The sequence below is a fragment of the Kogia breviceps genome, chromosome 2 (assembly GCF_026419965.1).
Source record: "Kogia breviceps isolate mKogBre1 chromosome 2, mKogBre1 haplotype 1, whole genome shotgun sequence".
Taxonomy (NCBI): domain Eukaryota; kingdom Metazoa; phylum Chordata; class Mammalia; order Artiodactyla; family Physeteridae; genus Kogia; species Kogia breviceps.
The window spans coordinates 11,584,678-11,645,625 of record NC_081311.1 but is presented as its reverse complement, the minus strand read 5'-3'; the positions used below and the strand labels follow the sequence as shown (position 1 = coordinate 11,645,625).

Below are 60,948 nucleotides of genomic sequence, written 5' to 3'. Positions count from 1 at the left end.
GTGCAATCTTTACTCATAGGTACTACCAAAGATCAGTCTAGAAATGGTAAAATTATGGTTCCCATTATTTGTGGTCTCTAATGAGATTTTACTATATTAATATTCAAGAGCATACATTTTTAAGGATGCAAATTTCTATTCCTTCATACCCAGAAATTAAATTTTAATTCAACAAAAGCAAATGAACTTTTATCACTTATAGAGAACATAGAAATAGGTCCTGAATATATGTATACTCCATATACCTTACTAAGAGCTTAAAAGAAAATGGAATTACTTATTTCACGGCAGCCTGCAAGGAATAATTATGTAATAAACGACAATAAGAAAAAGCCACTTATCATATAGTCTAGTCTTTATTGAAAGACTTACTTCAACTGTTGTTTACAGCTTTGGCTTAAGTTGGCCAGTCATTTTAGCCTCTCACTGCCAGCAGACAGAAAAATCAAGTGGTAATGGCACAGGGGGAAATACTAGTAGAGAGATGAGAGCAAAGAAGATGGTAGTCAGAAACACTTCACCAAAAGAAATCTCAAAGTGATTATGAAATAAACATTTTCTTGCCTGCCGAAGAATCTCTGCTGCTGTTTTTAATGAACATGGAAAATGCAACGATTCTTAGGCTTAAATTGGATCAAGATAGCACTGACTTCACTTTGTGTTATAAAATAGTCTTGAATATGTGTTAGCTTGACAGTTGTATTTTAAAACGGTGCATTTCATCTGGATAAGTAGCTTTATTTTTAAAAAACCATTTAAAATGAAATAACTTCCATTAATTGAACTGAGCATGTAATGTTGTTCTTTCAGATAAGACGAAGGACACTTCAGTCGTATGTTTACTATGCAATATAACTAGTCTGGATCATTTTATTAAATCATAGAATATACAAGCAGCTGTATTTAGCTGGTACTGTATTTAGCTACTTAATCTACTGGCAGACCAAAAAAGGTAAATTGAGAGTTTAATAGGCTTTTCTCAATATATATATATAAAAAATCTTTAGTTCAAGTTTCACATATATTTAAGAAATTTTAACTAGGAGGTATAATTAATTTGAGTGTTCTCCTTATAAAATATAAAGTAACTTTTCCATAACATCCCCCAAAGACACTAACCATGAACAAAAGAAATAAGGGTAAATTTTATAACAGAAAAGTGTAATAGATGAGTACTGTGGTTAAAACTAAAGTGCCATAAAAATTCTGGCCCAAAGATGAACAACTTCAGACCCTGTAAATTTTCATGTTCAACACATTGCTAAACGGGGGAAGAAGGAAAATACCAAAATTATTGTGTAGACCAATTTATAAAACCATCATTATTTTAAAGCTAACTGTAAGACATCAAAAGTTTAAAAAACAGTAATCTGTGGGTGCTAGCTGAATCTTATTACTTAACTGTAAAGAGTTTTCTCATTTTGGTGCCCAGACCTCAGAACATTTCAAATACGCTGCCTAAACATTTGCACCCCCTAGCTGTCAGAACTCAAAAACATAGGATTTTTATCTTTTACATTCCTGCTATGATAGAAATTTGAGGCAGATTTTATGCACATGGCCTGAAAAATACCTCAGAAGCAAATGTCAATCTTACCCAATCAATTCATTTACAAACTCTGCACTCATACAACTCAGCCTCTGTTCAGGTTTGTCTCCCATGCACACTACCCACAAGGAAAAAATTAATTAAAATAAAAGTCACAACTCTGTATACTATTTAAGTTGAATATCCAATTATAAATTGGTACATCAAACTGTCTAAATAAGATGTTTTAGCAATCTTGTTAAAAAAATTCTTGGGCAAAATATATCTAATTTTAAAAAACACCCCAAGATTTTTTAAAAACACTGTACTATACAACTTATAGGAACCTTGAAATAGGTTTACAAGGTTTTAATCAAGGTATTTACATACCAAATGATGTAAAGCAAAAAAAGGAAAAAAAAAAAGAAATCTAATTTCCAATGACATTTTAAAATCTACTAATGCATCAAAGATTTGTATGAAATTAAAATTAAGGCTTTTTCTGTATAGTAATTTGTATAATTTTAATTTTACATAGTAGCCAACCTTGGAAATGTCAGTCTTAAACATTCTTATTCATCCACTGCATTCAATGCAGTGTAGTGTGTTAAGTGTTACTTCAAATAATTACATTGCTGCTACTTCTATGTTGAAGCATGCTTTTTAAACACTGTATTCCATATTTACAATGTATATCATTTAAACTTCATGTAAAAGCATAAGAATGACTGTCTGACTTTAATACAAACACCATACTTGGAATTTTCCCCCCAAAATGAAATGTAATTTACTACAGTTTTAATAATCAACACTTTTTAAAGTTTTAAAAATATGTCTTAATCTGGACCACCAATATTTGCTCAAGTAAGTCAGACAATGCTGTTCCTTATTTAGGTTGCAAGATTTCTTCTATCAGTCTGGCTGCAGTTGCTTTAGGCACAGAGAAAGTATTTCCTCCAAAGCGACTCCAAAATCATGCATTTCTTCTCAATATCACACTTTTTTTCTGCTGACTTCAAATGTGGTCCACCTTGGGGGAGGGGAGGGGAGTATCAAGGTTCAAGATGAACTTATTGTGATTCCCAGTTTTCCATGATCCTCCCTTTTTTGCTCTTTTAAAAACACAGTGAGTTAAAATACTGAACAGCAAGATAAAAATGGAATAGTATCTAAGAATCAAAATGTATTACCCATTTCTCCTATTATATCAAAATTTGTAGTCAGAATTGTCTTAATTGACTTTATTGTAGTTTTTGTACACAAAGAAAAATCATGTTCATATCCATCATGAACAAAAACTTAAAAAGGCAGAACTAGAAGACATGTGTCCTTCACCAAAGCAAAGCTGTGCTAAAGGTTCCAAACATTTCAATTTTTAAAATAAATATTTTCATTTTCCGATGTCTACTTTCATGTCTTCAGAGTGTCACAAGGAAATTGAAGCTATCATGAATTACATTTTGTTTAGAGTCCCAGCTCACTGTGTTTGGTAACTGGCCATGCCATATCCAGCCTGGTTGGGAGGAGGTATTACAGGGGGAGGGGCTTGTCCTTGGGGAGGCTGAGCACCAAATCCACCCATCCAAGCAGCTGAAGGTGATTGACTTGGAAGAAAAAAAAAAAAAATCTTCAGCAAACGCAAAGAAAAAATTATCTATACAGTTATACAAAAGTCAAGCAGAGCCTAATCATAAACAAGAAATCAACATACTTAAAACACAGAGCAAAGAAATAAATGATACATATCCACATATGCAAAATATATATTCTAATATTAGTCTTATATTTTTGCTAAGATAACATATGACTTCTCTGAAAAGTATCTCAAAACTGATTTTTAAAAAAATGACAAATGATTCAACTCATCATCTACCCATCATATATTGCACACATGGTATATCAATTTATAAACAATTTTGAAAACACAAGTTTACTTTGTAAACAGGAGGAAGAACTGGTGAAAATAAAGGTTTGGGCTGGCTAGAAAAAGCACAAGGGACCAACACAATCTATCAATAAAGGAAAAAAAGTGAGCTACTTTATATTAGATAAATTTCGGAGACTTCTCACACAAGCCAACAGGCATAAATCATTAAATTTCTGAACATATCCAGACAAAGATCTTTTCCATGAAAAAAAAAAATAAACAAGTAAATAAAACAGTTATATAAGAAATGTAAATCAAATTCTACCAACTGCTCATAGAGATAGGAGGACACATCAAATGTTACCCCAAACTCCCTTTCCACCTAGATAATAAAAAGCAAATTTTTAGCATTACAAATCATTTTTCATAAGGGTTCTACAATGCTTATAATGTCACACAGTTAATGCCACATAGTTCAATGTATTTAGTTTAAATAGATTCTCCCTAGGAAAACATACTTTTTAATTCCTTTTGTCGGAACTATATGTTTCTATACTGGAAAAACTCAAAACAACTTACTCTACTCCAAATCCTTGTTGATTCCATGGTTGCCCATATACTCCATAAGGTGGTACTTGCCACCCATTTGCCATATACTGTCCATACTGTTGTGGGTTTCCATAAACTTGGCTCCACTGGCCCCACTGACTATAGTCGACCTAGGAAAAAGCAAATTACTGTTTTAGAGAACAAGTAAGAAACACAGTATTTGAAGAAAGTGGGAGACAAGGAAGAGAAAAACTAAGCACCCTTATGTGAATAGGACTCTGTTATTTATCATTGTCTAAGTTTATTGGGGTGGTGACACCTGTGAAAAGAAAGTATTAAGATTCAGTTAATACCACAAAATAATCACTTTTGAAATAGCATTAATAAAATCAACTGAAAGTAGCTATATGCTTTACTTTTTTGTCTGCTTTCTTTTACAGTTCATAAAGCTTTTATGTAGATATGTAAGAAGGAAACCTTAAAAAGTGCTATGAAAAATTGAATTACCTGTTGGAAGTTTTTAGTCATATCAGGAGATTCTTTACCCCAATAGCATTTAACAACATGTCCTTCAATTGTAGTACCATTCACCGAAACAATGGCATGGGCTGCACTTTCATGGGTAGAAAATCTAAGAGAGGATGAGAATGAAGTTTTTTGTTTTTTATTTTTTTAAGTACTTAGTAAGTAATACAGAAACTCCTTAATTTAAAACTATCAACTTGGTATTTTCCTAAAGTACATCATGTAGGAGTTTAAAGTTCTACATTGCAAAGAAGTACTAAAATAACAAACTCTGATACCTGAGGGGATCAAATAATATAACTGAAAGGAATGGATCAAATGTAAGGTAGGATTTTACCTGACAAATGAATAGCCCTTCTCTGGAAAAACTCTGATTTCCATAATCTGCCCAAATGGTGAGAATGTCTGTCTCATAAGCTGATCTGAAAAACAAACATACAAATAAAATATTTAAGGTTCATGTTATCATGAAATTGCTGCTAATAATGATGAAGTTCCAGAGAAGGGGATTAGAAAACCAGACACTATACCTGTTAACCCAGAAGCAATTCCTCCACAGTACACAGTGCAATTTTTTGGACTTGACTGGTTTACTACATCTTCAAATCTCAACTGCTTAGTGTTATCTATATGCAGAAAGAAAACAAAAAAGTTGATGGGGCCTCCCTGGTGGTGCAGTGGTTAAGAATCTGCCTGCCAATGCAGGGGACACGGGTTCGAGCCCTGGTCCGGGGAGATCCCACATTCCACGGAGCAACTAAGCCCAGGAGCCACAACTACTGAGCCTGCGATCTAGAGCCCAGGAGCTACAACTACTGAGCCCGCATGCCGCAACTACTGAAGCCCACACACCTAGAGCCCATGCTCTGCAACAAGAGAAGCTACCACAGTGAGAAGCCCGCGCACCACAACAAAGAGTAGCCCCCGCTCGCCGCAACTAGAGAAAGCCCGTGCGCAGCAACGAAGACCCAACGCAGCCAAAAAAAAAAAAAGTTGATGGTTATACAGCATTATAAAACTGATTACCATATACTGTTAAGATATGCCTCATTGTGGGGAGAAATAGAATTTTTTCTCCTTGACACTATGATTTGACCTATAAAATCAGCTGGTTCACAGCTCCAAATATACTTGCATCAAAGCCCAGTTATTTTCCCACAATTATATTGAAGATAAAATGAGTCTTGAAATGCTAATAAAATATCAATTTTAAGAAATTAATACTAGTTTAGTATTAATTTCTTAAAATTGAAATTTTATTAGTTTAATTAGTTTAATACATGATTTTGTGAAGTATCCATTAAAACATATAAAGGAGACATATCTCACTTTCTTGTGTACTTTTAGGTGCAGGTGGTTTACGTGTGGCCCAATTGGTTCTGATTTGACGACCACCCAACCACTGACCTCCCATATGCACAATTGCATTTTCTGCATCCTATGGAGAAAAAGAAAAAAAACAGCAATTACAAACACAGAAAAGAGTGGTTCATAAGACTCATTAAGATGAAATAAAACGTTGGCACTTCTGGATCCAATAAATCATATCAGTAAGTGACTCATTAAAGCAATATTTATTTATAGATTTTAAAATTCCAGGATAGGGACTTCCCTGGTGGTCCAGTGGCTAAAACTCTGCGCTCCCAATGCAGGGGCCCAGGTTAAATCTCGAGTCAGGGAACTAGGTCCCACATGCCGCAACTAAGAGTTCACATGCTACAACTAAAGATCCTGCAACGAAGATCGAAGATCCCGCATGCAGCAACTAAGACTCAGTGCAGCCAAATAAATAAATTAAAATATTTTTTAAAAAACAAAAAAAAACCCCAGGATAGTATTTAAGCATCAAGGGAAACTATAATTCAAACATAAAAGACGAAAATTACAATCCCACTGACCACCAAAAAAAAGGACAAAGTTGTTTTCAAATATCTTAATTTTATGGTTGATTTGTAATATGACTTTTACTGAAGAATATCTAAAAACTCTTGATACTATGGTCTAAATATCACCTAACCCCCCCAACCTACCTTCTAATAGCAATGGACTATGACACAAGATTTAAAACTTAAGACGGAAGACTTCTGCATTATGATTTAAAATGCTGTAAAATTGAGTTCTACAATAAACTGAGTAAGGTATGGAACTCATGCCCCCTACAGTGGAAGTGAGGAGTTGTAACCACTGGACTCTGCTAGGGAATTCCCAAAAATTGAATTTAGGAAGTAATGTGAATTTGCAATGAATCTAAGCAAAAAAAGGATACAACTCCTGCCCTTCATCTTACTGCTTCAATAAAATGTAAATAATTTAAGTTGTTGAAACTGTTCCAAAACATTAATACCAAAGCCCATTTTATTATCTGATGTTACAATTAATGCAAATGCTTAGATATTTGGTATCTCGTTTTTAAATACATGCAAAAATCAAGATGAATTGCTTAAAATTTCATTTACATAATTTGCTGTAGTCATTAACGTCCCAGCTACAAAACTATGGATAATAATTAAAAAGTTAAGGGACTTCCCTGGTGGTCCAGTGGTTAAGAATCCGCCTTCCAACGCAGGGGATGTGGGTTCGACCCCTGGTCGGGGAACTAAGATCCCACATGCTGCGGGGTAACTAAGCCCACACACCACAACTAGAGAGCCCGCGTGCCCCAGGTTCAGAGCCCACATGGTGCGCTACAACTGGAGAGAAGCCCATGAGCCACAACTAGAGAGAAGCCCACAAGCCACAACTAGAGAAGCCTGCACGCTGCAACAAAAGATCCTGCATGCCACAACTAAAACCCAACACAGCCATAAATAAATAAATAAATAAATAAATGCATTTTAAGAAAGTTAAAATTGAGATTTTCATGGTTAAGACAAATATAATTTTTTAAAACATTTATTTATTTGGTTGTGCTGGGTCTTAGTTGCAGCAGGTGAACTCCTTAGTTACGGCATGCATGTGGGATCTAGTTCCCTAACCAGGGATTGAACCCAGGCCCCCTGCGTTGGGAGTGCAGAGTCTTAACCACTGTGCCACCGGGGAAGAAGTCCCAAGACAAATATAATTTAACTTCCCTTCAAATTCTGAGCTTAGCTCATTTGTCCTAGTTGTGAGTTTTACTTCTAACACATCTTACCCTTACCAAGTCGCAAATGCAAGCTTTAATATACTTCATTATAATCAGCCTATTTTTCCCAGTTATTTCCAAGCTTATGAAAAAAAAAGAACGAACTACACCTTATTATTAAAACAAAATTACACAATAGTTGTTTGTAGTCAACATCCAAAAATATTCATTAATAACTAAATTTTGCATTAAATTCAAATTGAGTTGAAAGAACATACCAGTTTATTATAAAAAGATACAAAGCCATAGCCTTTGGATTTTCCAGTTGCCATGTCTTTGACTACTCGGGCATCCCTGTGAAAAGAAGCACAGCTAAATGAGGGAAGTAAAAGTCATCCGCAAAATAAAAACTAAAAGGAACCACACACACTGTATTGTGAGCATGTTTTTAAATAAAATTCCAGTTAGCCCTAATTAACTACAGCCATTCCTGAACTCTCCCTAACGCTTCTTTACCTGTTAGAAAAAAGCAGTAGGACAAAAACATGTAATAAACATGCAACCTAATCAAATAGCCTGTGCTTTCTAAACTAAATGCTCAAATTTGAAGATTAATAGGAACAATAGTTTCCTTTTCTAATATTCTATTCGCTAGTGTCCGCTAAGGTTTACTGCTTCTATAAATTACTGTAACAATGCTAACTACTTTACCATGCAATCTCTAAATAGTTAAATGTCTTCTGCCTAGTGATACAAAATATATGAAATATTAAAAAATTGAAAAAGAGGAAAAAATAGGAATTAAAAAGGCATACATGGCCTGTTAACAGATTTCTTTATTTTTCTTGGTCAATTCTCTACCATCATTTTGGAGTTTGGGCAGCTGTAAATTTTGAAAAATTGACATTTTCAGAAATTTAAGAAAGGAGAATAAAAAACTAACAACAATGCTAAGCACACCAGTACGAAAACAACAAATTTACACAGAAATTTTAGTGAGTAAGTTAAAATGATTGGAAATATAGAACTCCACTGAATATAGAATGTTAAAATGTAAATACTAAAATATGTATATATAAATAATGTATAATAAGAATAAATAGAAATGAGAAAAAAATCTACAACTGAGTTCCAGTGTGCACAGTTCCTTGCAGTTAGCCTTCAAGATCCTGTCCATTCTTATGAGCAATTCTGCAAAATAACCAGAATGCTATTACTTTTAATTGTGACTTGGACTTTAGAAAAACTGCAGGTCTCAGGTATAAATATAGATTGAAAAACAGCAACCTGTATTATTTTTATACTGATTTTTAAAACAGTACTACTTACCACATCTAGATTAAAAAGCAAAGTAAATATCAAAATAGAAAATTAAGAATTAAATCAAATAAATTAAATCTACAGAACAACAAATTGTAGAGAGAAATACTGTTGTTCTTAGGTGAAACGTATTTTTGTAAAGTAGTACTAAAACATTTAACTTCAATCTATAGGAAATAAATACATAAAATAAAGTGATTTTAAGCAGATAGATAAATTGTGATAAACATTTTATAGAACTTGTAACACTTTAAATTTTCCAATATATTTGATCAAGTAACATACAGCAAAATCTGAGCACCAACTTAGTTAAAAAAAAAAAAAAAAAAAAAAATCAAACCACAATTGGGCCCTACCCTAGCAGAATCAAATACCACTAACAAAAAAAATCTACTAATTAATCCCACATTTATGGCTCAGACATTGAAACATTTTACTACTATAATAATGCTACTTTTCAGCTAAAATAGCAAAACACATTTATCATTATAATTAAACATGTACATTTCTAATTTCACAATATATCCAAGGATTTACCTACTTTCCCCATTTATAAATTCCTCCTATAAAAGTTTAATACACAGTATAAATCATTTATTTTTGGTTAACCCATATCTTTAACAACCAAATTTTGAAAACACTTGACAAAAAGCTGGACTTTATAATAAGTTTTACCACTCAAACATCTGCTTTAAAGATAACAAACAGAATCACTTAATTTTTAACATGTTATACACAGGATTAGATGAAAACAAGACCCCAAAACACTGAAATGACATTAACATTTTCAACATCTACTAATCAAAAAAACAAAACAAACAAAAAAAATCACACTAACTAGGGAAAGAAAATCTTAATTCTGATATAAGTTAATCATGTACAATTTTGCCTATCACTACTGAATACAGTATTGATTATGATACTTACGATATTTTACCAAAGGGGGCAAATGCTGATTTGATATCTTCTGTTGTAATTTCTGGACTCAAATCCCCAACAAACACGTGGAAATGATCTGAAATCAAAGCATTTGGTAATCAAATACTTAAGAAGTCAGGTACTAAACCTTTTTTAGGCAACACTAAAGGAAGAAAAAAACCTATTTGAGCTGGTAATGCTGCCAAGGATAATTTCAGAACTCTTCCACAGTAAAATGCAGCAGGAGTACTTACTGGAAGTATCTTTTTTCTGGCTACTTGGTGTTGTTGCCCAGTTTACTTTGACCTCCTAAAAATAAAGATTATATTTAATAAAATTATTAGGCATGTCATTATGAATCACAACACTTACCACTTATTAAATCACTTTATCAAGCAGGATTATTTTGGTAAAAGCACTAGGCTGAATAAAGCAAAACCATCACTTGGCACAGCTGAATATTTGTTAAAAACTTGCTAAGAAAGAATACAAACTAATATGACATGCAAATATATATACTCATAAGATGCCATCATTTATTATCTTACCTTTCCCAAAATTTTTCTCCCATTCATAGCAGCTAATGCAGCAGCTGCATCTCTGTGTTCATAAAATTCCACAAAGCAATATGGGTCATTGCTTGTATGCTGCAAAACAGAAAATCCAACAGAAGAGTTGACCCTTCTGCTATCGGGTTGCTGAGAAGAAAATCCAGGAAAAAACATTACTGATAGCTAGGCATATATGAGGTGAGATTGCATAAGCTTATGAAAGCCTAACACTTTAAAAATAAGATTTACACCTATACCTGACTTTGCACCTCAGAATACTGTTGTACTCAGAACTACAAAGCAGTACAGAATCATGACTACCAGCATTAAATCAAAATATAGAATTCTGGTGAAGTAAGTTAAATATAAAACAGAAGTTTATATTAGACCAAACAAAACCTCAAGTTCAGATTTGAGAGATAAGGACCACTCCTTACCACTGCTCTTCTCTCCCAACATTATTTTCAAAGGGATGAATTCTATTTATGCATCATAATCCTTCATAAACTGTATCCCATTGACTATAAAAAAAATACAGAAATGAACCAACTTTACAAACTTTACTCCTGATCGAAACTAGGATTAGTACTATTGATACATATAATAAGACGAGATTATGTATTTCTTTTCTGTACAAGGAATAAGAATGAAAAAAGAAAAATTTCAGATTTATAACCAGCTGTTGAAATGAAATCCCTACCTTTCAAAATCTTCTGAAGCTCTGGAGATTCTATACACTTTGAATTTGGTCTTCCAAAGACCAGAAAAATATACTAGTGATTAAGAAAAGATTTTCTGAAAATGTGTCTGAACAAAATATTCCACAACAAAGCTAAAATTTTATATCACAAAACACCAATATAAGAGAGTGAATACCTAAAGAGTGGATATAAGTATATGTATAACTGATTCACTTTCCTGTACACCTGAAACACAACATTGTAAATCAACAATACTCCAATAAAAAATTTTTTTAAGTGAGTACCTAATATGACACCAACAAATATAAAACACCAATATAAGATGAGAAAGTACCTAAGATATAACAACTGTAACACCTATGAACCAAAATGGAAATGAATTTTATAAGACTGCAACCTATATCGAACAGCTATACAGTTGTACAAATATATTTTTTACATAAGGTTAAAAATATCACTATTCAATATAAAATATCTAAAAATAATGTTTAAAATGTGGAATTCCAGTTGCACTTACAAGGGATTAAAAATACCAGATAAAATAAAGCTCTTTTCAACAACCACTGTTTTTCATTCCAGGAAAGTTTTAGAAGAAAAATCCAAAATAAGACGTCTAAAACAATAGTGGTGAAGCAACCAGAAGGCATTTCCTTGAGGGGAAAAAAGTGTAATCATTAATACTGACAAGAAAACTACTACGGGCTCTCATACAAAATCCTATTGTTGTAGCCACGTGAATGCTGTTCTTACGAGGCAGAGAAAGGAAATAGGGAAAAGACTCCAAACAGAAATACGCACTCAAATTCCTTTTGTAGAAGAGTTAACGTTTACCAGTAACACTTGCTGAAGAAAAGATTTAAAAGTAAATAAGAAGCTAAAACTGTGCTAGTCAACTTTTCCTTTTACTCCTACCTCTTCTGCCCTGATAGCCTCTAAGGAAAACACTGTTAACCACAGCAAAACATACAGGAGTCCGATGGTAGAACTATGATAACAACGGGCTTTAGTAAACTAGTCTACTCATGCACACCGACTTCAAATTTATCTAACTAGTAGTAGGTCAGATCCCATTCGATGTATGTACATACATGTACACACACACACACACATAGTCACATCACACTGCACTTCATCTCATTTAAGACACCATTTTTTGTCACCGTCAGAGATGTTAAAATGTTTTAACATTTGCCTTAGAATTGATAATATACATTTATTATAGTATACGGGGAAAGCTAGAATCTACAATAAACAGTATCTAAAGTAAAACACCGTAAAACTAAGGGGAGGAAAGGGATTTCTCATACACTAAAATGAAATTTATGAAAGGAAACTAATAGTCTGTACTAGAGTTCATGAGTTTCATGCCCTTTGAAAGCTTCCCATTTACACCACCACCAAGTGACACTCTGAAATCAACAGTGTCCTTAGCATGGTGTTGTCACCAATTTTTGCTGGATGACATAAATGTCAAGACAAAGAAATATGAAATTTTACAACTATTTACAAGTTCAAATGTAGGAGTTATAGAATACGGATAAATTATGAAAGTTCATTTCAAACTCCTCCACCCCTTCATATGGCTGACTGCGCACATAGGTTTAAAAAAATATATGTATCAAATGTTTCTCAAAAAGTTTCTAGCGACTCTCCACTTTCTCACATTTCATTCTTTTCTAAACCCACTCCAGTCAGTTTCCAACCCAACCATGGCAAGGAAACATCATGTTGAGCTCACCAATGACCTCCCTGCCATCTCTGTGATCCCTTTTCTGTCCTCACCTTGACTTTCAAGCAGAGTTTAAAGCTGTTGACAACTCTCCTCCTCTTCTAAATATTCTCCTGTAGATTCCACCATACTCTCTTGGTTTTCCTGTTTCCTCACTGGAGGATCTTTCAGAAAGTATTTCTTCCTCCTTAACTCAAACTATAAATGTCACTTAAGCGTTGAGATGCTCCAGGGCTCGAACCTAGGCCCCCTCTACTCTCTTCTCTCTCAGCGCTCTCTCTAGATCTAGGAGCTAGATCTTATCCAGTCCCATGGCTTCAAATTATCACTGCAAGCTAGTATTATCAACACTGGTCTCTCCAGAGTTGCAAAACAGTTTATCCAACTGCCTACATATAACGTCCATTTATATGTCCACTGCATATCTTAAAATTAACATTGCCAAAACAGAGCTCGATTCCCACCACTCCCTACCCCCCAATCAATCCTGTGCCTCCCTCAGTCATGCCATGCCCATTTTAGCAAATAGCATCACCATACACACAACTGCAAACAAGAATCTAAGGAGTCTTTCTTGATGTCTTCCTTTATGCCCCACGGCCAATCCAGTCCTGCTGATTCTACCTCCAAAATGTATCCCAAACTTATCTACCTCTATTTCTATGGCTACAACTCTAAAGAACAAGCTCCCCCCACCCCACATCACCTCCTACCTAGGCCAGTGAAATAAACACAGCTGGTTTCCCTCTCCTTCCACTCTTGCCCCCTACAATCCATTCTCCATTCAATAATCATTTTCCAAATAAAGTAACGTTAAAAATGCAAATAAGAATACTTCATCAGGAGGACTTCCCTGGTGGTGTAGTGGTTAAGAATCTGCCTGCCAATGCAGGGGACACGGGTTTGAGCCCTGCTCCGGGAAGACTCCACATGCCACGCGGCAACTAAGCCCATGCACTACAACTACTGATCCTGCGCTCTAGAGCCCGCGAGCCACAACTACTGAAGCCCACGTGCCTAGAGCCTGTGCTCTGCAACAAGAGAAGCCACCTCAATGAGAAGCCCGCGCACCGCAACGAAGAGTAGCCCCCGCTCGCCGCAACTAGAAAAAGCCTGCACACAGCAATGAAGACCCAATGCAGCCAAAAACAAACAAATAAATTAATAAAAAAGAATACTTCATCACCCTACTTAAAACCCCCACTGCAACCAGAGTAAAATCCAAACACTCTGTCATGGCTCATACTGCTCTATGTGATTCCAAACCCTGACTGCCTACTCCATTATACTCATTTCCCACCATTCACCAGGTTCCAGCCACCCTGGTCTTTGGTTCCACGAATGCACCAAGCTCATTACCAACGCAAGGCCTTTGTATGGGCTTGTTCCCTCTGCCTCCAGCTCGTAATGTAGATGGCACCATCTCGTTATTCCTATCTCCGCTCAAAGAGGAGATTTCTGATAGTAGTCATTATCATGTTGGTCCCATATCAAACATCCATAGTCGAAAAAAGACTCATCTGATCTTTTAAAATTTGGTTGAGTCAACTGCCCACTGATTAGAGATTTCTAGATCACAGATCATAACCAAAAAGCCTCAACATTCAATTATGTAACTTCAGTTCCCATCTCCTTAAGAACCTACGTTATTACTTTCACAAAATAGATGCCAACTGCAGCAAGACGTCATCCCTCACCACCTAGCCTATACAGCACCAACACTGCAATCATCATCACAGAACTTATATTCTCTTCAAAGATCTTACTCCTATCCGGAATTATCTTGTTTACTTGTTATTTACAATACTCTTTAACATGTAAACTGTTGTGAACCTCACTGGTCTAGCTCTGCATTATATCCCCAATGCTTTGAACAGTGCCTAGTACAAAGTAAATTTTTGATTAATTAAAGAAAGAATGAATAAATAATCAAAGACAGGAAGGAAAGAAGAGATAATATACCAGAACAGAGTGATAATTATCCTTATTAGTTAAGAATGAAGATCAAAAGGTCACTTTGCTTTACATATTTTTAACAGTTCCCCTCCATCTCAGAATATAACACAAACTCCTTAGCACAGCTCTGGCCCCTGCTGAACACTCCTGCCTCATCTCCTGGCATCTCCTAAGACTAATCCCTTTCGAAACTCCAACCACGTTCTGGTTTCTATCTTTCCCTCTATCTCACAAGCACGCCCGCTCTCTGTCTACCAGGCTTGATCAACATTCTTCTCTCTACCTGGACTCCCTTCTTTCTCAAATTCCTGTCTAGCCAGTTTCCATTACTATCCTTTTCGGTTTCAGCCTAGACACTGAATCCTCCCCTGACTGAAGACTGTATGGACCTATAAGCTCCTATAGCACTTGAAACCGTCAACTTCCACAGTATTTATTATCCTATACCATTAGTGCCTATTATTTCCTCTGTCTCCCTCATAGACTGGAAAATTCCAGCGCGCTAGGAACCGTTTTATTGTATCCCTAGCACTTACCGTGGTATCTGGTACATACTAAATAGTTGAAAAAAAAAAAAAGTGTTAATAAATAAACTGAAACCCGAGTCATTGGGCACTGCTACAGAGTCTTAACCAGGAAAGTATAAAAAGTAAGATTATTTTGAAAAAAAGGAAAACAAATTATCCTAACAATTTAAATTCCTACCTACATAAAGTTGTTCAATCAGCATCTACTACAATTGCTGAAGATGCCTGTGTGGCACTGTGCTCATAAGAACCTAACGTTCTACACGTACCAATTCTTATTGGAAATATATGAAATATAACCTAGTTTTTCAACATTCTGAGATAAGCTCTAACAACTTTTTACAAGCAGAATCACTTGAAGATAACTACATCATGAAGGACCCTTTGAAAATAACAACACAGAAACTTTGTCCTCTCAAATAAAACTCCATTCTAAACCTAGTTTGTCAGTCAAATCAAGTAAGTCAACACAATATCAATCTCTCCATCTAGTAACTTGAAACTTAAAATGATACTAATCAACTCATGTATCTCAAAATGTTAAACATTATGCTAATTGTCAGCACAGGGAACTGGGAAGATCTTACCTCTGTTATCATTTTACAGCTTTTACAGGGTCCAATCTGACTGAATAACTGAAGAATAAGAACTTCTGTCACATCTCTGGAGAGGTTACCTACGTATCTGTACAGAAAGAAAAAAAAAAAATCAGCAATTTCCCTTCAGCTCTGGCTCTAAAGCATTATCATCTACTCATCACCTTTTATTTCATTCTAACTTCCTCTGTCTTCAATAAAATTTTTCCAATTAAGCCTGATCCTTTGAGTGTAAGATTAACTCTCATTTAGGAAAGCAATAATTGTTCTTAGGTCACTAAAATATCACTTCAAAAGACTCTATTAAAAACAAATCAATATGACCTTGCTTACCCCCCCGAAGCATATTATTCTGTACCTATATATCATTTTCTCATCTTATTTGTTAGAATAAAAATAATAAAAATTTAAATCAGTCTCAAGATAACTACAATTTTTAGATATGAAACACAATTCAAAATAATGTATGACACACACACTAATAGCACAAATATTGATTCATTAAAACACCTAATCATAGAAGGATATCAGACACAAGGTGAGTTTATCTTAGACCTCCAACCAAAGCAATTACATGAACAAAGAAAAGAATTAAAGTTATAGCAAAACACAAAGACTGAAGGATTTTGTTCTTTCTGTCTTGCTAATAAGACTGTTATCGATGGTAGGTCTTCATAGTTTTGTTTTAGGAGAACAGGGTAAATTAAATTAATACTCAAAAATGCATCAGAATCAACAAAATACATCTTTATGTAGATAACAAAGCAAATATAAAGATTTCTCTAGAAATTCAGAGAAAATTTAAGACAAATCCAGGTATACTTTTGACTATAACACACCTAAAGATTTGGGATTTTTTTAAAAATTACTAATTGAATGTATATATTTTGTATAAGAAACTTAAAATACACGTAAGTTTAAAAGAAAAGAACACCACCACACGGAGATGACCACCTTGTATCATGGATCTTTTTTTTATTGGAGTAGAGTTGCTTTACAATGTCGTGTTAGTTTCTGCTGTACAGTGAAGTGAATCAGCTCTATGTGTACATATATCCCCTCCCCCTCCCCCATCCCACCCTTCTAGGTCTTCACAGAGCACGGAGCTGAGCTCCCTGTGCTGTACAGCAGGTTCCCACTAGCTATCCGTTTTACACATGGTAGTGTATTTATGTCAAACCTAATCTCCCAATTCCTCCCACCCTCCCCCCCCACCCTGTCCAAACACCCCATTCTCTACGTCTACCTTTCTATTCCTGCCCTGCAAATTGCTTCATCTGTACTGCTTTTCTATATTCCACATATGTGTTAATATACAATATTTGTTTTTCTCTTTCTGACTTTCTTCACTCTGTATGACAGACTCTAGGTCCATCCACATCTCTACAAATGACCCAATTTCATTTCTTTTTATGGCTAATATTCCATTATATATATGTACCACATCTTCTTTACCATGGATCTATCTTAATTTAGCTTAATAAACTTTAAGTCTTTCTCGCACTCAGCATATAGTTCCTAAAACTCACATCAGTTATGATCCTCATAAACCAAACAACATTTATAAAATTTAACATGTTTTCTTCTGGAAAGTAAAAGGACATAAGTTTTATTTTCCTAACTATAATATGTAACATCTGGAAACAATGTACTGAGACCAATATAAGCCTTGTATCTACGGTTGCCATAGTTTAAGATAGGATACTCTGAAAGGGAAATATAAGACTGAGAAAGGTAAGGTTAAGTGTTAAAAAGAAAAAAAAATTTGATTAAGAATGAATAACAATTTTCTTTTCACCTAAGAATTTCACTGCAATGGGTGCTAATAACTAACACGCTCTAAAAATGAAACACAAGTCCAATGTTACTTAAATGGAAGACTAAACCAGTGACAAACTGGTTTAGGTCCACTATGCCACCTTTTTGTTATATTTGAAGTAGAGCAGACCCATCAGTAGGCTGTGCAGTGACATACTTTTCCCAGCAGTAGTGAAACGTTATAGGCTTCTGAGCTAGCCAGACAATTGCCTATTTTTTTTTTAACTCATAGGGGTCTGTGAACCTGTATCCGTGGAATTTCTTTTTGTACAAGGTAGACCTATCTGAAAAGAAAATGAACAGTGACCTTGGTCTCTGAAGTGTTAACACTCAACTAACCTAAAATGCTAATAGTTAGCTCATTTCTTAAGAGAATAGGAGTGGATAAAACTGATTTTCACATATCAAAGCTAACTAGTAACAAAGTTAAAATTATCACTTGAATGTAACAAATTGTAAATGATTTAAATATTACTGTTTAATGATTTTTCCAGGAAAAAACTGCACGGGCATTAATTACCTTACATACCTAACAGTCACAATTAAAGCTGTTAACTGCTTCACAGGACTTTTATTCCAAGTCAACTTATTTCTAATCAGTTACAGATTTTGAAGAATTTCTAGAGGCATATTTAGATATATTAATTTATATTTCAAGCACTGATAACAAAGAGCAAAAGGTTAATGTAAGTTTAGAATGTCATAAAATACTTAGAAAAAAGTTTAATTTTAAGGTTTCCTATTTTTCAAATATCTCCACTAAAAGTTCAGTTGGTAAAGCAGCAAACTCCAAAAACTAATATAAAAATGGCCTTCCAGGGGCTTCCCTGGTGGCGCAGTGGTTGAGAGTCCGCCTGCCAACGCAGGGGACACGGATTCGTGTCCCGGTCCGGGAGGATCCCACGTGCCGCGGAGCGGCTGGGCCCGTGAGCCACGGCCGCTGGGCCTGCGCGTCCGGAGCCTGTGCTCCGCCAACAGCAGAGGCCACAACAGTGAGAGGCCCGCGTACCGCAAAAAAAAAAAAAAAAGAAAAAAAAAGGCCTTCCATAACAACATGTAGAACATCTTAATTTGCCAGGATAAAAAGGATATAATTCACCATATAATTTCACCTAAATTATACCCAAACCTGAGACTGCCTTTTCCTTTACTCAGAGTTCTGTAATTCATTCACCTACATTTGCCTTCATCCATCATAACACTTAATAAACATTTTACAGCTTTTAAAATACTATACCACTTAAGTACCTTTATGTTATCATAAAATTATCTGTCCCAAAATAAATACTAACAAAAATATTCAACTCTTGACCTGGTAAAAACATCATCTCTTGGTAGCATATAGAACTATTTCCTTTTTCTTTCTAAATCATCTACACTTCACTTTCTTTCTGCTTTGGTTATAAAATCGTCAATATATTCTAAAGTTCCAAGGGTTTAAATACAAAATTTCTACTTGAAAAACACATACAAAATAACAGAAAAAGACAAATGGCTCAAATTCTTGTACTGAGATCAATTCAAAGAGTAAACACTTAGGAAATTCCAAAACGATTTTTAACTCAAGGGGGTAAAAAAAAGAGCAAACCTTAGGTCTATTTTGTCTTCTAAGAACAGGAACTGTAGGAACTAACGCCTTAAAAATGGAAAATGATGTCTTTATCCCTAAATTCAGGGTTAAAATCAAATTTGAGGCTAGAACTTGGCAGTTTCACAGTAGGCAAAAGTTCACATTGCCAAACTACCTCCTATGCACAACCAGGCAGAATTTTAAGTTAAGAACACCATGCCTTTCAGAAGACTAATCACACTTTTCAATACTGAATGTGCTCTCACTCCGAAAAGATTAGCCCTCCGAAGGCTGAAATTAGCAGCACTTTTACACAAGACACTATGGCTAAGTAATATTTTTACTTTTGTTCTTGCAAATTCCTATATAAGAGGAAATTGTGCAACAATATCCTTCAACGGGCCTCTAATGTGCTGATCAATTTGTCGATATTTCACTTCAGGAAGGAGGCAGGGTGGAGGAAAGGTGCAGGAGGTACAAGTGAACTAACTGACCAACTATTTAAGGAATATCAACACACACATACATTTTAAAGAAACAGAAAATATGGTTAAATTGAATGAGAGGCTTAATTACAGCCACAATATAACCAAATCTATGGTACAGCTAATCAACTTTATAATGGGATTTAACAGTATTTACTGCTATTGCCCTTAGATGTTCAGATTATACTCTAAATGAATGGTTTATTTCCTCCTTTTGACTGAGTCTCTATCGGGAAGAAAACAGCCTTAAAGATGGCATTGCATTAACATGGTATAATTCCAGATCCAGAATTCCTACTCATTTTGGAGCATCGAGTAGATGAAGAAAATAAAACTACAATAGAACACCATTACAATTTAATGTTGTATAACAGATTCAGATATACCATGGATCAAATCACTGCACTCAAAGCTACACACGACACAAATCTGAAATGTGGGTCCTACAAGGTAGGTGTCAGGTAGTTCATTTCCAACACCAGTGTTATACAGCATGATCTCATTTGTTTTTTTAGATCCCAAGATACCCAATACATTTACCCCCCAATACAAAAAAATGTCAAATGGGAACAAAGAACATCAGAAAACAGACCTTCAAAGAAACTATATGACAAATTTTAGGCTCAACATCAAAGCAATTCTATATCACTTTAAATACCATCAAATAAATTAGTAATACTGTAGGTAATGAATATTTAAGGACCTACCTAGGCTATAAACACCATATTGTTTTCTGATGATAGAACCATATGTCTTAGCTTGTGTGTGTCTGCAGGAAAAAAACCTCACTAGTAACACACAGGCATATTAAGGAAACAGTTTAAGATCAGCTTTGTTAAGAGTACATTCTTTTAAAACATACTAGCCACTTGAAAGCCTAATCCAAAGATCACGATGTAAAATAAAAGGATCTCCATAAATAAACAAAAAACCCTACTAAGTATCAACCTCTAAAGTCACCTTCAAACTTTTTATCATGTTACTTGTATCTAAAAGAACCCTTTGAGAAGAAATATGTAAAATGAACACTTTAAAAAAATATGCATTTTAATTAAAATCTGACAAAAATCCAAGGGTGAAACATTTGCTTTTATCTCAAAATTTTACATTTCAATTTTTTAAAAAATATATAAAAATCAACAGACCGCACCACATATGACCATCATGTCTGCTTATATAATTTTAAATCAATCAGGACTTTTTTAAAAAACGGACTTAATATTAATTTAATGAAAGGAAGTATACAGTAATCATTGTAAAATATTTGAGTACCTCTTACGTTCCAGGCAGTGAACTAAGTGCTGCAGGGGTAAGACCTAGGAAGATGTAGCAGTCCTTGTCTAAAAAAAAAGAAAAAAATCCTTCCCATGGAGAAGAGTGGGAGAAGGAAAAAGGAAGACAGAAGAGTAAACATGTACTGACATACAGGTACAACGAAGCTCAAGATGTTTCTTTACTTATATGTATACATGTCACATTTTCAGATAACTGTAAACATAGACAACTTAATTGTGTTTCTGAGAAAGGACAGGAGACTGGAGAAGGCAGAGGTAAGAAATAAGTGACAAAGAATTTAGCTTATTAGTCTATGGTCTAAGATCTGATGGAGATGAGGAGAAGGCAGATGCAAAGTGCTTATATGAATTAAAGGTACTGCAATAGCATTTTATTTAGCATGACAAAACAGGAATTCTTCATAAGGAACAGATAGATACAGTTAATGAGAAATATGCCTTGAGGATTTACCAATTATTTAGTAGCTATTATGATGCGATGACATTTCAGATTTTTAAATACAATGTAAGTTTTATCGTTGTTAAATACATGCTTGCTAGGCCTAAATCCAGCTTTCCCAGATGCTTCCATCAAAGAACACATTGCTAACTAAATACCAAGTCTTGGCTTCAACAGATGTTAGAGGACAAATTTCAAGTTTGTCCCAATTCTCTTTTCTGGGAAAAGAGAGCAGAAATGGAAGACAGCACAAAACATAAATATTGATACAAAACTTCCTACTAAGCAGACTTCCCATTCAAGCATTTGATGTACTTAAGTTGACCTCAAATTCTCAAAAGGGAGAGCAGATACTTTAGTGAGACATTAGAGAAGTAGGAATAAAAAAGTGTAAGCCCCCCCCCCCGCCAAAAAAACAAACTTGTATTAATATTCAACACAGACATCTACCTTCTTTACTGAGCAAACTTTCTTTGGTAGGACTAGAGATGAGAAACTAGTCAAACTTCCTAAGTACCCATTCACCTTCATCTGTTCCCCAAAAAGTAATTTCCCCATCAGATAGCAGAGCCAAGTGAACTATGATCATATCAATACCAGGCAGAGGCAAGAGAAAACAAAGCAGCGACCTGACTGACTCCTTGCACTCGAGGCAGGTGTGCTGAGCTTCGAGAGGCTAGGAAAACCCAAGGTGCCCAACTTAAACATTTAATTAGAAATTACACTTAAAAAATGCAGGAAAAAAGAAAGGAGGGCCACACTATTTGGAAAGGAATGCAAATGCTGAGTCATCACTCTTCCTTAGGAAGGAAAGGAAACTCGAATAAGCGATTCAAAGACGAAATTCATTCATTACACTGGGCTTCAGAGTAAGGAGCAACAGCAAGATAGAAGAAAAAGCGCTCAAAAGACACATCGAATAGCTGATAAAAACATCATTTTATCTAACTCTGAAGGTCTCGACCCACAGATTAGGAGGTAACACCACTTTAACAACTGGTTGTCAGTTTAGCGCAGGTAGCGCTCAAAGTAAACTTCTTCATCCGGGAAGGGAAAGATGCTCCGGCGGCAAGAGGGATCCCTTTTGCACTTTAAAAGTAGCGGGCGCTGGGCGAAGTGTTTCTGACAGCGTGGGCGGGGGCACGTGGGGCAGAAAGACAGTAGGGGCTTGAGTGGTGTTCTAATGTCCGGCTTCCTCGGAGAGCTCAACTTGGGATAAGAGCCGGGAGCGACTGGGGACTTGGAGGGCGTGAGTGCTAATTCCTCGCGGCCCGCAGGGGATGTGGCTGCGGTCCCACCCCCAGTCCCACCCCCACCAGGCCCAGCCCCCGTGGGGGACCGGCAGCTCCCGGCCCAGCCCAGGGCCCCCAGAGCAGAGGGAGAGCAGGAGCTCTCCCGGGCCTGACAGGTTCTGCCGTGCAGAAACCCGGCTTAGGAGGAGGATGCAAAGAAGGGCGCGAGAGGAAAAGGTCGAAATAAGCCCCGGACCCCAGGAAGTGACTGTTTGGGGGAAGGGAGGGCTTCCTTTCTAAGGAAAAAGGGACAGATGAGGAATGCACTTCGCGTCCGCGAGCGGCCAGGGAGCCGCCGAGAGTCCCGCCTTCGGCCCCGCTCTCCGGCTCCCTCCCACAGCGTCCCGCGGTGCCCGGGCCTCTCGGCGCCTGGCACCCCTCGTCTCGGGTACTCACAGAGTCCGGGGCTGCCCGTCGTCTTCCATCATGGTGGGTGCGACGGAGCGATCCCGGGACAAGGGGGAGGGCAGGGCCGGGGAGGGGAGGGGGTGGGGAGGAAGGGGAGGGGGGCTACGGGCACCGGCTGGGGACAGAGGAAAAGGCACCGAACCCCGCTCTCGGGCTCTCTCCCCCCAGCCCGCTCCGGACACTGCGCTCCAACCAGGAGGAGCAAGAGGAGGAGGAGGATGAACAAAATGGCCGCCGCCACCAGCCAGGCAGGAAACGGGGCAGAGCGCAGGCGCGGCCCGCCAGGTCACCGCTCAGGCCAGCCGCGACAGCCTGCAAAGGGGACAACTGAGTGAGGAGGAAAACGGGCCGCTGAGAAAACCCTTTGCCGGGTCACGACGGGTCACGTCGTGACTGTGCGCCGGCTGCTCGGCGAAGCCCGGCCAGCTCAAGAAGAGATAGAGTAAAAAGAGAACCGCCAGGAAGCTGAAATCTCTGGGAATTGTGGTCCTGGAAATGAGAGAGGGAAGCCCTTCCCCAAAGGGCTTCTGGGAACTGCAGTCCAAAGAAGGCGGCCGGCGCCCGCAGCGCTCTGGGACGCGAAGAGACTTCTGGGGAGTGTAGTCGTACGTGAGACGTGTGGCGACCAGGAAGCCGGCGTGCTGTGAGGGGAGGGGAAGAATAAAAGCGACGTTAAAAGGCGGGGAAACGAGGTGAAAAAACTGCTGTCCGGGAGGTAGACTACAAGTCCCAGACTGCTTCGCGCTGGGGGCTGTCCTAGGGCTGCTCTAGGCATTTTAAGGCTCTTCTGTTGGCTCAGCCCGAGCTGCTGCGCCGCCTCCGTCCAGCCCGAGAGCGGTTTCTTCAACTGCAGCTAAGGTAGTGCCTTGGTTCCGCGTGGTGTCCGAGCCCTCAGGCCCTTGCGGCCCTCCTGTATTAATCAGGACGGCCGGCCCGCGGTCATCAACCGCCGCCCCGCGCGAAGGGCGGAGGGGCTGGGGGGGATCTCAGGCCCGCGCTGAGCTGCAGGCTTCGCTCGCTGGGGCTCCTCCCGCTTTCCCAACGGCCGGCAGCGTCCTGTGGGCACGTTTTCCCGCAAATAGGTATTCTAGCCTGGGTAGACGACTGGTAGATTGCTTTACAAGTTTCGAAGGTTTCCCCATCCGTTAACTCATAGGATAAGGGGGTAAGAAGGGCAGCCCTCAATTCAAATGACTCTTCGAGTCAGTGAACAGGGGGTGTTAATGCCCTCCTACCCCCTTATTTAGTTCTTAGAGAGGAAGTATTTGGGCAGAGACGTGCACAGACTTAAGGTTATGTTTACAGACATCCATCATATGGACGGGGAACGAAATCTTGTTTGAATATGTGGGAAACCATGTTCAAACTGGCTATATAACACTGTAGAATTTGCTTTGTCGCCCGCAACATTTCACGGTATGCTTCCATCCCCACCCCACCTCCCTCTCTAAGCATCTTTAGGAGAACGTGATTGAGTTCGTACCCGCTGTTGTAGCCTAGTGAAGGGTAATGGGGAAGAAGGATTTTTCAATCTGTTGCCGGAGCTTGAGGGTCCCAGTTAAACAGTGCCTTGAGAGTTGGTTTTACAAAGACTACCGGTGGATCCTAATCCTGTAAGGGGAGTGAACCGTGCGACAAAAGCGTTGTAAAGTCAATATGGGGAGGAGGGGGGATTTCGCTCTGGGAGGCTTCATAGAGACCGCGAGGAGAGAGTTGAGCCTCATGAATCAATAGGAACAGCAAAAGGGCACAGAGGCCAGGACCCATGGCTAAAATGTATGGGTTTGGGGGAGGGAGGTGTGGGGGAAGACGTGGAGTAGGGATATTGAGAGCTAAGTTAAAGAAGTGGGCAGGGGCTTTATAGAACCCTGTTGTTATGGATTGATACCAGACTGAGGAGTTTGGGCTTTGTCTTCCAGTCAATGAGGAGCTATTCAAGGGTTTTATTTTTTTAACCGGACCTGGGTATAGAACTGTATTTATCATAATCCAATTCATCATTGATCCATGCCTGGCCCACTATTAATTTCCTATTGTTGCTGTAACAAACTTTGTGGCTTAAAACAACAGGAGTGCATTATCTTAGTGTTCTGGAGGTCAGAAGTCCGAAATCAGTTTCACTGGACTAAAAAAACCAAGGTGTTGGCCGGGCTGGTTTCTTCTGAAGTCTAGGGGTGAATGGTTTTCTTGCCTTTTCCAGCTTCTAGAAGTTGCCTGCATTCCTTTGCTTTTGGACCCTTTATCTTCAAAAACAGCAGCATAGCATCCTCTCTGACCTCTGACTGCCTCTCTCCTCACCTCTCTTTCTGACTGATCATTCTTCCTCCCTCTTTGACTTACAAGGACCCATTGTGATTTCATTGGGCCAGGATAATCTCTCCACTTTAAGACCCTTAAACACATTCGCAAAATCCCTTTTACCATAACATAATAAATTCACTGGTTCTGAGGATTAGGACATAGACATCTGTGGTGGGTCATTATTCAGCCTACTTTTAAAAATGTAGTAATAACTGTGAGCCCTCCACCCTACAAAAAAGTTATTAGGGCAGCAACTTGCATCTAACTCTTCGGTTTGCCTCCCACACACACTGACTCATCCTCCTGCCTCCCCTCACCTGGGTTAACCATCATCCTGAATCCTGAATTTACCATTTCTTGTTTGACTTTTTACAAAATTTTATTATTATATATATATGTATATACTTACATATATATATTTCCAAAAAGTGTGTGTGTATACACATGTACTTTTGAATTGTTTTTAAAGATGTTATAAAAAAAGAATATGCCTATTAGAATGGCTAGAATGCCAAACACTGACACCACCAAATGCTGGTGAGGATGTAGAGCAACAGGTACTCTCATTCAATGCTGGTGGGTGTGCAAAGTGATACAACCACTTTGGAAGACATTTTGGCAATTTCTTACAAAGCTAAACATAGCTCCTAGATACCTCAATGAGTTGAAACCTTATGTCCGCACAAAAACCCGCACGTGAATGTTTACAGCAGGTTTATTTGCAATTGTCAAAACTTGGAAGCAACCAAGATGTCTTTCAATAAGTGAATGGGACAACTGTAGTACATCCAGACAATGGAGTGTTATTCGGTGACAGAAAGAAATGAGCTGTCAAGCCACAGAAAGACATGGAGGAAAAACCAGTCAGAAAAGACTACATACTGTATGATTCCAACTGTGTGACATGCTGGGAAAGGCAAAACATATGCAGATGGTAAAAAGAGGAATGGTTGCGGGAGATGGCGGTGAATAGGTGGAGCCCAGGGCGTTTTTACGGTGGATCCCATAGAATGTACGGCACAAAGAGTGAATCCTAATGTAAACTATGGACTTTGGTTAATAATAATCTGTCAACGTTGGTCCATCATTTGCAACAAACGTACCCATAAATGCAACATAGTAATAATAGGGGAAACTGTTGGCTGGTAGAGAGAGGATGTATTGGAACTTTGTACTTTCTTCACAATTTTTCTGTAAACTTCAAACTGCTCTAAAAATAAACTCCATTACAAAGGGAAAAAAACAATGCCTTTGTATCCTTATGGACTTTTTTCCCCCACTGTAACATGGGAAGAGTCAGCCATATTTCATGTATTTAGTTCATTCATTTTCACTATTGTATGATATTCCAGTGTGTGAATATAGCACATTTTGTCTGATTTTTCGTTAATGGACGTCTTGGTTGCTTCCAGGTCTTTACTGTTGTGCGCAGTGCTGCTATGACTATTCTTGTACTCTCCTGTTATAGATGTACAAGAGCTTTCTTTTGTTTATTCGAGTCTATACCTAAAAGTAGAATTGTTGAGTCACAGGGTATGTGAGTATTCAGTTTTAGAAGATAATGTCAAAAATGTCAAACATTTTTTCCAAAGTGGATACATGGATTTGTACTCCCATTAGCATTATGTAGGAGGGCTTATGAGTGGATCCACAACCTCTTCAGCACTTGTGTTTGTCAGACTTTTTACATTTTTATCTGTCGAAGTGGTAGCTCAGTGTGGTCTTAATTTGCATTTACCTAATCAATAAGATCGAGCGTCTCTTCATATTTAATAGCCATATGTGTTTCCTCTTCTGAAAAATGCCTATTCATATATTTTGCCTATTTTTCTATTGGGTTAAATGTGCTTTTTTTTCACTGATTTTAAGGAATTCTTTTTTAAAAAAATAAATAAATTTGTTTGTTTATTTATTTATTTATTTTTGGCTGTGTTGGGTCTTCGTTGCTGCGCGAGGGCTTTCTCTGGTTGCGGCAAGAGGGAGCTACTCTTCGTCGTGGTGTGTGGGCTTCTCGTTGCGGTGGCTTCTCTTGTTGCGGAGCACGGGGTCTAGGCACGTGGGCTTCAGTGGTTGTGGCTCGTGGGCTCTAGAGCGCAGGCCCAGTAGTTGTGGTGCTCGGGCTTAGTTGCTCCGCAGCATGTGGGATCTTTCCACACCAGGACTCGAACCCGTGTCCCCTGAATTGGCAGGCGGATTCTTTTTTTTTTTTTTTTTTCTGGTATGGGCCTCTCACTGTTGTGGCCTCTCTTGTTGCGGAGCACAGGCTCCGGACGCGCAGGCTCAGCGGCCATGGCTCACGGGCCCAGCTGCTCCGCGGCATGTGGGATCCTTAACCACTGCACCACCAGGGAAGTCGCTTAAGGAATTCTTGATGCTAATCCTTTCGCAGTTATGTATATTGATAGTATCTTCTCCCAGTTTACAACCTCTCTCTCTTTAAATGTCTTTAATGAACAAAAGTGCTTAATTAATTAATTAATTTTTTGGCCACACCGTGTGGCTTGCAGGATCTTAGTTCCCCGACCACGGGTGAACCCGTGCCCTTGGCAGTGAAAGTGCAAAGTCCTAACCACCAGACCATCAGGGAATTCCCAAAGATGCTTAATTTTAAAGTGGTCAGATTTATTTGGGGTGTGTGTGTGTGTGTATGTGTGTGTCTTGTTTAAGAAATATTTCCCTACCTCGAGGTCTAAATTATAGACTCTGAAAGATACTCATCCATAGAATCTACTAAAAGTTTTTAAACTTAGTATTTGAAATTTAAGTCATTAATCTATCTGGAGTTAAGTTTTATACAAATGCAGGGTAGGGATCCAATTTCATATTTTTCCATGTGGATAATCATCATTTTAAAATTCCATTCATTGAACAGCTCCACGCAACCTTTCCCAATGGATCTGACATGCTCCTTATGTCATCCTGTAATTTGGGTCCTCTAAGAAGGTAACAAGATGGAATTAGATGTTCAAGAGATGCATTGAGGGGAAACTTGTGAAGGATGAAAGGAGAGAATGGGAATAGGCAAGAGTCCCACAATACAGGTTGGACACTTAGGAAAAGAGAAGGGAGGAAGGAGGATTGCCTAGGAATTGCCTTCAACTTGTTGCAGCTGTAAGAAAGGCTTGGCTAGGCCATTGGGGACCCTCAGAGAAAAGTTTGCCTCTTAGAGGAGACCCATGTCAGACAGAAATGGCCCATCTCCTGTACCCCCGCTGTCTCAGTCACTGGCTGAAAGCAGCCTTGGGAGAGAGCATGGTCTTTATGTGAATGCTACAGTGGATATAAAGTTGCTGTCTTCTAACCTGGGCAAGCCCTGGAGGCTGTCCACTAACTATGCTCCTTGCCCCAGGTTCTCTTGGAGGGAGGTCTTAGTAGGGTACCTTCACGGTCACCAGAGTCCTATGCCAGAGTTTCAGATATGCAGAGGTTTTTTTCTGGGCTCTCTATTCTATGCCTGTGCCAATACAAAACTATTATCTTCATAATAAGCTCAAATCGTGGTAGGCTTAGTCTCCTCCTTCCTGCTTTTCTCTAGAAGTGTCCTGGCTACTCTTGGTCCTTTACCCTTCCATGTATATTTGGAGATTTTAAGCAGAAGAGTTATATCAGACCTGTACTATAGCAGGATAACTCAAGCAGTTGTGTAGATTATCATACAGATGAAAGATTTCAGGTTGAGAGAGCTTCTGGGACATAATTTCAATAGTCCAGGTAAGAGAACAGGAGTTACAAATTGAGTGGATTTAGGCAGTAGCAATGAAGAAGACAAAGTTATGGATACAAGATAACAGGGAGGCAGTAAGGTGGGAGAAAGGAAGAACCAAGTTAAGTCCCTTGTTAATGGCTTGGCCATCTGCCCAGGTTGTGGGGTCTTTCACTGAGTCAGGAAATACAGGAAGAAGAACAGGTTTTAGGGAAAGTTAGTTTGGTTTTGCACTTGCTGATTGCGTGTGTACTTAAAGCTGCCCAACGTTCAAATGGATATGGTAGTCTGGAGCTCATGTAGGGACCAAGACTGGCTATGGGAGTCATTAATCTGTAGGTATAATTGGAGTCTTAGGTGAGAGAAAGTGTCACCTGGGGAGGGTATGGAAGGGCTGAGAATATGAGAGGACACTAACACATAAGGAGAAATCAGAGGAAGAGGAACTATACCTTAAAAATTGATAAGGAACAATCAAAAGGAAAGGTTACTACCCCAAACCCATTAGGATGGCTACTACAGAAAACTCCAAAAAACAAAACCAAAAAATAACAAGTGTTGGTGAGGATGTGGAGAAATTGGAGCCCTTGAGCACTGTCGATGGGCATGTAAAATGGTGCAGCCACTGTGGAAAACAGTATGGCAGTTCCTCACAGTTAACAATAGAAATGGCCATATGATCCAGCAATTCCACTTTTGAATGTATACCACAAGGAATTGAAAGCAGGATCTCAAAGAGAAACAATACACCCATGTGGATAGCAGCATTATTCACAATAGCAAAAGGTGGAGGCAACCCAAGCGTCCATGGATGGATGGATAAACAAAATGTGGTATATACATGCAGTGGAATATTATTCAGCTTTAAAAAGGAAGGAAATTCTGACACATGCTACAACATGGATGAACCTTGAAGACGTTCTGCTAAGTGGAATAAGCCAGTCACAAAGGACAAATATTGTATGGTTCCACTTATATGAGGTACCTAGCATAGTCAGATTCAGAGAGACAGGAAGTAGAAGGGTGGTAGCTGGGGGCTGGGGGAGGGAGGGATGGGGAGCTAGTATTTGATGGGCAGAGTTTCCGTTTGGGATGATGAAAAAGCTCCGGTGATAGATGGTGCTGATGGTCGCACAATATGAATGCACCTAATGCCACTGAACGGTACACTTAAAAATGGTTCAGATGGTAAGTTTTGTTACGTATATTTTACCACATCTTTTAAAAAGAGGCTGAGAGAGATTTCTTCAAGAAGATAAAATGTAATGAATACCTAATTTGCTTGATCTTATTGAAAGGAGAGCAAACAACTGGGGGAAAATTGGAGGATAAGTTAATAAGTACATGGAAAACCGAGTGAACAGCAAATGAGACATTTACCAACTCCTTAAAAAGAAAAGTATATAGGAAAGGAGAAGTATTGATAATTATATTGTATTATTTGGCTCAGCTGTGCATAGCATTTACATGGTCGTGATAATAAAGACACTGAATATTGATTTAACCAAAATTATGATATGGTACATATTGGAGGATGAGAGGATAGAAAACATGCATTTGTGTGGTAGATGAGGGGAGAAAGAGAGGTAAATCCATACCTTTTGTAGTGGGAAGTCAATAGATAACACCTAAAATTGAGGAACCGGGAAATGGCAATATAGTCAAGCTATTGAAAGATAGGGATGTAAACACTAAAAATGCAGTTGAGTTGAAAATGGATGATTTGGGGAATAGGATATGAGAGAGGTTCCAGGAGAGAATTTCTGGTTTTCCTAACAAGGCTTAGAGATTCTGATTATTTAAACGATGTATATAGATCTGACAAAAATTAGAATTAATCTGAAAAGAAAAGAAAGCATCAATATGGTTGCACCAGTGGAAAAACTAACCCTCCCCTCCCCAGTACTAAGCTTCAGACCTGAGAGAGCCCTGTAGATGATGAAAGGCCCTACTTTTGGTAAAATCAAGCGACTAAAACATATATAGTGATAGTGAAAGGCTGATCTAAATTTGAAATCAGACAAATGAGGAACACAGACACACTAAAAACCTAGCCCGTAGCAATCTCATCCTCTACTGCATGTAAAGTCATTTGGAAACAATTTCAAAAAAATCACAAACTTCTGATCTGATGAAAGGTAAAGGATTCTAAAATCTGTGGTCAGTTACAGTTGGGGACTGGGATCCATTACGTCCTCCAGAGGCCTTAACGTGCTCCTTCCTGAAGTGCTTTAACTCCCTGATCTCAAGTCTGTTCGATCAGGACCCTAATGTGGACACTCATCAGTTGAGAGACTCTACCTTAAGTTCTCACCCCCTTAACCACTTTGAAAAACAGTTTGGCAGTTATCTATAAAATTAAACATAAAAATTACTGTATGATCCAGCTGTCCACTCTAAGTTATTTACTCGAGTGAAATGAAAACTTATACTCACACAAAACCCACACCAGGAATGTTTATAGCAGCTTTATTCGTGTTCACCGAAAACTGGAAGTATCTTGTGATAATTAATTTTACATGCCAACTTGGCTAGACTGTAGTGCCCAGTTGTTAGGTCAGACATTAGTCCAGATGTTGCTGTGGGGGTGTTTTGCAGATGTGAGTAACATTTACAATCAGTTGACTAAGTGCTGGAGATTACCTTCATTAATGTGGGTGGGTCTTGTCAAATCATTTGAGGTCTTAAGAGCAATCACTGAGGTTTCCCGGAGAAGAAGAAATTCTGCCTTGAAAACGTAACATAGAAGTCCTGCCTGAGTGTGCAGCCTGCTGGCCTACCCTTCAGATTTTGGACTTACTAGCCTCACAATCACATGGGCCTCAAAATAAATTTTTTATCTCAGTAGATAGATAGATAGACATAGATACAGATATTGATATGGATGATGTAGATAGGTATAGAGGTAAATATGCATGTGTATATATGTATAGGTATATGTATACATATATGTACATGTATACATATATGTATATCCTACTGGATCTGTTTCTCTGGAGAACCCTGACTGGTACATAGCCTACATGTCCTTAAACTTGTGAATAGATAAACTGGTATACCATTCGTACAGTGGAATCACACTTATCAATGAAAAGGAATGAAACAGCAAGCATGCAACAACAGCAATGAACCTCAAATGCATACTGCTAAATGAAAGAAGTCAGGTTCCAAAGTCTATGTACTATGTGACTCCATTTATATGAAATTCTGAAAAAGGCAAAACTGTAGGGATGGAAAACAGATCAGTGGTTGCCAGAGGTCGAGGGCTGGAAGAGGAGGTGACCAGAAGGGTTTGGGGAGATTTGGGGCTGTGATGGAACTGTTTTATAGCTTGATTTTATGATAGTTACTTGACTGCATATAAATTATACCTTCATAAAAATATTCTAAGAAATGAATAGGAGACAATCATGTAAAGAAAATTATTCTACTGAGAAGAAACTATGGTAACACAAAACTGCCTACTTAAATATATTAATGATACATAGAAATTGAGACTAAATTTGCAGTATAGTAATTATCTTACAAATAATGTCGGGGGGCTTCCCTGGTGGCGCAGTGGTTGAGAGTCCACCTGCTGATGCGGGGGATGCTGGTTCGTGCCCCGGTCCGGGAAGATCCCGCATGCCGCGGAGCGGCTGGGCCCGTGAGCCATGGCCGCTGAGCCTGCGCGTCCGCGACCTGTGCTTCGAGAGGCTCGCGTACCGCAAAAAAAAAATAATAATAATAATAATGTTGGGACTTCCCTGGTGATCCACAGGTTAAGACTCTGGGCTTCCACTGCAGGGGGGCCCAGGTTCAATCCTTGGTCGGGGAGCTAAGATCCTGCATGTGGTGTAGCCAAACAAACAAACAAACAAACAAAAAACTAAAGAGCCACACAAGGCAGTTAATAAAAATATTTTTAAAAATAATATGTCATGTACATTAAATTTAATTGAGATATATACCCTACATAAATTATACTTTTTAAATTAAAATAGTGTTATTTAAGAAATTTATATTAAAAAACCCAAACACCAATAAACTGAGACTGTTAAAAACAAAAAATCCATGTTGTTGCATGTGGCTTTAGTTTATTTTCTCTGCTGTGTTACCTTCCATTGTGTGACCATTGCAGTGTATTCATTCTTTCATTAATGTGCACTTTATGCTATCATGAGTAGTGTTGCTATGAATATTAAATAAAGTATTATTTAGTAATAATAATTACCTTTTCCTGAAATTTTACCATTATCCCTATTGCCTACAAATAAAACCCAAAGGGACTCTTATGGCTGCATCAGTAGCTTGTCCTGGGCTCTGGCTTCTGCCTGGGTTCAGCCAATGGGGAGTACTGGCTAGATTTGCCAGATAAAATACAGGACACCCAGTTAAATTTGAATTTCAGTTAAACAACAATACTTTAGCCTAGGTATTTCCCATGTAATCTGGCAACCCTCATATTAGCACGTAGGAGGAAAGAGGAGACAGTATTTATTCCCTCAACTTCCTGCCCACTGTGTCCCTACGCTACAATGGGCTGGCTGTGACACACCCCTGCCTCGGCCATCGGCCCTCAACATACAGTTCACCAGGTTCTAGTAACTGGTCCTTCTTGCTCTGTTAAGCCTAAAGTGGTAGTTGATAGCTCCCAGCTGTTATTAGTACCAGGGTACTGTACCAACTCCTTGTTACTCTTACTAAACCCTGCCCACACTTTTGAAAATAGATCCCTGATTCATTTCCTTTCAGTTTCCCAGTTTGAGTGTGTTGTCTGTGTCCTGCAGAGATGAGGCTGTTCCCAGCTTTTTGAGACAGAATACGTAAATCTTTCATTTCTTGGCACTCCCACAGCAATTTGTGTATACCCTTCTAACTCCTGGAGAGGCCAGAGTATAGGGCCCCTCCTGCAGGCCCGACGTAACAGATGCAGCTAAGCCCCTCCGATTCTTTCTGTCCTGCTGGTTTGTCACTATCATCTCCTTTAGGGCAGGAAAAGAACCAAAAAACTGTTCCAGGGACCTCACGGCTTCCTTTCCTCTCTGTGCTTTTGGTATGAGCTCTGTATTCTGAACCCTCCAGGCTCTTGGTCTCTGAAACCTTTTCTCTCTCAGTAAGCCTAGCTCTTGCAATTGAAAAGTATAGCTTGCAAGACCATTGTCTTGGTTAAATGTTTGAAAAATCCACTCAGAAGCTCTGTGAACTTCTGTGACAGGCCTAGTACTGACACACTCGCTCCTGAGATGATAAATGTCACTGCCTTTATGGACGAGGGCCAGAGAGCAGTAAGAGATTGGGATAGAATAAAGCCTCAGTTATCGCCAAATTTTATCTCATTGCATGGTACCTAGTATAGTGAGAGTTCAGTGCAATTGTGCTTAAGAAAGATGAAAAAAGTTAATAACATAAAAATAGTTATCCCTTATTGAACATTTCATCTGGGCTGTGCAAACAATACCAGTCTTCACCACGCCTGCAAGGCAAGGGAGATTTCGTTTCAGCTCTCACCCGTCTACCCTGTGCTCTGTGATTCATGCCAGGACTGGGAGTCTGCAAGGTACATTTCTCCTTTGTCAACTGGCCAAAAAAGGGCCACTAGGGGGAGTTTGGAAGGCAGAAGGGACTTGTTCCTTCTTATTTGCTTGCCAGGAACAGCAGATGGTTCCAATTTCCAACTTCTGTCCACATTCCCGGCATTGCTGGGTGGTGCCCACTTTTCAGCTGTCTGTGCCCCGGCTCCGTGAGACCCCTCCTCCAAGGTCCTGAGGTAGCAGCAGTAGCTGGAGCCCCCTCCTCTAAACTTGTAGGTTCTTGTGATCAACTGTTACACCAATGACCCTTGATGGATGATGCCTCTTGAAGTCAGTGCCCTCGTGGAGTCCCCGCCAGCATAACTCGGGCTAGGCCAGGTGATCTGCTGTGGCCAGTGGGATATCAGCTAACATGAAGCAGAGCCTGGATCAGAACTTATGCTTTGGGACTCATTTTCTTGGACTGTTGCTGCCACCATCACATGAGGCAGCCCCGTTTAGTTTCCTTGAGGATGAAAGACAGAGACAGAGAGAGAGGCCAACCACCAGGATGTCCCAACCTACTTTCCAGCAGAAGACTGCAGCATGAATGAGCCCAGGTGAGACCTGCAGGAGAACTGTCCAGCCAACCCAGACAATGTGAAGCCTCTAAGCTTTGGGGTAATTTGTTGAGCAGCAGTAGATGGCTGAAGCAGTTCTAATAACCCCAACCTCTTCTGTCCACCAAAGGAATGGTAGCTGCTGCTTGTGGTTATTATCTGTAGCTTCAAAATACCTGTTTGGTTTTTTCAGTCTTCCAACACATGTTTAACAACTTCCCCATGTTCTCTCTGTTAAATCAACTAGTGTAATTTCTTTTGCTGACTGATACAGTATTATTATACCCATTGTACAGATGAGAAAACTGAGGCTCAGAAATTATTAAATATGCCAAAGGTCACTGCCAATAAGGGCCCCAGGCTGACTCCAGAGCCCTTGCTATACTTCATAGTAACATTATTAATCTATAGCAATAGATAATTGTACTAGATAGTAAGCAAATTGTTATAGATTGTTATGATGACAGTTATTTGAAGTTGCTGTCACATAAGGGTTTTGTTCAACATCCAGAAGTCTCCAGCTTGTGAGCCAGCAGAGGGAGCTCTGTCCCCAAGGACCCAACCAGCCACTGGCTGACCCAATGGGGAGTAAGGGTAACATACCTCTCACTGTCAAAGGTTTGGGCAGAAGAAACTGTGGGCTCCTTGAGGAGAAGGGAAAGGGAGCAATGTAACATTTATTAAGCCTCAAGAACTGTGTCAATTTAAATTTTAAAATATTACAGGGAGATCAGCTAGGTGGTTTGTGACCACCTAGAGGGGTGGGATAGGGAGGGTGGGAGGGAGGGAGATGCAAGAGGGAAGAGATATGGGGACATATGTATATGTATAGCTGATTCACTCTGTTGTAAAGCAGAAACTAACACACCATTGTAAAGCAATTATACTCCAATAAAGATGTTTAAAATATATATATTAAACTAGAGCCACTTGTTTGGAGTAGATTTTCCTCCAGGAGAAGGAATCCAGGGTCCCTTCCTCTCCTCCTCCGGCCTACGCCTGATTCCACCCTGAGGTCAAGAGGAGTTTCTCTGGAACTCAATATGGGCCACACTTGCCAGTGGACAGATTTACTGAGTTAAAGGGACCTCGGGTACAGTGTGGCTCTTTCCTCAGTCTCTTCCAGTAAAATGATAGCAGGAGTAGGAAAGGGCAGGCCTGCTCCCTCCCCAAGAACATGTGACCAAACTGCCTCTTCTCCCCCCCCCCCTCCCCCCGCACCAGCTCTGCACTTGGCTCCTTCTCTCTTGCCCTCTGGCTACATTTCTCCCTGATGATGAAGGGTCTGTTGAAGCCAACTTTTCCTCTCATCATGGTGGCAAAATCTGAGACTCAAGTCTGAGTTCTGGGGTAGGAAGTACTCGACCTCAGAACCTGTAAGCAGGCCTCACAGCCCAACCAGCCCGGGCAAGAGGGGGAATACCGGTCCCGCCCAGCTTACCTCCTCTCCCTGCATTGGGGTTTAGAGCAAACAATCAATGACCCCTTGGCCTCGCAGTTGCCTGCCATTCCCTCCTGTTTTGGAACTAGGTCTAGCTAGAGCTGATAGGCCAAAGGTAGAATTTGGGCATTCCGAACTTCCCCTAGCTAAATGCCATTTTAAAACATGATGTAGTATGTAACACATACTAAAGAATATATATAACATATGACAGTGTCAAGGATAATAAAGTGAATTCTTAGGAACCTACCACCCAACCTAAGAATTAGTACATAAGCCACCCCCAGGTTTCTATCTATATGCTCCCCCTCCTCTCATCTAATCTCTACTCCTTTAAGTTAAGGGTTAACTTAAACTAGGCTGAATGTTTTTCCATTCCCTTCTTCTTTCAAATACTAATTTATCACAGTTGTATTTCTTCTTTAATTACATTGACACTTTTTAAAGGTTCAGGCCCTCGATTTGGATTTGTCTCATTGTTTTCTCATAATTATATTCAGGCTAAATATTTTTGGTAGGAACACCTTATAGGTGATGCTGCGTCCTCAATACATCCCATTAGAAGCTACATGGGGTTGATTTGTCCCATTACTGATCATATTAAAGATGGGAAGAAGATAAGTGGTGAAGATGTCCACCAGATTTTTCCTTTGGAAAGGAAATTACTGTTTGTAATTAATAAGTAATCTGTGAAGTAATCATTTGAGTTGATGTAAATATTCTTTTCCCCAACATTTTTTCAGCAGTGGTTTTAGCACTTATTGATGATTCTTCCCTGAAACAATTAGTACTACAGTGCTTCCAAAATTTTCTAGTAAACTCTTTTTCACCAACACTCGCACTCTCCCAATATTTGATTTGAAGTCACATCCTTTTGTTCCCAGTTAAGAGCCATAAAGTAATCAAAAAGCTTATTCTCTTATTTCACCTTCATTCTTTAGTTTATTTTCTCCCAGTGTTTTGAAGGTGTTGTCTACTCTCTGCTGGCTTCTATTATTGGAAGTAAGAAGTCTCTTGGCACCTAGGGCTGCCCTAACAAAGTACCGCAAACTGGGTGGCTTAAACAACAGAAAATTTTCTTCTCCCAATTCTGGAGGCTAGAAGTCTGAGATCAAGGTATTGGCAGCATTGGTTTCTCCTGAACCTCTCTCTGTGGTTTGCAGGTGGCTGTCTTCTCCCTGTGTTTTCCCGTGGTCTTTCCTCTGTGTGTATCTGCATCCTAATCTCCTCTCTCATAAGGACATCAGTGCCTATGTGCTCAGGGCCCTAATGACCTCATTTAGCTTAATTACTTCTTTAAAGACCCTATCTCCAAACACAGTCACATTCTAAGGTACTGGGACTTAGGGCTTCAACACATGTACTTTGTGGGGGAGGTGGGGTGGGGACATTTCAGTTCATAGCAATAAGAATTACAGAGTATGTCAGGTATAGTGAAAAGAGAAAAAAGAAATCCACATCCAACACAATATAGTGCAATTGCTGAACTCCGAAGACAAAGAGACGATTGTAAAAGCAACCAGAGGAAAAGTCACGCCTCATTTAACAGTAGAATGGCTCCCTGCCAGGCGTCCTCAAATCCAGCTTCTAAAAGCAGTCAAAGCTCAGCTGCGCCCCGCCCCCCGCCGGATGTCTTGTCCTGAGGTTTGCCTTCTCTGAACTTCATCAGCACTAGTTTAGTCCCAAGCCTGTAATGTGGACTTTCTGCTCACCTGCAGCGGAGGGGTTCTGGCAAAAGTCCCCAGGTGGAGCCGGACCTTAAATCTCTCTCCCACCCAGACCAAAAATGAAAAATCCACCTGGGTTACAGCACCGCTTTAAAAAGCAGATGGGGGGCTTCCCTGGTTGCGGTTAAGAATCCGCCTTCCAATGCAGGGGAGGAGGGTTCGAGCCCTGGTCCGGGAAGATCCCGCATGCTGCAGAGCAACCAAGCCTGTGCGGCACCACTACTGAGCCTACTCTCTAGAGCATGCTAGCCACAACTACTGAGCCCACGTGCCACAACTACTGAAGTCTGCGTGCCTAGAGCCCGTGCTCCGCAACAAGAGAAGCCACCGTCGTGAGAAGCCCGCGCACCGCAACCAAGAGTAGCCCCTGCTCACGGCAACTAGAGAAAGCCCGCGTGCAGCAACAGACCCAACGCAGCCAAAAATAAATAAAATAAAATAAATTTTTAAAAAAGCCGACGGGGGACTTCCCTGGCAGTCCAGTGGTTACAGCTCCGTGCTTCCAATGCAGGGGGTGCGGGTTCGATCCCTGGTCGGGGAGATAGGATCTTCCATGCCACGTGGCGCAGCCAAAACAATTTTAAAAATAAAAAGCAGATGCGTGTTGGGGCCGCGAAAGCTGGCAGCTGGGGTCTGAGTAGAGGGTCAGTGTGGGAGATGAGGTGGGTCTGTATTCCTGGCTGGGGAAATGAAGGCAGCAGAGACATTACAGAGTTCACAGTTTTGCCAAGGGTCCCAAAGGCAGATGTCTGTGCAGCTAATGACATTGTCCCTGCTGCCCCTGACTTTCGTGCCCAGTCACCAGTGCCTGAGGCCTGGCATCTTATGATTCAATTCGTCAGGTGGGGGATGTTTGGTCTACCCATGAGACAGGTGTCTGTCTTAGCGTTTCCTATAACCCCTATTGCACCAGACATCTGTGTCTGTGCCAGGCAAGTGCTCAGCAGAGGACTGATGAGTGGATTGATTGGAAACCCTGGAGGATCTTTGTATCCTGGAGCCTGCAGGGGTTCTAACCTGTTGGAGGAATTTATAACTTAGCTGTGCATCTGCTGCTGTAACAGCTGTCTCCACCACTCTTGCCTGGAATATGGGCACACCTTCTCCACGGCGTTCCTTCCCTTTAATGAATTCTCCACATAGCAGTCACGTGGTCTTCGTGAAAAAATAGGAATCAGGCCACATCACTGTTTTGCTTAACGTCTTCTACGGCTTCCCATGGCACTGAGAATAAAATCCAAGCTCCTTGCTATGGTTTATACGACCCTGCAAGATCTAGGCCCCATTGGCAGTTTCTTCTCCTCCTCTTTGTCACTGTGGTGCAGCCACTTGGGCTTTCTCAGTTCACCAAACATACCGAGCCCTTCCCCACCCCCAGGACTTTGGCCCTCTTTCATCCTTTCGCCTAGAATGGTCTCTCTCAGTTCTCCCCAGAGCCAGGCCCTTCTCATCTATCAAGTCTCAGTTCACATGTCCCCTCCCTAACGTCCTATGGAAAGTGGACTCTCCCAGTTACTCTCTATTTCATCACTCTGTTTCCTTCTGGGTGCTAACCGTAAGCCCTATCCATTTTGTTTTCTTGCTTGTTTACGTCTGTCTCCCCAACTAGAACCCTACATTACAGGGACCCTCTCTCATTCTGTTGTCCATTGCATCTCTAGCTCCCAGCACAGTGCCTGGTGCATTCAGTAGGCTTCATGTGCCAGGTGAGGTCTGCCCTGGGTCCTGGACCCTGTAGCAGAACTCTTTTCTTACATTCCAAGGGAACCCAAAGCTCAGCAGAATCACCAGAGCTGCAGCTCTGGCTCAGTCCAGCTCCTGAGCATCCAGTCTACTATCAGAATTTAAATGGACCCCAGGAGCCAAAAAGAGTTGAAATGCAGAGCTAGCAACTGTTTACCTGCATAAATTCGCCTCCCCCTTGCTCACAGTATTAACTCTGGTTTCAGGCACTTCCACTTCAATTAAGACTTGGCACAATTCAAAATACCTCTGAACAGCGGGACACTGATTGAATTCCAGGTGCCAGGAAGCCAAATGGAAAAATAACAGTAAAACCACTGGTCCTTTGACATTATGGTTAAAAGCTTGAACAAACAACTGTTACACTTCCTTTAATGTTGATTCTTTCTGTTCCAGATTAATCTGGAATAAGTGTAGTAACTTACACTGTTTTTAACTGGCCCCATTAGGCATCTCCAGTCCATTCCGCAGTGCTCTTGATCTGAGGTTCCAGTTTGTCTCTCTGCACCACTGTTGGTCCACAGGGGCGGTTAAGCCTATAAGATTTGTAAATGTTGTAAAGGATGTTTGAATTATTCCAATGGTTGTTTGCATGTATGTTCAAATATAGAACCTCTGGACAAGTTTGTAATTATGTATTTTAAGTGCTCTCCTTTCATCATATAAATTATGGTACCTAGTCAGTGAAATACTGCCCAGTTATTTAAAAAGAATGTGGGAAATCAATATGCATCAATATGGAAACATGCCCAAACTATTGTAAAGTGAAAACAGCAAGTTGCAGAGCATTAAGTATAACATCTCTCTGTGAGCATGTGTATGTAGATAAATTTTGTTGTAAGCATGGAGTATTTCTGGAAAGAGACTCGAAGTACAGTGGCTATGATGGCTATCATTAACATATGTGAGGTGCTTGCTCTCCGCCAGGCATTGCACCAAGCATTTTTCAATGCCTTCATTTAATCTCCACAATAATCCTAAAAGGAAGATATTACTATTATCTCTCAATTACAGATTAGGAAACTGAGGCCAGGAGAAGTAACGTAACTCAGTTTCAGTGTCCTAGATTTTTTTTTTTTAACTTTGAATCTACATTACTTCTTTCATAAAATCTTTCCCTCTTGGATTTTGAAACTGAGAGGGGCAGTAGAAATGTTCAGTCCCAACAGGTTCTATTATGACAGTGAATGAAAATCCAGGTTGCATCACTTCTCGCTGGCTGCACTTTCTTCCGGCAGCCTTGCATGGAGAAGGTGATCGGGAGCCCCTGGAGTCATAGCAGAGCTCAGTGGAAGCAGGAAGGAGGAGAGGCCGGTGTGAGGCGCTTCAGGAGCCCCCGACTCTGGTTTCCTAAGCATGTGATTATAGACAAGCTGACCCCACTGCCACTAGGGCGACATTAAGGAGGCCTCAGAACTGAAGAGTAGGGGCTTCCCTGGTGGCACAGTGGTTAAGAATCCGCCTGCCAATGCAGGGGACATGGGTTCGAGTCCTGGTCTGGGAAGATCCCACTTGCCTCGGAGCAACTAGGCCCGTGAGCCACAGCTACTGGGCCTGCACTCTAGAACCCACGAGCCACAACTCCTGAGCCCATGAGCCACAACTACTGAAGCCTGCGTGCCTAGAGCCCGTGCTCTGCAACAAGGGGAGCCACTGCAATGAGAAGCCCTCGCACCACAACAATGAGTAGCCCTGGCTCTCCACAACTAGAGAAAGCCCACGCACAGCAATGAAGACCCAACACAGCCAATAAATAAATAAATAAAATACTTTTTAAAAAAACAACAAAAACTGAAGGGTAGCACTGTCCCCCAGTAGCCTACATAATTTAAGATTACCCACTGACTGCAACCTTTTATCCAGTGGTACCTGGATAAAACCCATTACCATTCAATTACCATTCAACACTCATCGTGATGCCAAGCCTTACATTAACAATTCGTTTGACACCCACAATTACCCATGAGCCTCCTTATCGCCATTTTAACAGCAAGGAATCTGGCACTATGTGCAACTCAATAATTTAAGGCCCACAGCAAACTGCAAGATTCGGACTTGAACTCAGGTCTGTCTGATTCCCTGTGAACATCCGCTGTGGGCTTCCCGTGGATGACCTGATGGTGGACAGGTGTCACAGATTTCATAGGTTCAGCCCCCCCTTACTAAGCATCCTTCAGCCAAATTGTGTAGGATACAGAGAGTGAACAAGTGCAAGGCTCCTGCTTCTTGAGCCAGCCTCTGTCTGCTCTCAAGTCTTCTTCGCTGGAGGAACATGGAGCAAAGCGGCCATCTGCTACCACATTGCCCTATGGCCACCTGCCTAATGACCTCTGAAACTGCCCTGAATCTTGTTCCTGTGGTCTACAGCCGAGATCTTCCTGGGCTGATGGTTGTCTCCTGGAATTTTCACCTGGGCTCTGGTGCCTCAGCCTCCATGGACTGGCCACTGTGCCACCCATGGACCTTCATTTTAATTACTCAGGCCCCATTGCACTCTAGAGATCCAGCTTGGAAATGCAGCTGCTTGGCCTCTACAGAACTTGGGAGGGTTCATCGTGCTCTGAATCTCATGCTCAAGAAATCTGGTGTCTTGGAGATAAGATACTGGGGCAGTTCCTGAAGGATTTTCTGAGGCTAAAAATGATGGTGACGGGCAAAGCTAGTCTCCCAGCGCTCCCACTTGAACACGGGGCTGCCTGGAGGCACAGGCACACACACGTGTGTGCATGCACACACACACAGCCGCGCCCACACACCACGTTTCGTACCTCTGGGTCCTGGCTTGCTCTTCCCTCTGCCTGAAATGCCCTCTCTTCGCGTGGCTGACTGTTACTTAATCTTGGAGATTCAGCTCGGATGTCACACCCTCAACCCCCAAGCTGAGCTAATGCCTTCACAGCACCAGGGTTTACCGCCATGCCAGCCTCCTACAGTGAAACACACCTTCTTCTCTGGACTGCAGGTATTGAAGGATGGAGCCCAGGTTCAGGTCCCCTGCGGTTGCTCAGGGTCTCACCGGATGTCTGGCACGCCCGGGCGCTCAGAGCAGGTAGGGGGCTCAGTCCAGCAGTTGTGTTCCGAGCCTCCAGGTGGCCTCTTCATTGTGCTGCCACAGGTTCCCATTGTGTGGAAACGTCACGTAAGTGCAGGGCTTGTAAGTTTGCGGCTTATCTGAGTTTCCTCTGCAGAAGCCGCAATTGAAACAGCTTCCACGATGGAAAAAAATCACCTCTAGAATTCAATTTCCAAGCTTGTGGCCTGGATCGTTCAAGCTGATTACCGGAAACGGCTGGAGTGCTAATGCTCCCTGTGCTGAATCCAAATGGGTGTGTTTACTAGGCTGAGAAATGTTAATCCTGTCTTTGGCCCCAGAAATGTCTGGCCTTCACTTTGGAGGAAAATAGAAAAATAGAGTAGTATAGCCAGCTAGGCTCAAGTACATTCCTCTTAAGGAATGTTTTTTCAAAGCAAAGCTGGCAGGGGGTGGGAGTGGGGTCCTGCCAGTTCTAACCTGGGGCTGCTGGGGGACCTTTGCTGTTCAGGAGATAGTGTGTTACTGACACCGATTTTAAAAATTCAGAAAAAGACTTGTGAGTAGTCAGTCTTTAGCACCGTCACAAGGCTGGCCAAACATCAAGAGAGTCTGAATGCTGAAGGAGGAGTGCGCCTAGGGGAAGGTGCAGAGGTCTGAATCTGCTCTCCTTATGTAAGTAAGAGGGTGCATGTGATCAAATGACAACAAGAAGAATTGACTGAGCCTTGGCTTCTTGCCAAGCATCATGCGAAAAACTCTACATCCCTTACATCATTTGATCCAATAACTCTAGGAGGTAGATGCTAATACTAACTCCATTACAGCCAGGGAAATCAAGGTCCAAAGAGTGGCCTGTCCGAAGCAGTAGGTGTCCTACATGCTTTGCAAACACTTTTTACAACTTTCAACAATTGTTTCATCCCCCATCGATGGTAGCAACGCAACCGGCCCTGCTTCTGCGTGGCCACCCCTGTGCTGTGTAGTGAGAATTCAAGTTGTTCTGACTGAAAGATTGGCAGGTGCTCCCCAGGTGGTAGGGCAGCAGGTGCCCTTTTCTCCCCGGGATTCTTCCACGTAGAGCTCAAGACAGCAGAGACAACAGATTCATTAACTAAATGAGTGACCCGCCACCTGCTTGCCCCCGTCCAAGCTCTGCGAGGGTCTGTCTTGGGTTACAAGTGCAGGGAGCAGCCATGGAGAGGAGTAGACCTTTTGAAGCCCCATGGCCTGGCATGCAAGTGTTTCTGGGCCTCCCCTACCACCTTGCCAGCAATGCTAGGGAGACAACAAGGAGGGAAGAGTCCCTCTTTGTCAATCAGGAATGCCACCTCCTGGTGCTGGCACCAGGAGAGGGTGCTGAGGCTCCCTCCGGCCCCTGAGCTCAGCCCTTTGACCCAGCCCCAGAGCCCCTGCCTTGCCTACACGGTCTGTGGGGCACGGTAATTAGTTAATGAACCATCTGAATGATATTTCTCTAGTCGTTCAACCAGCCCCTCTCCTCAGGGTGGTAGTTGTATTTGAGGTTATTTTAAAATGTTGCTGTATGCAAGTAGAGTTTACATCAGCAGACAGCGTCATTAGTAATCCTGCTCTCCCTTGGTGTTTCTAAGCTGTGCTATGAAGTGCCTGGTGAGTCGTGCAAAAGTGGCTTCTCCAGCCACGGGACCCCCAGGGGGGCTTCTCTGCCAGAAATAACCAACCGTCTGAGAGGGGAAGTAGTAAAAGTAACTTCTGGCCAGAATCTAGTTGACCTTGGTTTAGATAAGGTGTTTTCAGAAGAGGTGCGCTGCTAATTTGATCATCGTCTTGAGATGTGAACTCACTCTCCTTTATCTTTACAAGAAAATGTTCTGACACTAATCTCAGACAACCTTCCTTTAACACCTTTTATGGAATTATTAGAGTGACACAGTTGAAAGCATGCACCCCTGCTTACTAAACGTCTCCAAGCCTCCATTTCTTTGTCTGTAAAATGGGGATCATGGCAGTGACAGTAACAGGAGTTAACATTTTAGAGCTTATCATGTGTCAGGCACTGTTCCAAGTATTTTACATGAATTGTCTCGCGTGAGCCTCAGGATAACTCCGTGAGATAATATGATTAGGTAATATAACCAGACACCTATGATTATCCTCACTCTTCCTGTCCCTGCCCCCATAGATATCACGTCCAAGTAGGGAAGATTATCCGTTGAAAGCTTTTAGTGTAACACTCAGGAGAAGGCCAGTGCTCAGTTCCAGGTGTTAGGGCTTTAGAAGTTTCTACATGGTATTTTAGTTATTTATATACATGTTTTAATGCTCCTGCTAGACTGTAAATTCCCTGAAGGCAAGATTAAATTCTGATTCCTTTCTATATGTTTTCTAACTCCTTACACATAGTAGGAAGTCAGTAAATATTTGTTGAATTAACAAACCTATAGATCCTGAATGTATGTGAAAGAATTGCAAAAAGTGCTTTATCCATATATTAATGCAAACGTTTTCAAAGTAAAGTTAATCTATTGTGGTAGTTATATCTGAAATGTATTCAATAGAATTACACACCCATGTCAACTGCTAAGAGGATCAGATGAGAGGTATATAAAATGCTCTTTGAAAACTAACACACCAAACCTAAGTAACATGTCATTGGTATAAACAATACAGAGAGATGGATTATATCTCTTCTAGGCTTTCAGTGGAGCAGATGCGAATCCTAGGGCATAAAATGTCCCTAGAATGTGGATGAGAACCTACCAACCACACAAGGTAGCAGTGAGTAAATAGTGAGTATTTACACACAAGCCAATACAAGGGATTTTTTTTTTTTTTTTTTTTTTTTTTGCGGTATGCGGGCCTCTCACTGTTGTGGCCTCTCCCGTTGCGGAGCACAGGCTCCGGACCTCACAGGCTTAGTTGCTCCGCGGCATGTGGGATCTTCCCGGACCAGGGCACGAACCCGTGTCTCCTGCATCAGCAGGCGGATTCTCAACCACTGAGCCACCAGGGAAGCCCAAGGGATTTTTTAAAGTTATTTTTTTGGCTGTGTCGGGTCTTAGTTGCGGCACGCGGGATCTTTTGTTGCAGCACGTGGGCTTCTCTCTAGTTGTGGCACATGGGCTCCAGAACACATGGCCTCGTAGTTGCGGCACTTGGGCTCTCTAGTTGTGGCACACGGGCTTAGTTGCCCCATAGCCTGTGGGATCTTACTTCCCCAACCAGGGATCCAACCTGCATCCCCTTCATTGGAATGCAGATTCTTAACCACTGGACCACCAAGGAAGTCCCTACAAGGAATTTTTATTGTAAGAAACAAAAAGCTGTATTAGTTGTCTATCACTGTATAACGTATTACCACATTTTGTGGCATAAAACAACAGCAAACACTTATTATCTCACACAGTGTCTGTGGGTCAGAAATTTGGGAGCAGCTTAGCTGGAGGTTTCAGCTCAGTGTTTCACGCAGTCAAAATGTCTGCCAAGGGCTTGACTGGGGCAGGAGGATACACTTCCCAGGTGACTCACTCACAGGTTGGTGCTGGTTGCTGGTGGGAGGCCTCAGCTCCTCTCCATTAGGGCCTCTCCACAAAGCTGCTTGAGTGTCTTCTCAACATGGTGACTGGCTTCCCCCAGGGGGAGTGATTCAAGAGACTAGCCAGTATGGCTATTGGTCACCAGGCACTGTGCTGGACAGATGGGCCACAGATGGGGAGAAAGAAGAAAAATAAATACAAATAAGTTGATCCTTGGCCTCTCTTGTTTAACGAGGAAGACGACCATAACCAAATAATTATAATTTGTATATAATAAAGTGTACTAGTAGTACCTGGGTCAGGTGGGGAAAGTTTTCTAAGAAGACCCTTCTGCCGGGGTCTTGAAGGATGAGATGGATAGGATCCAGATGAAGAGAAGGGAGAAGGGCATTTCTGTCAGGAAGGAACCCGTATAGGATATTTTGTGGGGAGGTGAGACTCTGTAGTGGGAATGGCAGGTGGGGTGGATGGGAGGAAAGCTGGCAAGGTCGGCTGGGGTGACACTGCGATGGGTCTGGCGGCTCCGTGAAGAGTTTGGGTTGTTCCCGGAGAGTGGTGGGAAGTTCTTGAAGGCTCTGAAACAGGAATGAGGACTCCTGTGGGTGGCTCCAGGGGCTGAGGCTTCCTTCTAAGGCTTGTTTAAACACACGCGCATCCATCCCCTTCAGGTTCTAGATCACAGGGGGTTGTGTATGATCTGAGGAAAGCTGTAGTCTCCATTATGCAGAGACATCCGTTCTTGTGAGGAACTAATGACTGCCCCTCTGCTGGTTTCCTTTAATAGCAGCCAAATATAATTCCACAGGCATCCAAATTAAGCAAAGCTTTTTCAGCACCAAGAAGGCCACATCTGCATAATGAAAAAATGTCGTCAGAAGTCTGCAAAAATTCTCCCTGTGGACTCCTCATCAAATAACTTGTCATCCTCCTACCAAAAAACCTCCCAACCAATTCAGAAAATAATATTTGGAAAATAACCCTCTTTAGCAGTTCAGGCCCTACCAATAAGCAGCTTACAGCAGACTCACAGTTCCTATGTAAGTGAGCAAAGTCCAGAGATGCTAGTCGCAGGTTTTATTATTTAAATGTCCATGGGCCAATTTTACGTCTGGGCTTCCACTCTGTGGCTGCTTTGGTGAAGTCTGGTCCTGCGTAGGGGAACCATTATGCTGCAGAAGCTCCTGGAAGCTGCACGGCCCATGGTTAAGAGCCTGCCTCGGCAGCCAGCCTGAGTGGGCTGATGTCCTGGCTCTGACACTTTCTACTCTGTGACCTTGGGTAAGTTACTTGAGGTCTCGGCACCTCTGTTTCTCATCTGTGAAATAAGAATGGTCTTAGTCTGTTTGGGCTGCTCTAACAAAATAACAGACTGGGTAGCTTGCATGAACAGAAATTTATTTCTCACAGTTCTGGAGGCTGGAGTCCAACATGAAGGAGACAGTATGATCTGTTCTGGGGGAAGCCCTCTCCATTGTTCACAGCTGGTGCCTTCTCACTTTGTCCTCACGTGGTGGAAGATGGACAGGGATCTCTCTGGAACCTCTTTCATAAGGCCCTGATCCCATTCATGAGGGCTCCATCCTCTTGACTTAATTAAGCACCTCCCAAAGACCCCACCTACTACTACCATCATCTTTGGGGGTTAAGATTTCAACATATGAATTTTTTGCGGGGAGGGGACACAAACATTCAAACAGAATGAATTAATCCTCATGGAAGATTATGAGCATCTGGCATATAGCTCCATATGAGTATATGCTGTCATTATTACCCTAGTATAAATTAATTGATCTGCAACTTTTCTCCCATTAAGCTGTACCTATAAATTTTTTTTTGTTTTGAGTTAGCTGTCCCAATCATAATAAATGGCACCAATCATCTGGTTGGGTTCATGGAAGAAACCAAACAATCACCAAGTTCTGTTATTTCTTACTCCTCGGTATATTTTGAGTCTTATCTATTTCTTTCTAGTACATATGGTACATATGGTAATTAAGCCTACAGGCTTTGGACCCAGAGTGCCCAGGTTCAAATCCTGACTCTCCATTCACCAACTGTGTGACCTTGAGCAAATTTCTTAAACTCTCTGATCCTCGGCATTCTCTACAAAACAACAAAAATAATGATACCTACTTCATAGGTGTTTGTGAGGGTTGAATGAAATCATGCAGGTGCCTGGCACTTAGTTATACATTCAATAAAACCTAATCTTCATTAATATTATCCCCATTCCAGTCCCAGCCATACCGTCTCTCACTTAAATGTTCATGTTGACCTCTTAACTAGTCCCCTGACCTCCAATCTTGCTTTCCTACGAGGCATTCTCCACATGGCAGCTAAACAATTTCCTAGAAACACAAATCTGATAGTGTCGCTCATGGCTTAAAATTCTACAATTGACTCCCATTGCCCTTGGGATAAGATCCCACACCCTAGAGAGGCCTTGCTGGTTAACACAGACCTTCACACATACTGCAGAGCAGCTCCTCTGTCCAGCTAACTCCTATTCATCCAACAAGGGCCAGCTGATGTGTGACTTCCTCAAAGATGCCTTCGCAACTTTCTGGCTAGGATGGCTGTTCCTTCTTGGTGTTAACAATTGTGACTAAATTCTTATCTGTACAATGTTCATGCCCATGGTCTAGAGTTTGTGTTGTTCACGGAAAATTCCCCGAGCTTGGTGTGGTGCCCTGTCCATAGTAACCACTCAATAAATATTTACAGAGTTGTGAATGAATGAACGGACAGACGTGGCATTCCCAGGGAACTAACCCTCTTCTGCAAGTGCCACACTGCAGAGCCTTGACTCGCTTTGCCTTCTTTTGCTCTGTGGGGCATCGGTGGGGAAAAGGAACACACTGTTTAAAACCCAGCAGGCTGAGGACAGGTTGTCCTGTCACAGAACCAGAGCAGGAAGGCCTTTTAGAGGCTGGTCATTCAGTCCCCTTCCTTGTTAACACTGCCAGTGACCAAGAGCTCACTCCTAACTGTTAGCACGTGCTTCCCCATCTCAATCTTAATCCCGTCTCCTTAAAAGTTCCCATCCAGGGCTTCCCTGGTGGCGCAGTGGTTGAGAGTCCGCCTGCCGATGCAGGAGACACGGGTTCGTGCCCTGGTCCGGGAAGATCCCACATGCCGCGGAGCAACTAAGCCCGTGAGCCATGGCCGCTGGGCCTGCGCGTCCGAAGCCTGTGCTCCGCAGCGGGAGGGGCCACAACAGTGAGAGGCCCGCATGCCGCAAAAAAAAAAAAAAAAAAAAAAAAGTTCCCATCCAGGGGCTTCCCTGGTGGTCCAGCGGGCAAGACGCTGCGCTCCCAATGCAGGGGGCCCGGGTTCCATACCTGGTCAGGGAACTAGATCCCGCACGCCGTGGTGAAGATCCTGCGTGCTGCAACTAAGACCCAGTGTGGCCTAAATAAATAAATATTAAGGAAAAAAAACAGTTCCCATCCCTGTGTGAGGCTTTCATTTTCTTCTGCAACTTCTGTATTTTCCAACTTTTATAGAGTGTATATAAATTGCTTGTGTAATTACAGAGAAAACAATAAAAATCTTTAAATTCTAATCACAAAATCTAGTTCTGCTTTTTACACGAACAAGAAAGAAAAAGAGAAAGAAACCTAACTGCTGGCCTCCTCTCCCACGTGAGGTTGGTAACTGAGTCCAGCGTGAGCACAGCTTGGCCTCCCTTGCCTTTGGGACCTGCCTGCTATTGGCACACGGACAGTGAGCTGTTAATAACTAGCATATGCTTTTCCCCCCAACTTTCAAATGCACATTTACCAGCCTAGCGCTGTGGGCAAGAAATGCTGTATGGACTCCTAGGATGCTTCCAGGCCTGTCCAAGAGGGTGCAGGCTGCCTCACCATGTTGTAGATGCCATGAAGGCAAACACTGCCTGCTCCAGTTCCCAAGTAGGTCTTGGAACCTTGTGGCCGATCAACAGTACAGGATAACTGGGTGGGTAAAATGAATCAAATTAATCTGGGAAACAGAGACATTTTAGAAAATCATAACAGATTTTTCCCAGGTACAAGTGGGTTAAGCTCTAGCCTCCACTGTGTAAGAACAGCCCTAAAGAATGCAGAGAAAGAACAGATTAAGACATTGGATGAAATGCTTCATGTATACTTGAGTTTAAAATTTAAAACACATTTTCAAACAATGGTATATCTTGTATATTATTTATGTACTTAAAAAATAACACTAAAAAAATCCAGGGGAGGGGGAAGGGTAAGCTGTGACGAAGTGAGAGAGTGGCATGGACATATATACACTACCAAATGTAAATTAGATAGCTAGTGGGAAGCTGCCGCATAGCACAGGGAGTTCACCTCTGTGCTTTGTGACCACCTAGAGGGGTGGGATAGGGAGGGTGGGAGGGAGGGTGACGCAAGAGGGAGGAGATATGGGAACATATGTGTATGTATAACTGATCCACTTTGTTGTAAAGCAGAAACTAACACACCATTGTAAAACAGTTATACTCCAATAAAGATGTTAAAAAAATAAAAACAAACAAACAAATCCAAACATAAACAATGGAAATGCTGCTAATTATTCCTCTATATTTACTGAGAATAATGTTTCTTTTTGTGAGTGAAGAGTGATAAAAACTAAACCCGTTTGGCCTGTCAGGGTGAAGAATGTGATTTTTTTTTTTTTTAAATAAATTTTATTTATTTATTTATTTATTTATTTATGGCTGTGTTGGGTCTTCGTTTCTGTGCCAGGGCTTTCTCTACTTGTGGCAAGCAGGGGCCGCTCTTCATCGCGGTGCGCGGGCCTCTCACTATCACAGCCTCTCTTGTTGCAGAGCACAGCCTCCAGACGCGCAGGCTCAGTAATTGTGGCTCACGGGCCCAGTTGCTCCGTGGCATGTGGGATCTTCCCAGACCAGGGCTTGAACCCATGTCCCCTGCATTGGCAGGCAGACTCTCAACCACTGCGCCACCAGGGAAGCCCCAAGAATGTGATCTTTAAGCACAAACAATAACCCCAAAAATCATAAAACTAAAGAGGCTGAGTTGCCAGAGGGATCCACAGAAAAAATGAAAAGGGGCCTTCAAATTTAACAACCTATTTTGTATAAAATGGGAATGGCTCCAGAGAAATGTCCTGAGAGATTTGTTCTCCACAGCCTCGGAAGGGGAAAGGAAAATGTGTATTTTCAAGCACAGCAACAACTAAAGACCGTGTGTCCAGCGGCCAAGAGGTGGTACAGAAACACCCAAGTTAGGAAAAGCTTTGATTCTGAGATACTATTTCAAATCTGCTCACCCCTCCCAGAAGGCAGGGAAACCCTGTGTCTCTCTACTTTACCTTTGTATTTCAGTCCCTAAACACACAGCAGTAGGTGCTTAATAAATATGACGGTCCTGGTTCAAGAGCAAGGAGAGATCTGACAATGTGGCAATAATGACGTATCACATTCTACAGTTAACCATGATTTTTATTTATTTATTTTTTTTAACCATGATTTTTTAAAAAAAATTTATTGGTGTATAGTTGATTTACAATGTTGTGTCAGTTTCAGGTGTACAGCAAAGTGAATCAGTTATACATATACATATATCCACTCTTTTTTAGATTCTTTTCCCATATAGGCCATTACAGAGTACTGAGTAGAGTTCCCTGTGCTATAAAGTAGGTCCTTATTAGTTATTTATTTTATATCTAGTAGTGTGTATATGTCAATCCCAATCTCCCAATTTATCCCTCCCCCCCTTTCGCCCCTGGTAACCATAAGTTTGTTTTCTGCATCTGTGATTCTATTTCTCGTTTGTAAATAAGTCCATTTGTACCATTTTTTATATTCCACATATAAGCAATAGCATATGATATTTGTCTTTCTCTGTCTTACTGAAGTGACTTACTTCACTCAGTATGATAATCTCCAAGTCCATCCATGTTGCTGCAAATGGCATTATTTCGCCAGTTAACGATGATTTAATGTTATTTCATTTCCATCTCATCTCTGGGCAACAGGACTACAGATGTTCTATTTTCTATTTTTCTGCATTGTCTGAATTGTTTATGAGTATAACTTTCTTGAAAAGAAAGTTATAAAATTATTTCCCTATTGGGAAAAAGTAATTCTCTTAACCATCATCGCCAATTTCTTGACCCCTTTTGGAACAAGGTTGGGAATTCATTCTTCCATAGATTATAATTCAATACAAGGACAAAGTGAATACGTTCACTCCGTAAATAAATTTATTCAGCACCAACTTGTGGTAACAATTTAGGTAGGCATGGGGAATATGTATGCTTAAAAAACACCAGTTTATGGCCTAAGAGGGAGTCAGACATTAAACACATACTTCTACTAACAAGGGTCCAGTGGCAGCTCTGACAACAGCAGTGTGGAAGGTACCTGGAGCCAGGCACCTGTGTCTCCGGGATCATTCCCCTGTTAGGCCCAGCTTTCCTCTTGTTCTTTCCCCTCCCAGAAGGCCCTTCCTCCCTCTTCCACCTATTCAAACTTGTCCTTGCTTCAGAATCCTGCTCAACTCTCCAGTTCCGGCTCAAGGCTCCCTGACGGCTGAGGCCCACCTTCCTCCCTCCCCTCAGCATCTCTCTCAGCTGGTGTTAAGTCAGATACTGCCTTGAGGCTCACACAACTCCCTAGTAGTTGTATTAATCAGGGTTCTCCAGAGAAAGAGAAACAACAGAGTCTATCTATCTATGTATCACAAGGCAGAGAAGAGATGGAGAGAGAAAGAGATATTTATTTTAAGGAATTGATTCACACAATTGCGGAAGGGCAAGTCCAAAAGCTTTAAGGGTAGGCCAACAGGCTGGGGACCCAGGAAAGAGTTTCAGTCCAAGTCCAAAGGCAGTCTGCTGGCAGAACTCCCTTTTGCTCAGAGGACATCAGTTTTTGTTCTGATTAAGGCCTTCAGGGATTAGATGAGGTCCACTCACATTATGGAGGGCAATCTGCTTAACTCAAAGTCCACTATTTTTAAAACTTCATCTCATCCAAAATACATCTTTACATAAACATCCAAAATAATGTTTGACAAAGTATCACGGCACCATGGCCCAGCCAAGTTGACACATACAATTAACCATCACAGTAGCCTTATTTCCCTAGCTAGAGTCTACCATCTTGGAAGGCACAGGTCAGCTCTTGCATGTCTGTATCTTCCCACAGGGCCAAGCTCAGGGATTATTGCCAGGAGGTGTTCCATAAATCCCCAAAGGATGGAAGAATAGAACAGCAAGACTCGATAGACCCTCTGGAAGCAACCCTATGCACCTTCTGGAAACAATAGGGGGCGTGTGACCAACATCTGCTTAATCCCCAGAGCGCAAAACACCCAGCTGCAGAGAAACCAGAAGCATAACCTGGATCCTTTCTCTATTCTGAAAACAGCTCTTCAGACATATTCAGTTATACCTTCCAAGAGAATAACAGATTGAGACAGAACTGGCTGTTCGTTTGAGTTTGAACTGAGCACAGCCCTAGCCAGTGAAGAAAGAACAGAAGAACAACACAAAAGCATGCTGTGGCCTAGGGATGAATTTCTGAACCTGGTCTCTGACTGACTTTTTAGGACTTATGTACCTGTTTCAAGCCTCACCTTTCTCCTAAACCTGTTCCAAATTCAAGCAACAAGCTCCCACCTCTTATGCCCCCTCCCGGCCCCCACCAACTTTGATCAGCCCCTGGAGATAAACCAGGCTCAAAGGAGGGGCCCAGTGCTTTCTCAGACAACTCCCAGACCAAGCTCAAATGTGCAATTCTAAACCTAGAATCTAGTCTCCAGGCTTCCCCTTGGCATCTGAGCAGCCTCTTGCTTAGGCTGGAGAAGGAAGAAATCTCAAACAGCTGGAGAGGTGGTAGTTCTTCAAGCCATCCTTCAGGGCCAGTCCTCATCTTCGTGTGCCCCACAATTATCTGATGCCCCTTTAAAATTCCATCTTTCTGCTTCTGTAAAACTCCTTTTCATTCCTCCTCAGTTTCAGCAGAAAAATGGGCAAAGGATAGCTACAGGCTTTGCAAAGAAAAGGAATACCAAATGTCTCTTAAACAGATGAAAAGATGCTCAATTATGCTCATAATAATAGAAATGTAAATTAAAAATACAAAGCGAATATATCAGATTGGCAAAGATCAGGAAGTTAGGTACACAGTCTGGTAAGATTATGGGGAAACTGGCACTGTGAACACAGCTCGTGCCAGGCTGACCTTTTCTCACCTCTTTGGAGAGCGATTTGGTAAAACAACTCAAATTTTTTAAATGCACTGGTTCGATGACCAAGCACTTTCACCTCCAGGTATCAATAGATGTACTTGTACATTCATGCAAAATGATGTATGCCGGAGAATATACATTGTGGCATTGTTTGTAATAGCAGAAGGCTGGGAGCTATCTAAATGTTTATTAAGAGAGGACCAGTTAAATAAATTATAGACTATTGTACAGCCACTTAAGGGAATAAAGAAGGTCTGTGTGGACTGATATGGAAAATTTCACAGGGTACTAAGTGAAAAGAGTAAAGAGGATGCCAGTGCACGTGATGTGCTAGCATTTGTGTGTGGGAAGAATGCACATACGTGCTGAGAAATGTATGGCAGAATATCCAGTAACCTGGGATTACTGGTTGCAGGCACCTGGGAGCCGGGACCTGGGAGGCTTGGGAACATTAGAGGAAAGGAGATTAATTTTTTTCTGAGTACTGTTACGGGTTGAATTGTGACCCACAAAATTCATTTGTTGAAGTCCTTACCCTCATTATCTCAAAATGAGACCTTATTTGGTCATAGGGTCATTGCAGAGGTAATTAGTTAACATGAAGTCATACAGGAGTAGTGTGGGCCCCTGAGCCAATGAGCCAAGTATTCTTACACAAAGGGGAAATTTGGAAACAGACAGGCACACAGGGAGAACATGATGAAGATGAAGGCAGAGATTGAAGTGCTTCTCAGAAAAGCGCTAGAAGCCAGGAGAGAGGCCTGGGAACAGATTTTTTTCCCTTGCAGTTCTTAGAAGGTACCACCCCTGCAGACATCTTGATCTTGGACTTCTAGCTTCCAAAACTATGAGACAATGCATTTCCATTGTTTTAAACCAACCAGTTTGTGGTACTTTGTTACAGCAGCCCTGGCAAATGAATACAGTATCCTTTGGTACATTTTGAGTTCTGTATCATGCATGTATATTACTGATTAATTTTTTTTTTTTCCAACATAAATGTCCTTTCCTCCCCAAAGCTTTCTGGGGTGATTTCTCTGTCTTTTGACCTCTGAGAATATCTTATTCTCTGCAATAACATTTACCGTTTTGTGATATGATTTAACTGTTCATGGGGTTCTCACCTCCACAAAAGAGGCTGAGCCGACATTTCATCCATCATTATGGTCCTAGAGACTGACCCTCAAATGTTCGCTGGAGTGAATGAATAAATAGGTAACTAGTCATTTTTCACTCCCTTCCTCCATTTCTATTACTATTCATTGATTTTTGGCTGATAAACTATCGATTCATTGATGATTAGTCAGGGTGACATCACTGAAAGATGCGGAGGATTTTGATAGGTGAAAGGAAGAAAACCTCATTTAAAAACATATCCAAATGAGTTGAGAGTTTAGTACTTTTCAGGGAAGACAATTCCAATTGGTTCTGACATCTGTCTACCATTGAGGACCATTTGTGTTGGGGAAGTGTTTGTTTGGGACTCCATACCGGTCATCCTCTGAAGAGGATTTGTGATAGATCTGTCTTTTGGGGTGTGTGTATTCCATCTGTGCGATCGGTATCTTTGTTGTCTTGTGTAAAATGAGAAATTCGGGTTCAATTCATTAAAAAAATTTTAGCTATAAAATTATGACTAAAGAAAAAGATGATTTTTTTAAAACCAATGCATGGCAACAGCGTTCTTTAGACTCCTGAGAAAACTGATCAACATAAAAACTCTTTGAAATTTCAAAACTGTTTCTTTTTGTATATGCAGTTAGAGAAAGCTAGCTTGATAAAATGCTGTTTTCAGAATTCTGACCCTGAGGGAACAGAAATATGCCTAGGAAAAAGCTTGAGGTTAACTCTTATTGTGTCCTTGAAATACAAACACAGGCCACTTTGCCTGGGGCTTCAGCCTTGGGTAAATTAGTAAAACTTCAAGCCAAAAAAAGGGGGAAAGAAAAAGAAGCCTTTTAAAATTGAGTTTGTAAATTTGACTATTCTGACTGTTATTCGTAAACTAATAAGTGTAATTGCAATGCCTAATTCATGAAATGTAAAAAGATAAAACAATGAGATCTCTGTCTGGTTGTATGTATGTCTCAATATGTGTCTTTGTCTGTGGTTAATTTGTAAAGAGCTCTATTTAATTGGCTTTAAAAAAAATTAGCGGTTACATATCAAACAAATCTAAATTTACCTACTTTTTGTCTCTTGCAGAACAATATGGAAACTAAAGATATTTGGGTTTCTTAAACACACGTCTTGTAGCACATTAAATAGAAATTGCTCTATGAAAAAAATGTATGCTTTTAAAGAATTTTTATTTATTTATTTATTTTTGGTTGTGTTGGGTCTTCATTGCTGCACGCGGGCTTTTCTTTAGTTGTGACGAGCGGGGGCTACTCTTCGTTGTGGTGCGTGGGCTTCTCATTGCGGTGACTTCTCTTGTTGTGGAACACAGGCTCTAGGCACGTGGGCTTCAGTAATTGTGGCACGTGGGCTCAGTAGTTGTGGCACACAGGCTTAGTTGCTCCACGGCATGTGGGATCTTCCTGGACCAGGGCTCGAACCCATGTCCCCTGCATTGGCAGGTGGTTTCTTAACTACAGCACTACCAGGGAAGCTCAAAATGTATGCTTTTAGAGGTTATGGAATATGTTCTTAAGTTTGCCAATCAGAAAATACTTATATAACAAATAGTTCAATTACCTGTTTCTTGGCTTTGTTAAGGTTTTCAAGGGTTAAAACTGTAATATGTAAACATGATAAGGGAAACATTTCAGTGTATAAAGCAAGTAGGATATGTGTTGTCAGCGAAGAAAATGTACAAAGAATGGAGATTTTTTTGTTGAGGAAAAATGATGGGGCTTCCCTGGTGGAGCAGTGGTTGGGAATCCGCCTGCCGATGCAGGGGACACGAGTTCGTGCCCCGGTCTGGGAAGATCCCACATGCCGCGGAGCAGCTGGGCCCGTGGGCCATGGCCACTGAGCCTGTGCGTCCGGAGCCTGCGCTCCGCAAAGGGAGAGGCCACAACAGTGAGAGGCCCGTGTACCACAAAAAAAAAAAAAAAAAAAGAAAAATGATGATAAAAATTTTGTCCTACAGTTGGTTGCGTGGGAAAAAAAGGACAAATTTGTATGGATCCAAAAAGTGATAAAAGGTTTGTGAAAAAGGAACTTTGAGAAAAGAATTTTGTATGTTGTCAGGATTAAGATTAGACTGAATTTAATTAGGTAAATGAATTTTGTTATTAACAGTAAATTGGTACAAGACTAAATTTGGTTTTCTCTCTCTGTTAAGAAATTCTTTTTTCTAAACCAATTAGGATTATTTCGTACGTTTAATTATATAGAAAACATTTGATAACTTTCAGATCATACTGTTGAACTGGGTAAGAAATTAAAAAAAAAAATTCTGACCGAAAGCTAAGCTATTGTTTTGTTTCTAACCATACTTTTTTTTTTTTTTTTGCGGTACGCGGGCCTCTCACTGTTGTGGCCTCTCCCGTTGCGGAGCACAGGCTCCGGACGCGCAGGCCCAGCGGCCATGGCTCACGGGCCCAGCTGCTCCGCGGCATGTGGGATCTTCCCGGACCAGGGCACGAACCCGCGTCCCCTGCATCGGCAGGCGGACTCTCAACCACTGCGCCACCAGGGAAGCCCTCTAACCATACTTTTGACCCTGATGTTCAGGATGGAAAAAATTGTCCAGTGAAGTTGTCACAGAGTGTATAACTCTCATGATGTGTATCACTGCTGGCTCTAAGTTTACTGCTTAAAGCACATGTACAATGTTTGTGTGAGAATTGGATATAAATGGTAAAGTGTATGGTCTATAAAGCATTTCCCAATTAACATACCTTTGAGTCTGTTCATGATATCTGATTAGTTTTCCCTCAACGTGGACAACTGGGCAAATACACAAACAAAAAGAGGCCTAGCACCGAGGGACATGAATGGATCCAGGGCAGGCAACTGAGCCACTCTGGAAAAACATATTGCGTATCAGTGCTTTCTATGGAAAGAGTTACAATTAAAAGGGGGAAATGATGGAGGAAATTTTCGCATATTGAGGTACGGGGAAGTCATTCTGGCTTATACATGATTTAATTTGAACTTCAGGCAAACCAAAACAGCCTGTTCATGGCCTATTAAACATACATTGTACATCTGCCTTAACCATTAAGAAAAAATACATTCAGAGAATAATACAAAGATGCATCTTGATTATTATCCTCATTGTAAAATGTCTACAGATTTTCACGTGTTTGTCCAGGTACTATGAAAGGAATCAAGGAGAGAGGTAATGTTCTCATAATACAAAATATGGATGCTAAGCATGGAGCTCGAGATTATTTCCAATTCTGTCCATTCCCCAAATTAGGCAGGACTACGCCCCACTTCAGCAAGAAGTAGCCAAGAGCAGTCGTCGCCCCATTCCCTCAAACAGTTGGGGAAAATTGAAACAGAAATGGAACTAAACCCGAGCTCCTCTGCCAAGTTGATAACTAACCCTCTACCCAAAACTTCTTCCCCTCTTGTTCTGTACCCGTCCCTCCTGAATATTGAGGAGTATCAAAGAAAAGAGGGCATTGAAACGGAGCAGGACCCTATGGTCCTTGCCTCCCCATGTCCTCTGTCTGCCTTTTGTCTGCGGAAAAACTTTAGCCAAAGAATAAGTTTAATCAGAGAAGTGAAAAAATGCAGAAACAGAGGAAAACAGTCAAAGGAGACCAAATAATAATAGTTTAGTCATTAAACATAGTCAAGGACCTTTAGTTCCTCCTTAAGGGCTACAGATAACGTTCTGAGACACATCCTGTGAGCTGTCCTATAGGTCCTGAAACCCTCACCAGGTGGAAGAAGTGAACTACATGCTGACCAAGACTGTAGCCACGGCATAAGCTGCCACAATTCCGAGAACTGGCCTCAAAGAAATAGAAACAAACCGACCCTGAAACTGAAGATTAACTGTACCTAAAACAATCGAGATGACGCTGGTCAGACCACCCATGACCAAATTTCAAGATGACGGTCAGAGCTGGCTGTGCTGTTTCTGCGTGCAGCCCCCTCCCTCTGTCTATAGAAGCTCTTGTCCACTGATTGTTGGGGGAGGGGGAAGTCGGCCTTTGGACAGGCGTCCGCCCTCCCCCCTGGTTGCCGGCATCCAAAATAAAGCAAACTTTCCTGTCCACCAACCTGGCCTCTTTATTGGCTTTTGAATAGTGAGCAGCTGGACCCCACTTTCGGTTACAGGTTGATTTCTGCCTGGTGGGGAGATCAGGAATCAAGAAAGTCTACCTCCCTGCAGGGCTGTGCGTGATGAAGGACAAATGAAACAATTTGTCAATCACGCTCCAAAGGGTGGTTCTTATTATGGATTACAGAAGCAACATTTGGGTTAGACAATAAAGACTGATAGTATGGCTGCTGTATTGGCTTCCTAGGGCTGCCTTAACAAAGTATTACAAAATGGGTCGCTTAAAACAACAGAAATTTATTATCTCAGAGGAGGATCCTTCCTTGCCTCTCCCAGCTTCTGGTGTTTTCTGGCAATCCTTGGCTGTCGGTGTATCACCAATCTCTGCATCACATGGTGTTTTCCCTGCGCGCGCGTGTGTGTGTGTGTGTGTGTGTGTGTGTGTCTGTGTGTGTGGCCACATTTGCCTCCTCTTATAAGGACACCTGTCATCAGATAAGGGTCCTCCCTAATCAAGTATGACCTCATCTTAACTTGAACACATCTGCAAAGTAAGGTCATAGTCTGAGGTTCTGGGTAGATATGAAATTGGGGGGATGGGCTTCCCTGGTGGCGCAGTGGTTGAGAGTCCACCTGCCGATTCAGGGGACACGGGTTCGTGCCCCGGTCCGGGAAGATCCCACATGCCACGGAGCGGCTGGGCCCGTGAGCCATGGCCGCTGAGGCTGGGCGTCCGGAGCCTGTGCTCCGCAACGGGAGAGGCCACAACGGTCAGAGGCCCGCGTACCGCAAAAAAAAAAAAAAAAAAAAAAAAAATGGGGGGGAACACTATCCAACCTAGC

The 60,948-nt window shown here is 41.2% G+C and overlaps 1 protein-coding gene and 1 long non-coding RNA gene across 9 annotated transcripts; one reads left to right on the top strand and one right to left on the bottom strand.

The window, feature by feature from the left end:
- Positions 1-337: 337 nt before the first annotated feature.
- TIAL1 (TIA1 cytotoxic granule associated RNA binding protein like 1) lies at positions 338-23,688 on the bottom strand. Of its 8 annotated transcripts, none has more exons than XM_067024550.1 (14): positions 23,127-23,662; positions 20,977-21,044; positions 20,412-20,473; positions 15,823-15,919; positions 10,320-10,418; positions 10,026-10,080; positions 9,781-9,868; positions 7,812-7,887; positions 5,799-5,907; positions 5,000-5,095; positions 4,807-4,891; positions 4,452-4,575; positions 3,975-4,114; positions 338-3,132 (listed from the first exon to the last, which is right to left on the bottom strand). In XM_067024550.1, exons 4-14 carry the CDS (start codon positions 15,832-15,834, stop codon positions 3,006-3,008), a joined length of 1,011 nt encoding a protein of 336 aa, XP_066880651.1. In that variant the 5' UTR covers positions 15,835-15,919; positions 20,412-20,473; positions 20,977-21,044; positions 23,127-23,662; the 3' UTR covers positions 338-3,005. The 8 variants fall into 8 exon arrangements, with proteins under 8 accessions (XP_066880651.1, XP_066880650.1, XP_066880652.1 ...); XM_067024549.1 differs by having other exon boundaries at positions 10,320-10,469; positions 23,127-23,634; XM_067024551.1 differs by lacking the exon at positions 20,977-21,044 and having other exon boundaries at positions 23,127-23,670.
- On the top strand, positions 22,723-35,469 carry LOC136793500 (uncharacterized). Its single transcript, XR_010838816.1, has 3 exons — positions 22,723-22,907; positions 23,307-23,996; positions 34,932-35,469. It is a non-coding gene; the product is annotated as an uncharacterized lncRNA (long non-coding RNA).
- Positions 35,470-60,948: the final 25,479 nt, after the last annotated feature.

Coding starts and splice junctions, on each gene's coding strand:
- TIAL1 (XM_059052472.2), bottom strand. CDS start 23,158: ATGATGGAAGACGACGGGCAGCCCCGGACTCT. Junction 4,892..4,999: donor AATTGCTTCTGGGTTAACAG/GTATAGTGTCTG, acceptor TTTGTTTTTCAG/ATCAGCTTATGAGACAGACA. Junction 4,115..4,451: donor TGACTAAAAACTTCCAACAG/GTAATTCAATTT, acceptor GCTTTTTCCTAG/GTCGACTATAGTCAGTGGGG.